This window comes from Miscanthus floridulus, chromosome 8, assembly GCF_019320115.1.
Source record: "Miscanthus floridulus cultivar M001 chromosome 8, ASM1932011v1, whole genome shotgun sequence".
Lineage (NCBI taxonomy): Eukaryota > Viridiplantae > Streptophyta > Magnoliopsida > Poales > Poaceae > Miscanthus > Miscanthus floridulus.
In genome coordinates, this window is record NC_089587.1 from 114,044,750 (window position 1) to 114,116,838 (window position 72,089).

The following is a 72,089-nucleotide window of genomic DNA, read 5'->3' on the forward strand; positions in this document are numbered from 1 at the left end:
TGCATTTCTGCCAGCTCTTCTTGGTCTTTGGCATGAGCTCGACGAAGAGTGTTGAGCTCCTTGTTAAGGTTCTCGACGTTGGCGGGGTTGCTTGAAGATCCTTCCTCTCCTGGGTTCTTGGAACTTCCTTCACCAAGCTCGTGATTTCTTGGTGCCAATTGGTGACGAGGGACTCCATGAGGTCCTGTGGACTTGCGTGCGGTTTTCTTGGTCTTTGCCATAGCCTGAAGAATTTAGGGTAGGACTATAAGAATAGCTTGAGGATAACGGAGGTTAGCAAGAATGGGATTGACATTACTTAACCAACCATTATTAAGGGGAATTATTATGTAATGTGCTCAAGCATGATGCATGAATCGATCTTACGAATCTAAGTACAAAAGATTAATATAATCATAAGTACTAGATTTTCATAATTCATAGGACAAACCTAATCATATTATCCGCCACAAACTTTTCAAATAAGTCAGGATTGAGTCTAGATCAAAGGTAAGAAGAAAGAAATTGAACTTTCAAAATATCGTGTTTACTTTCCTTGATCCAAATCATTTTGAAGATTTTCCAAAGTAACCTACAATGATCTTAGATGGGAACTGCTCTGATACCAGCTGTGGCAGAACCTCCTAAGGAATTGGGCCCACATGCACCTATCGTTGTCTTAACAGACCTCGGATAGCGTACACGAGTTCCCAACAACTCAATAGGTCTGTCGGGTGTCCTCGGGAAACCCGAATCATCCACGATTCTCTTTTCAAACAGGATCCCAATCACAGTCATTGCAGATTACAACAGTTTATTCAAATATATACCAGAGTAAAGATAGCGGAAGTCTTAAGATAGTATTATTACAAACCAGTTGTTTTCAAACTTACAATACCATAAGTGTCATACGACCATAGTAGCGGGATAATATTACATTAACTTTATTTATCAAACAAACTAGTGCCTTGTCCAAAGGCCATTCATCACTCCTCATCGTCATTGACTTCAAACACAGACATGCAGCAGGGACCAAAACAAGCCTGCGCATGTGACTCATCTGCAACAAGGATTAACAAACCCTGAGTACAAAGGTACTCAACAAGACTAACCCGACGTAACAAGGTGTGAGACTTTAGTGATGCAGGGATTTGGGGCAAGGTAAGGATGTAACAAGATTCAAAAGTTCTTTGCCAAAAGCTTACTATCCTTCATTCTATTTTCAAGTTTACCACTAAGTTCTTTTAGTTCATTATCTCAACTAAATATACATTTCCCGTATTCCATTCCTTCTCATTTCATTCTTTTTCTCATATTTTAGTAATTCACCAGTACTACATTGCTTCTGTAATGAATCGAGTCTCCATATCCGCGGAGCACCGGCAATTCGAATTGATTCAAGTCCCAGCTGGGGATTCCTTATCACACGACATATGTAGAACTTAATCTTGCATATATCAACCTCGCTATCGGATCCTCCTATACTAAGCCATCTCCACGCCACCCGAGAGCACAGCACACCTCAAATCCGGCCACATTCCAGCCACGAGGGTACACGCTACTCCCGCCATCTCTCCACTCCCAGTGCGTGGGCATTCGTCTTAGTATCGGATTAGCCGAAGTAGGCTTACCGGGGTATGTGACCAGTACTACAAAGTGTCTCGTTCAGAAGATCCACAATGAGTGGCCTTTAAGCGACATAGTCGGCAACATTACCCAACATTCAAGATAAGTTACCCGACTAGTCTCTAGTTCATTCTACCTTCTCTCTTTCTTTGGCCAGTATGCCATCTTTGATTGTATCAAAACTTTTGCTTTGAAAGCCTATCATAAGCATACTAAGCATTCTACGCCTTTGTAAATAAAAACAGCTTCAAGGATGGTAAACAAGTAACAAGGTAGGTAATGCATCAAGTAGGTAATATTTGAATTGATCAACTTAATGCAATAAATAACATAGGTGATAAACTTTTCAAAGTAACAAGGTAATGGCTTAATGCATAAACCGGGGCTTGCCTTCGTTGACGATTTCTGGTTCCGGATTAGTACCACAATTATCAAATCCCGTGACAACCGGGGATCCTTCCAGAACTTGCTCAACTAGAATCGTTTCGTTCTCGGGTTCTACACGAAATAATAACATATGCTTTAACATGATGATAATGTAAACATGATGCTTTCTCGGCACATGAAATGTAAAAACACCCGCAACCGAGTCGATTTCGCGGTACAGTTGCAAGCCAACAAAACCAACCTGTAACCCTATCATTAAGAACCACACATGTGACTGGACCTAATGGATCTTGGAACCCTACTAGTCACAAAACATGACCAAAACAAGATCCAACACTAATCAACACTTAGGGTTTCGACGAGTTAACTTATTAATGACTTTTGTTATCACATGAAATGTCATTAAGATTTACTAATTACAAATTAGATATTAGTTCAAATACTAATTAAAGTTCTAAGGATCATTATAAGTTAATGACCCAAGGTCAACACTCAAATCTAAAGTCAAACAAATCTTAATTGATCAACATTGATTAAATGAATAATTAATTAAATAAGTAAGTCTTCATTAGTCATAAAATAAACTTTGTCCAATTAAGCTCAAACTTTTATGTAAGCTTCCTCATGATAAATTAGTGTACCAAAATAGATTTCATAATTTTTGGAGTTATATAGTGACCTACAAAAATCATGGAAATTGCATTTTTCAATTAATGGACCAAATATTTGAACATTAAAAATTTATTCAAATTCCAAGTTTCAAATTTTTATATCATACTAGAACATGTACAGAAGCTACACAAAAATTTTTAGAATTTTTGAATGTGTAAATAAATTCCTACAAAATTGCCAAATCTCTGCACTATTCAAAATCAGAAAATAATCAAGGCTCACTGTTCTTCTTCCTCAGCATCACTGACAGCCTGACCCCACGCGTCAGCGACAGTGGGCAAGGCACGGCGGCGCGGCCAGCTCCGGCCAGCAAAACGCGCCGGTGGTGACTCCCCGGCGACACGAACTGCTCCTACATGATCTACACCAAGTCGCGCACCTAACCCAAGCCTCAAAATAGAAAAGGACACACCGGAAGGAACCCGACGCCGGCCATGGCGGCTCGGACCCGACGGTGATCGATGTTACTAGGGCTACGGTGCAGTAGAGTCAAAGGATGAGTGATCAACACGCTCAGGAGCTCACAGCGATCACGGTGATGTGCTTGGTGCAGTCGGAGACGGCCTGGAGTAGCCTGGCCACGGTGAAGGCAGTCGCGGCGGAGCTCTGACCGGTCACGGGGAAGACGGGTTGCGCCGGGCGATTCCGGCCAACACCAGCGACGAGAGCAAGTCGAGGTGGAGCACAAGACCAAAGCGCTCGCGTTGACGTAGCTAGGAACGACAGACGCGGCTTGACGAGACCTACGGCGAGCGGCGGAGCTACGCGGTGGCGAAGCAGAGCAGAGGGGAAAAACGATGACGACGGCGGCGACGGTGGCTATTTATAGCAAGCTTGAGGGCGTACGGTGTCGCCAACGCACGGCGGACCTGCCACGGTGACAACGGCGTGTCACTGCGCGCGAAAGCGGTGAAAAACCGATCGGCGGTGAACACCGCGTGGCGCCGGCGGCAAGCAGTGAGGTGGAGGTGAAATTTTTGAAAAATTTACAGAACTGCCACTGCATTCATAACTCAAATTACTCAGAAATTTTCTAAAGAAGTTGAAAATCTCCAAAAATGAAAGTTGCTCAACTTTTCAAGTACTACAACTTTGGTTTAAGAAACATTTTCAAATTCTGCCTCCATTTTGAATTTCATATTTGGGGTACATTTAAAGATTTGAATCATTCCAAAATTACTCCAAATTTTGTATGTAAACTTGAAAAACTTTGAATACCAAAGTTGACCCATATAAAATAATCTCCAACTTTGCTTTTTGCCTCAACCCCAAATTCCTCATGGATTTTGAATTAGTTAAAAGGGGCAAAAAGGACTTTTATAATTTGAATGTGAATTCAAATTTGATTTGTCTTCCTTTTACTTAGATTTTGATTTTTGACCAGTAACATGGCCCAATAGGGTTATTTGAGTCATAGGACATATGACCTCACATGATCACATGAAATTTAACCCCTGTGGTCATGATCTGTATTTAGGGTTTTTGAAACACATCACATGAAATAACAACATTATGAAATAAACCTTATTTAGTGAATGCATTCAAAACTTTCTACTATATGAATGCTTTGCAATGCACATGATGACATGTCAAATTTTAGTATTAGGTCAAAACACCAGAGGTGTTACAGAAATTTGGATAGTGATGCTAGTGGCAACATGGTGGATCAAAAGTTATATTGGTCTATGATTGGAAGACTACTCTATGTGACCGCATCAAAGCCAAATGTCATGTTTAGTGTGTGCATGTGTGCAAGATTTTAAGCCTCACCAAGAGAAAGTCATTTAAAGGCTACAAAGAGAATATTGAGGTACTTGAAGCATACACAAAATGTTGGTTTGTGGTATCCCAAAGGAGCAAAGTTTGAGCTAATTGGTTACTCTGACTCGGATTATGCGAGATGCAAGGTTGAAAGGAAGAGAATCTCAGGCACATGTCAATTGTTAGGAAGATCACTTGTTTCATGGTCATCAAAGAAGCAAAATAGTGTTGCATTATCAACTGCCGAAGCCAAATACATATCCGCCGGTAGTTGTTGTGCACAAATTCTTTGGATGAAGGACACCTTGAATGATATTGGAATCAAGTTCAAGAAAGTGCCATTGCTATGTGACAATAAGAGTGCAATCAAGCTAACCAACAATCCGGTTCAACATGCAAGAACAAAGCATATTGATGTCTGCCACCATTTCATTAGAGATCATCAACAAAAAGAGAACATTTGTATTGAGAGTGTGGACACCGAAGATCAACTTGCCGATATATTCACCAAGCCATTGGATGAGAAAAGGCTTTGCAAGCTAAGGATGAGTTGAACATATTGGATTTCTCAAATATGTGTTGATGCACCGCCCACTTATATGACATGCCTCGCCTTCGAGCAATCCAAGATAAAAGTTGATTGGCATGCATACATAATTTGCTAAGGACTTGTTTAGTGCGTCTAGTCATTCCTATCATGTCTTAGGCTCATTCATGAAAATCAAATGAATTTGATGCTTGTATGGTACCACTATAGCTTATATGCTTGACATGATCTAGTGGTAGCATATGACATGTTTGTGGGCTTGTGAACCTAGTGTTTGATCTAGAAAATGAGCTATAAGTGTTTAACTCAACATGGTACAAGATAACCTTTGAAATGAAGTGTGAAGAAGTTTGTCCTTGGATCAAACCGAGTTAAATATCTTTGGCAAGTGTTCTAGATTAAACCAAATTTGGGAAAATGATCCTCGCCCCATTGATTGACATTGATAATCTTAACCTATCTAAAAATGAACCTTTGTGGTCATTGATGACAAAGGGGGAGAGAAACAAAGATATAAGTGATAGGGGGGGAACTTTGACATGGGGGAGAGATATGACAAAGTAAGGGGATCAATAAAAATTTTGAGCACACAAGTAGGGGGAGCAAGCTCATAAACTTGATTGATGCAATTGTATGTGCATTTCATATGTTTGCTTGCATAGCACAAGTTTTTAAATTTAAAATTACATGCTTGTGTGGTGTATGCTAGTTGTAGGTTTGAATGATGAAATGAAAAACTAGCATGTATAGGTTGAGTAACTAGACTTGAGTTTATATTGTGAAAACTAGACCCTTGCTTCTAATGTTGATCTCAAGGGGTATTCTAGTTTTTGTGTATGTCTAGTTACTAATAGTGATAAGGATGGTATAATGGTGCGCTCCGATTGGCATCATGCTTTAAAGGTCCATCTTTTATACCTTAGTATCATTTAGTAGACATTACTCTCCCACATTGCCAATCCATGCATATGTGCAAGCTTCAATCAAAACTCTTAGCACATATGTAGGGGGAGCTAATGCTACCATTTGAGGTTCATGAAACTTGTCCATATCCTTTTACACATGGTAAATATGCTTGCGTAAGCAACATGAATTCAATTGAATTTCAATTCATATCTCTGTGAAATGGTTGTCATCAATTACCAAAAAGGGGGAGATTGAAAGCTCTAGTTTAGTTTTGGTGAATTGATGAAACCCTATGTGCTAACCTAGTTTATCTAAGTGATTATAAGATAGGTGGCACATTCCAAGTGGTGAGTAAGGATGGAGATGATCAAGATGGTGGTGTGACCATGGTGATCAAGTGCTCAGGCTTGAAAAGAAGAAAGAGAAAAACAAAAGGCTCAAGGCAAAGGTATAAGTGGTAGGAGCCATTTTGTTTTGGTGATCAAGACACTTAGTGGGTGTGATCACATTTAGGATCAATAGCCATACTATTAAGAGGGGTGAAACTTGTATCGAAATGCAGTTATCAAAGTGCCACTAGATGCTCTAACTCATTATATTGCATGTGCATTTAGATTCTAGTGAGTGCTAACACCCTTGAAAATGTTTGTGAAAATATGCTAACACACAAGCACAAGGTGATACACTTGGTGGTTGGCACATTTGACCAAGGGTGGAGAAGTTGGTGAAGTGAAGGAGGTGATTGTCAATGAAATTCAATGACCAAACGCTGGTCACGTAGAGCATCTAGTGGTTGCCAACCTATTGAGGTTTTGGCGTGTAATGCCAATTAGTGCGTGAACCTCCAAGTGGGTGAATCGCCACAATGAGGATTAGCTTGCCGGTAAGCAAGTGAACCTCATTAAAAAATCTTGTGTCACCTTGTTCGAGGATTTCATTGGTTATCTTATGATTCATTGGCTCCATCTTGTGATTGGCTCATACCTCGACACGTCGGTATAATCAACGCCATCATCTCTTGCATTACATTCCTAGTGTATAAGCTAAGCTCTTTAGTGTAATTAGTTTTGAGAGCTAGCTTGCGTCGAGTCTAGTGGTTAGTGAGGCTCTTTAATTAGTCTTTGCGAGCTCACCAATTTAGTATAGTGACATAGCCATTGTGTGGATAGAGACTATAGCAACTAGAATTGTGGTAGGTGGCTTGCAATTTTGGTATGATAGCGCAACACTCGCTTCGCCATTTATTTGACTAACCACATTACTCAAGTGTTGTTGTAGAAATTTTTGTAGGCTATTCACCCCACTCTAGCCATTAGGACCTTTCACCTACCATCCTAAAGTTAAAAAATAGTAAATAAAAAATAAAAATAGGAAAAAAATCACAGCATGCGTAGAAGCTAGTAGCCCAGCCAACCCAGCAGCAACATCTAGTGGCACCAGGCGCTGCCCATGGGAGGTCGACATGATTTTGGCCGGCTTAGTAGCATTGGGACATGGTCAGCTCTTGGCCCATACAACAAGTATATCTAGGAGAAAAAACGGAAAAAAGAGAACTCACAAGCAAGACAAGGATTCAAACCCTCGCCCATGTATAAAACCACTAAGGTACCCTCACTGGGCTACGATTCAAACCCTCTGCCCTACACACTAATCAGAACAAGAAAACACATAAAAAATGAAACCTATGTCACCGTAATCAGCAAGATGAGATCGACACAAATAGAGTAGCATTTCTTCATTTTTTAATTAGAATATATAAGGTAAATGCAACATGTGCAGATCACTATGGATGTAGGCAAGCACTATGAATGCAAAACGGTGCCAATAGATGAGGCGTTGCTCCTATCCTTCAATTAACAAAAATGTCACACCAACACACACACACACACATATATATATATATATATGTGTGTGTGTGTGTGTGTGTGTGTGTGTGTGTGTGTGTGTGTGTGTGTGTCGTAACAATATTTGAGTTCAATATTTCACAGCTTAGGAACCAAGCCTTAAATCAAACAAAAATTTGTGCAGCTCTTGAACCAAGCCTTCAACTAAAAAAATTTCACCAACACATATAGAATCACATTTATGTAAAAAACTCATCATCCTGTCCTTGGCCTAAAGAGTTGACAGGTGCAACATGTCCATCGTCGATGTAGGTGTCATCATTATCATCATCTTCATCAACTAAGTCTTCATCATTTGGTTCTAGCACAGGTATAGCTTTTTCATTGATGCTGGCATCTCCGGTCACTCCTTGGAGGTCGTTCCTTGTCCAATTTATCAACTCTTCATGTTGGCTAGAAATGGTCATGGTCTCTACGCCGACATCGAGTGAGTCAATATCAATATGTCCTTGTTGTTCGGTCTCTTCAGATTCTGACATGGAAAACAAAGTCCTAGGCTTCATTCTAACAACACTGCTCTAGTTGGATTTATTTGCGCATTTGACATAAAAAACCTGCTCAACCTGAGTCGCTAGAACATAAGGATCATTTACATATCGATGATGAGTTGTATCGATATCTATAATCCCATATTGATCCTTATTGTAACCTCTACTTTTGTTCTTAGTAGCGGCAGGAACATTGTACCAATCACACTCAAACAATATGACTTCTTTTTCACCGGGAAAATCTAGTGTGATTATCTTTTTAAGGACACTGTACCAATTCATATTGCTTGTACTATCATCACCCTTCACTAAAACTCTAGAATTTTGTGTACTGAAGTTGACCTCTATAGAAGCCATTCAAAAAAGGAAATCATGGATGAAGCATCTGCTAAAAACACGAGCCATGTAATGAGGACCCTAAGAAAGGGCATATAGCTCCTCACTAATTTTCCATTCTGCATAAACTACCTTCATCTGCACCCAATTCAAATAAATAAATAAGACAATTGCTATATATTTTTTACTTGTATATGACAACATTACTCACCTTACGTTCAAACCACCCAACAAAATGCTCTATGTGTCGCTTATCAACGCCGTGTGCGCTAGTTCTTCTCATTAGCTCCTTATGCTCACTATATATTATTGGTTGGATCCAATGGATTACATTAGTGTAACATTAATCAGGAGTACTATTCTGCTCTTACTTATCTACTATGAAAAAATACAAAAACACAAAAAATGTGGTAGTAAGAGCTTACTTAATCCATGGAATTGCTTTGTCACAGTTTGATAATATATAGTGACGCATCTGCAGCATGTTAGATCTAGAAATAGGCTCAAGTTTGCAGCCTTTCTTACTGTAGTCGATGCTCCCAAATATGCTATGCCCAGCCGGTGGTTCATTCACTGCACTCCTCTTATGACACGCTAGGCGATCCAGCTTTGTGTCAATGTCTTCTAGGAAGCGAGAGCAGAATGTCATGCACTCCTCTGAGATATATCCCTCCGCTATTGAACCTTCTGGTTGTGCCTTGTTCCTAACATATCCTTTAAGTGTACGTAGATACCTCTCGATCGGATACATCCACCGATAACACACTGGTCCTCCAATTTTAGTCTCCTCAGCAAAATGAACTGGCAAGTGCATCATAATATGAAAAAATGATGAAGGGAATATCATCTCAAGCTGACATAAAGTCTCTGCAATTGAAGAGCTTAGTTTTTCAATGTCACTTTGCACCAGCTCCTTTGAACATAGGTCATTGAAAAAACTACTAAGCTCAATCAATGGTCTAGCAACATCTTCAGGCAATATGTGACGTGCAACTAAGGGTAACAGTTTCTGCAAAATAATATGATAGTCATGTGATTTCAGTCCAGAAACCTTACATCCATTAACATCCACGCATCTTTTTATATTAGACGCATAACCATCAGGCATCCTCACTCCTTCTAAGAATGTACATAACATTATCTTCTCGTCCATGCCTAAGGAGTATAGTGATGGTGGCAAAGTATACTGACCATTCTCTAGAACTAGATGCTTATTCCCGCCTTATCCCAAGATGTTGCATGTCAAGCCGCGCCTTGTCACTATCCTTGCACTTACCATCTATGCCAAGCAACGTCCCAATTATGCTCTCACAGATATTTTTCTTGATGTGCATAACATCCAAATTATGCCTTACAAGCATTTTTTTCCGGTAAGGCAGCTCAAAAAATATACTCTTCTTCCTCTAGTTGTGCCACCTACTATCTTCTTCACGCTGCTTCCTCTTCTTTGTGGCTGTTCCAAATTTTGGTTGCTCAAAACTTTCATACTGTTGTATAACATTTGCACCAGTCAGTGGCACAGGTGTCTCCCTCGTCTCTATCTTATTATTGAAGCTGTTTTTGTTCCTACGCCACCTGTGGTTCTATGGTTCCGAGGTAGAAACCGACGATGACCCAAGTAGCAGTGCTTCGACCCGAATTTCAGCCATAAGTAGTCTGTATCTTTGTGGCAGTATGGGCATGCAAACTTTCCGTTAGTACTCTAGCCAGATAGCATGGCATAGGCAGGGAAATCATTTATAGTCCATAGTAGAAGCGCACGAAGAGTAAAATTCTTCTTCTCCTTTGCATCCCATGTTTTAACACCTTATACCCACAAATCCTTCAGCTCATCAATCAGGGGCTGCAAATAGACATCAATATTCATTCCAGGAGATTTTGGACCTGGTATCAGCATAGACATCATCCAATATGGTTGTTTCAAACACAACCAAGGAGGCAAGTTGTAAGGAATTAGGATGACAGGCCATGTAGTGTATGCAACATTCAACATCCCAAATGGATTGAAGCCATCAGCTGCAAGACCGAGCCTTACATTGCGAGGGTCCGATGCAAAATCCTTAAACTCGCTATTCACATGCTGCCATGCCAACGAGTCTGCAGGGTGCACGCATTTTCCCATCACGCACCAGTTCTTCCTTATGCCAATGCATCAGTGAAGATGTTGATGCTCTCATGTACAATCTTTGCAAACGAGGAATAAGTGGAAAATAATGAAGGATCTTACGTGGAAAACACTTGTGTCCGCCAGCAGTGACAACAGGATCATCCTTTTCAGTACCCCCGGACTCTTTCCACCTAGACTCACCACATGTTGGATAGTTATCCCTTTCAGCATAATCCCCACGAAACAACACACAGTCATTCACACATGCATGAATCTTTTGGTAATCAAGGCCAAGATCTCGAACAACCTTACGCACTTTGTCCAAGGATGTTGGGAGGCAATGACCATCAGGGAGCACAAGCAAGAATAGGTGAAGTATGCATTCCAATCAACTGTTACTAAGACCATCCATGCACTTAATCTGAAATAGCATGACAATGAAAGAAACCTTTGTAACCTCCTTGCAACCTGGATACAATTCCTTCTTTGCCTCTTCTAGTAACCGATAAAGTTTCTTTGCACTCTCATTTGGGTCTTCCTCATCATTTCCTATGACTTCTCCATGTATAACACCGCTTGATCAGTGAAGAAATCAGCTCGTGGGAACCATCCTGCATGATCTCTCGCGCCTTCATCAGCGTTGTCCTTCTCAACTAATAAAGGCTGACCATTACCTTCTCCTTGGATGAAACTCTCATCAAACCCTCTCAGTGCCACGTGAGTTCGAACCTCTTTTTGAGTTCGATAAGACATGCAACGGCATCGAGTACATGGACATGGAGCAGTTTCTTCTTCAGATGTGCCTCCAAATATACTCTGAATATAGTTCTTGAATCCTTGTTTGCCATTCAGAAGTAAATCTGGACATGCGCATCCACCTCCTATCTTCATCTGACATTCTTCACACTATCAAAGATCAAGAACAACACAATCTGTCCAAAGTACTACTCCCTGCAATGACCACGAAGCCATAGAATAAATAGATGTTCTTGCAATTAACAAACTGTACAATTTAAAAAATCAATAGGAAATTTTCTAGTCAGGCTACAATGATAATCATAAGACATCAGTAAAAAAAAGTTATTAATTTAGACATTGGCGATAATGCTTGTTATCATAGGCAACCGTTAGCTAGAGTGACAATGACACCATTAATCTAAATATAGGCGATATACTGATGCCTCTTAATTTACAGCGACCATTAGCTAGAGAGCACTTGTATCTGTAGAGAAGCTAGTGCTATGTTTCCAGTTATACACTAGTATGTTTGCAGTTATAGTTCCGATTGGGTATGAACTATCCTAGTTTAAGTAGAGAAGCTCATGTTTTTAAATTAATTTATATGACAGTTAGTAGTATAGTTTTAGCCTTTTATTTTTGTAAAGCCAGTTAAGAGCTATCTGAAGTCGCATATATCAGATTTTCTATAATTTCTCTTTTCTAGATCATTTTCTTATTTGAGGATATTATATGGTTGCTGAATCTATCTTTTAAAAAAAATAGAGCTAATCTTCAAATAGTCTGACAGTATTTTAGTATAGAATGTGATTACTTTATATAATATGGTCCACATTCGCATACGTATTAACCATGCTGCAAAAACATACCACACCCACAATTTGACAACCATCCAAAAAAACTAATATGTGGCATATAAAATCACGGTACTATGTTTTAAAAATTGCATTGTTCAGCCATTCAATCCTACCACCCTACACCAAAACATCCTGAACAAATGGGAGTGAGGGTAAACCTAGATCTTTTGCAGCTGCCTCTTCAATGTCGCAGCGTGGAGGGGGTACAGGAGAAGCGCCGGCTATTCAATGACAAGGGTGCCGCAGCAGGGAAGCCTCCGATTGATCCTCCTCTTCTCCTCTGGGCAGTGCGAGGTGATGGCGACGTCGATCCGAGGAACCCGCGAAGGCTGTTGCAGCACGACTGGTGGTAGCTGGTGGACTTCAGGACGGCCGGCAGGGCGAGCCACGGAGGCGCGGACGACGGCGGCAGGCGCTCTGCGCTCGGCGGGGCCGCGCAAGGAGCACCGGAAGGAGGAGGCCGGATTGGGGGCAGCACCGCGGCCGTCAGGCGTAGCGAAGGCGTGGTAGGCCGTCAGACGAAGGCGAAGGCGTGGGTGCAGCACCAGAGGGCGTCAGGCGGATTGGGGGCAACGCCGCACCGTCAGGTTCTCGCGAGTACCGTGATTAGACGTATAGATATTTTTAATCCTCATTTATTTTTAAATTTTATCATATTTATTTTTTTCCCTATTTCGTATTTACATTTACAATTTCTTTTCTATTTGTTACTTATATATTTTTCCTTTGTCTCAATAGCACAAATAATATGTGCTTTCTAAACTAGGTCCCACATAATCATGTAAGACGACATTATGTTCAATGCAATATAGCTTTAGACAATATTTTAGTACATTGAATGAAAAAAACTATTTATATCAATTATTATGTATTATCAAACTATAGTAGTACCGTGATACTATATATTCTTTGTAGGATCATTTGGAAATTTGGTTTACAATCATGATCGATAAAGTTTATGATGGAAGGTACATCGGTATAGTTTTCCCTTCAGATGATCATAGTGATGAAATTGTAGGATAATGTTATCTAATTAAATCAAATAAAAAAATCTAAGGCCCATATATTATCTAATTAAATCAAATAAAAAATATAAGGGCCGTATTAAATAATGTGTGCAATATTATTTAGTCTCATACGGTATATTCTTTGGATGTTGACTCGATTTATATGTGTGGGTTGTGTCCGCCTACGTTGAGAAGTTGAGAAGAGGCGTGGTATGGCGTGGTATAACCAAGCTCAAGCCTGACACTGGCCGTGGTGCGGCGCATGAGTTGGTTTTGCCACTCAAGCCAATTTTTGGGTGCTAATTATGGTCGGCCAGGAGTTTCTGAGTTACGGGAGTTTCAACTCGTGATGACAAGAGTTTCTACCCCTAATAAGGAAAGTAACGAGGAGAGTCACATGAGTTTAAACTCATGATGACAAGAGTTTCTGCCCCTAACAAGGAAAGTAATGAGAAGTGTTACGGGAGTTTCTGGCCCTAACGAGGAAAGTAATGAGAAAAGTTATGGGGGTTTCTCGGTAGCATCTCCTCCCATTGCGTCCTCTCCCCTCCCTGGCCCCTAACCTTCGGTGGCTGTGGCTCATGTGCCCATTTGGTTAATTTCCTAGCTGCAAGATAAAAAGCAAGACTCGCTTCAACATTCATCTCCTTTTGGTCTCACGCACAAACAAATCCACTACTTCTGCTACTACCAAGTCTTCCTGTCCCGGTTCCTGCAAGAACGAGAATAGGGAGAGCAGGCCTCCAAAACTGAGTCGTCTTTGTGTCCACCTGCTCGGGTGAAGGGCGGCCATCAGGTTTTTGGGGAGCGACTATGCGACTCCTCGATCGTTCGACAAACCTCATCTTCTTCCCGATGTTCGTGGCGGCGGCGGGAGATTGGCATTGCAACCTCTCTCCAATGCATCGAGCGGGACGACTACTGCAATAGGCGCTATGTCGACTAGCGCAACCGGCTCTGGTGCCACTGGGTATGTACCAATTTAAAGTCGATGTGCTTAGCTAGATTTTGTGCTATTTCCAAACAAAAACATACATGCACTTGTATCTTGCATTAGAAAAGTAGATATATTTTTATTTGTAGTATATTTTATTTTTTATTAAGCTTTGAGGCTTTGATCATTTTATAATAAAATAGCTGAAAGCTAAACGATTTTGCATTGGAAACCCTAATCTATTTCAAATTCATTCAGGACATTGTTCAATAGGACTCGTTAGTGGACCTGCAAGTTAATTTTTGTTTTTTTAGAGATGCAAGTTAATTTTAGTGTACTGGGCTTCATCGGAAGGCCTGGCTTGTCAAATATTTTTATTGGCGCCCCCACCCCACCCCACACCCACAGCACGGTATTCCCTCCTTCAATTTTCACACATGCCCGCCAAAACGCCGACGTCTGTAGGATTAGATCCAATAATCACAGCACACAACCCCCACCATGCCATTCGTGTGATCAGTTTCCTAAAACCAAGCGTGGGGCTGGGGGGGGGGGGGGTCGTATACTCATATCCCTTTCACGCTAGGCAAGGAGACCAGCGCTCGATCGATAGACACGACCATGACTGGCGGCTGCCTCCTCCGACACCTTACGCAAGCGCGGCAGTGATGCCAGCCTCCTTCGTCCTGCACCTCCATCTTTCGTGCTAGATGATCCACTGTCGTCTGCTTCACAAGAGAGGCGCCGTCCTCCTAATGAAGCCGTCGTCCAAGAACAAGATGATGACACGCACGACGATGATGGCTTTGGGAGAATACTATGTTTTCTCTACACCAGGTACATACATCGACATTTATATTTCCTTTTTGATGTTGCTAGAATCGTTGATTAGTAAGTACCTATCTTAGTATTCCTGGTTCGTACAGATTCCATGTGGTGAGTGGTGAGTGGTTAGTACATACCCGTTAATCAGTTTTTAACTTCTCAATGAGTATACCTATACCTGTACCTATACCTATACCTGCAAATCTGAAGCCAATATGTTCAGGAAGATGTTAGGCACCACCAAATCTGCACATTTGTTGTCCCCGCCAATTGCACACCTGAAAGTTCAGAAGTAATAGATTGAATAAAAATTCCAATCAACACCATTCATCCATGATCTGTAGGATAGTCATTTAATCATTGGGTCATCTAATTGCACACATCCATCTTGATTTTAAAAGAAAATTCACAGCCATAAATAGATCCACATATACATGGTTAAATTTGTAGTCAGGCAGTTTCAAAGAAAGCCAACGGCAGCACTGCAAAGGAAAATTAATTTGATAGCATATACACAGACAAGGTGGGGGAGGGAGATGATGGGGAGAAGCATACAAGACTTCCTCTATGTTTACCTTGCCGGTCACCACTCAATTTCCGCTAACCACCATGGTAGCACACTAGTGCATTTGAGCAGATTGTAGAAATGTCATCTACAACTTCAGAAGTACATTAGCTATTCTTCAGTTAGCAGTGTGCACCCTCCTGAACAGTGAAAGTAAAGATGGATGAGAGATGGTAGGGAATGGCCAATGCCAAACTGAAAGGTGCATAATATACAATTAGAAACATTTTATATGCCATCTACCAAGCGCTCATGTCCTCCAAATTTCTGACAAATTTATTTTTTTGAACGAACAATTTCTGCAAATTTATTAAGTACACATGTCATTTAATCTATCATATAGGTGCAAGGGGGTACATATACAGCAGCACACTAATAGAGAAATTATTAATCAAAGTCTCATCATAACGAGAAAAATATTGCCTCTTGTTTTGCAATCATGTTTTGCTAATTTTGTTGAATTCCAGTCAGAGTAATATCTTACACCACACGATGATGTTTTACTCCTAATATATATACTCGGTGATTACGCTATGCACACACTTTGATGTTTTTTCTGCTCTCTATATGCACACAGTGAACCAATGACAGGTGGCATGTGGACAATTCATTTCCAATGCAAGGGGAGACCCTAGGAAGACTGAATTCATCTCCGTTGATATGGATAGAGCTCAGATCTCATATTTTAACCTGGTACATTTCAAAGAACAGCTTGGGTATGGAGCCAGGGACTTCTTATACTACAAGAAGCATTGCGGCGGGGATGTAGCTAGACTTGAGCCCATCGAATATTTACGCCACGCAGAAACAATACTACAGGACAATGCCGCGGATAAGGAAATCAGGTTGGTATTGTCAAGGGAGCCGGAACTGGAGGAAAATGTCAGCATAACACCCATTAAGCGACATGTGGGGTAAGCGAAAACATGATTCAATCAGGTACAGATGAACACCTTGATGCCTACAAGGTGTGGCTAGCAAAATTGCGAGCCAAAGATCCAGACATAGGTAAGATCACTTCTTTGCATCACTCATTCAAATTGTTATAACACAATGTTGCTTTGACAAGTACATCTTGTTAATCATGACTCGCAGACTACATGGATGACTTCAGGGATGAAACAATTGAAACATACAAGGAATGGACTAAGGCATACAGGTCCGTCATCGACATATGCGTAATTAAATTGCTTTCATCATGTCATCAAATATATTACCAGCTCTTGTGCATTCAATAAAATAATTGACACATGCTGATTTATTTTTTCCAGTGTCATTATTCGAAGAACACTGCGGATGAAAATCATTTAGCTGGTGGGGAGGGAAATCAGGAAAGGAGCATGAGAAACAAAGATAGGCTAGCTCATGCAAGAAAGTCAAAACAAGTGAATGGTATGTGCTGGTCCTAAATTTTGCATTGTAATGTTCAAAACTCTTTTGTTGGTCATGTATATTATATTCGTTTCATATGTTAATAAGGTGGATCCAAAACTCGTGGACGTGGATGTCTCGAAGGCTTCAAAGCAACTATCAAGAGAATTAAGAGCGGCTCTCAAAAATTAAAGATCGAATTTGATTCCTTGACGGGAGGCCCCTATGGTGAGAACAGCCGCACATTCGTCGATGAGATTGTAGTGTTTACTCGGAAAAAGGCTCCACTTATAGGAGTGCAATAGTGGAAGGACGTTGTGAAAATAGCAATAGTAGATGAGATGTTGGTGAGTCAATTGTTTTCTTTAGCCAAATGTTATGAATTCAGTACCTCCGCTTTACTGTTCTATTTGTCTTTCCATTCAAACAGAAATTTAGGACTTAGATGACATTGAAGATGCTAGTGAAAAGATATGTGCAATTGCCAAAGAGAGGTACAAAGGATGGAGAGCTTCATTTAGTTCGACATACAAGGCATACTCTACTGACGCTCAACGAATGAAGCATAAGCCTGAAGATTTAGACAATGTGGAGTGGTATTACTTGATCCCAATATTTTGGAAGTGAGAGATTCCAGGTTCGTTGGTGTTCGGTTTCTTTTGTAATTCCACTATTAAATACAATGTAAATAATAGAGCTCTGCTTGTACACTTTTGCAAAATATTAGCACCAAGAACTCTAGAAACCGACAAAAACAGAAGACTAAGTATCTCATGGGATTGAAACCATTTTCCCAAATTAGTTTTGAACAGGTGATGACAACATTAACTAAGCTGATTACTTACTTAAATATATGGTCGTTACCTAATGCTACATTATATTGTTGCCATCTCAGAAAAATCAGACTAATGGTCAACTACCTACTGATTTGCAACTTTGGATGACGACTCACACCACCAAGGATGGGCAATGGGCAATGGTCAAATGACGACTCTAGGGATGTCTACGTGAGTGCTTGTATATGATTGCAGCTTTAAAATTACAACATGTTTCAAACTTATTTTGGAACCGTTGGAAATTACATGATCCTAATTTATTTCTCATGTTTCACTTAGGAAAATGCTTGCATCCAAGTTACAGCGGCAAAAAAGGGAAATGATAGGCCCTTCCTTACGATTGAGGAGGAAAACACAGTTTTTCAACTCAACTACTTTAAAACTCTTGGAACAAAATCATACAGATGTCATGGACATGGATACATGGCGAAATATCTAACACGAAACGCTCTACTAAAGCACAGAGAAGAAGATGCAGCCCGCAGTGAAGTTTTAGCCCGACAAGAAAGAATGCAACACCAACAAGAGGTTGAAGAATTAAAAGAAAAGCTTGCAAATGAAGTTTTAGCAAGGGAAAGAGACAAGGAAGAAAGTATAAAACAAATTGAAGAAATCGAGAAGAATTCTGGTCAACACTACAACAACAAATACAATTGGCATTGCAGCATGTACTAACTTTGGAACACGGTTCTCCTTTTTTGGCTCCTCTATTTTAGCTAATGTTCCTTGTCTTTTGGGTTGCACAGGCTATCACAGGAACCATCAACACCACACTAGCTTCCAAATGGCCCAAGTGTCGACAACAACTTCATCAGCACCACCACGCATAGAGGATGCAGCTATAGAGGTAATAAAAATGCAACAAGATTACTTACAAAAGATGCAACATGTTTACATATATAATGCAACTTGTTTACATCAAAGCAGTTCATTTTGGCAGAATAATGGACCAGCAAGCGTGTTGACCACAGAAAAGGTAGCTGATGAAGGTACTATCGTGACAACAAAGATTAGTGCAACCAGGCCTCTATTCTAAAAAAAACGAATGGTGCCAATGGGTCATTGAATCATGTAATTTCTTCCCAACAACTATTGAGGACTCATAATCAAATAAAAAAACTGTAGGTATGAATACTATGATCATTATATTTCATATCCCAAATGGTATACCATATTTTTTGTAGGGTGTACCTTAATTTACTTATCTTATATCTTTGCTTTGCCACTATGATCATTAAATTTGCACGTGCGTAGTTATTCCATGCACTTAATCACCAAGGTTCCTATATTAAATTAATAATAAATTCTATATGTGTTCATGAGTTGCAGAAAAGCGCGGACACCCAAAATATTTAGAGAAAGCTTTATTCCTATATGCTAGTGATGGACTGCTAGAAGAATGAAGTGCTGATGGGCGATGGAGCTTGAAGCGGTCAATAAGGGAACTCATATTTAGTTCTATTTTATTATGCCAAACATAGTCGCAAACTTGTATACAGAGATAATGTTTTTATTATACTATGGTCATGTTTATTTTAGCAGTACTCTGGTCGTTGTGTTATTACTTTGGTTGAGACATATATTTGAAGTTAATGAGGTTTGAGTTCTTATATGTGATGATGAAGTCTATACTCATGGCACAATTATTTTGTAACAAAAATTAAATTTCTAGCTATGAAACGAAATTAAATGTGCTGGCCAAAATGCCCTCATTGCAACAAACTATCACGTAACCACTGTTTGTTGTTGCAATATACATTATTGCCACAAACTTTATGTGTTGCTATAGGACGAGTCTACCACCAACAATGACTCGTTGCATTTTTTATCTATTGTCACCAACAATGATTCAATGCATTCTCCATCTATTACCACCTCATTGTATTTTCTATTTATTATCATCCAATAATGCTTTGTTGCATTTTCTATCTATTACCACCGACAATGATTTATTGTATTTTCCATCTATTGCTCCCAACAATGATTCATTGCATTTCCCATCTATTACCACCAGCAAATGAACGTGATAATTGTGACTCTAGCCACCAAATTTGTTATGCTGTAAGATTTCTATAATGCAATGGAGCACACTACATGGCAATATGGCCATATTCTCACGTAACTATGGAGTGGCAATAAAGTTATTTTGCGACAAGTTTATTCGTAGCAATAGTATCATATTGCAGCCACGTGTTTCGTCGCAATAGTAACTCATGCAACCATTCTGCTGGTAGCAATATCCGTGCTTGCAACCATATCGTGGTTGCGTTACTTTTTTTGTGCATTTCAAAGCCATCATATTGCAACACCACATCAAAATGATGCAAAAAGCTATTACACGATTCCAAATGCAACCACTTGTCAATGACCATATACAGATGTAATTGATCTGTATTGTAACCAAAATAGCCATATTGCAACATAATATAGGCGTCACGATAGGGCTGGATCCCAGTAGTCAGAGACCTTTGCACGCAAAGTTTTTTACGATTTCATGTGGTGGCACTACTCCCATCCGTGAGCAGTATTCCAAGTGGATCTTTAACTTACATTTCCCATTTAATGACCCTTGTATTTCCATCAATAGATTATTAAGAGATACAAGGGTTCTAAAATTGGTCTGCCTGCTAATTTGTCCAGTGCATGAACTGAGCTACGAGGATACTATGGGAGATCATAATAGGCTAGGAAACAGCAACAGCTGCCCAACATGAATATCTGTCTTCTTAGTAACGGTACTTGGTGTAGTCGTCCTTTGGAAGTCTCAACAAGAATTTAGTTGTGCCAACAAAAACACACTCTGTATGATGATGGCACCATGTTGGGAAAATATAAGGTTTGTGATGGCCTGAATGAGCACGCTGCTCCAGAATCCCATAGCTGCAACCTAATCTTGCATGATAAGATTTCAGAAGCCCACTCTTTATCTGATCAGAATATTGGAAAGATAAAGTTGACATTCAGAAACGTAGTTGCAAAAACAAGATTCAAACAAGCAAACCGTTGGGAAAACGTGAGAGAAACATCATGCCCATTCGTCGCATAACAGTATCAGTGGATTTGCAGCTGCTTCGTGCTTTTCTGCTGTCAGTGAGTGGCAAAATTCCACTATGCAGTCAAGATCAAGAAGTCAATGATTCCTTTGGGGTCTTACCAGAACAAGATTTAATGCACAGAGTGCGGAAAAGATGGCCAGCGCCCGGCTGCTGCAATGTAACAACTGCTTGTTATCTGTTCATGACATCTGTAGGACCTATTTGCCTAAAATCTGAATGAAACCAACCCAAAGAGTCAATTCACGGTTCTTTTAAGTATGGGTCGGGAGCCGGTTTTAGTTTAGTGAACCCTAGGCTAATTACTGCCAGCACTTCTGTCCCCGACGATCACCCTGAAGAACCTGATACTGACGATACTGAAACGGCGAACTTTGAAGATGTAGTCGTGAACTCTGATGATGGAAGGAAGGCGGGAGGAAGCAGGCCGTCTGAAGTGAAGAAGAGAACGAGAAGGTAACAGGAGAGTCATTGGGCCAGAATGGGCTTAGCATCACCGACGGCCCATGTTAACGGGCAGGCTACCCAGCCTTGTAAAGGCCGAGAGTGGAGAGGAAGCAAACTTGAGTTTGATCATTGTACTCGAACCCGGCCGGTGGCCGTGGCGACGGCGGCGTCTGGCTCGTTGCCGGCGACCGATGTTCTAAGCGCAAACTCCACTACCACTATCTATCCCTGATTTCGGTGACAACTTCCTCCATCTAAATAGTATTAAGACAGTTCGGTAGGCAAGCTCCTGCAGGCGGCCGTGGGAAAACGGCGACCGAGGAGGCGCGGGCGACAGCGACGCCGGCAACGAACTCCAGTTTTGAGGATTTTGTTCGTGAGTCGATTGGCCTGTTTGGTTTTCATAAGTCAGGTGATTGAAAACCAGTGATTTATAAGTCATGTCTGTTTGGTGGTAGATGACTTATAAGTTGTGGGCTTCACGTGGAAAAGAGTGGCTTATAAGTTTTAAGCAGAGGTAAGTCAACTTAAAATTTATAAGCAGGAGTGACTTATAAGTTGGTGATATTTAGCAAAATCAGTCACTTATTTTACTTTTTAACTTATAAATAAATGACTTATTTGAAACCAAATATGCCCTAAATCTCTTAAGGAAAGTACTAAAGTACCCTTATATATATAAGAGGGTATAACTAATTGACTTTTTTAATGATCAACGGCCGCCGACTTTTTGCTTGGGTTCCTCCCAAGCACAGTAACAAACCTCTTATTTATAAGAGTAAATTGCACCAAACCTGCAACAACTATCCAAATGGGTGTGTATTAGTCCATCATCTTGTAATCTTTGCAACTTGATGCAAGAACTTGCCTATTGGTGCATATATAATCCAAACATGTCATATACAGTGTATTTATTGGCCACGCTACCACAAACTGAGAATGGTATGGGCTTGTATTCATTTAACGACAAGTCATCTCATGCGTATGGTATGGGCTTGTATTCATTTAACGACAACTCATCTCATGCGTAGGAGGTTACAGGACACGGCTTCTCCACACCGGTGCCATGCTTGCTTGCCCTCTCTACTGTACAGTGCAATGGCCATGTCCGTCTTGGCTTGGTCTCATCAGTACGCCTGACGTTACCACGACAACCCATGATCGGGTCAGGTCCCACTTAGCCCTATTTGGCAGGGCTTCTCTACCGGCTTTAGAAACTATTTGGAGCCGTTTTCTACCAAACGGGGTAAAGTAAAATAACTTTACTTGTGAAGCCTCTAAAAACATGCTCTCACAGTGATTTGGGGTGGGATGGAGCCAAAAAAAAAAAAGTGGCTTCTCCCGGCTCCTCCTCCAGGCCCCTAAAAACATGCTCTCACAGGGAAGCCATTTTGCCAAACGATTTACCAAAACCGCTTCAGCTCTACCGGGGGAACTGTTCATGGAGCTGAAGCCAAAAAAAAATGGCTTCACTAGTGAAGTGAAGCCCCTGCCAAACGGGGCCTTAAACAACGTACACGTCGTGGATCCATCACAAACAGTGCCCCACGCCTCCTGCTCGCCCGTGCGCTGGAGCCGGGGGAGACGCTCGACCACACGGCCACGTGCCGGTGCCGGGAGCGCAACGCTTGCCCGCACGGAGCTCGCCCTCCCAGCCGCATAGGCGGCGGATCTCGCCGAGCGGCACCTGCCTCGCCTGCGCGTGCGGCCGTCTGCCTGGAGCACAGCGTCTCGCATGCGTGTACGGGTCGCCTAACCTAACGCCCTGACCCGAAGCAAGCCTTCGTGCCCACGGCTGGCGATCGCCTTGCCGACGCACCCGCAACCCGCATGTCTCTTCTTCCTAACGCCTTCTCTTTCCGCTCGTGACTCGTCACACCGGTGATGTCCCCGTCCGTCCATTTTCAGGGGCAAGGTGAACCCGAATATGTGCGGTATATTTCTAGATGTCCTGTAACCAAACACCAACCAGAGTGGCTTAATTTTTTATAATTTGACCCTTTTTTTAAAGAAAATTTACGTTTAGCTCCCTAGGAGACGTAAACTTATCTTTAGATCCTGGGGGTTGGCGCCAGGATTCATGGCGCCGAGGTAACACGTCTCGGCGCCACAGATCTTGGCTCCGAGGTGTCTGAGCAGGGCATTCTAGGTAGTGTTGATGTGGCCGGTACCTCAACGCCAAAATACATGGCGCCGAGCTCAGACCCACAGATCGGGCACGTACCCGCGCGACGGGATGGGCGGCCACGAGGCGGACTGCTGACTGCGACGTGCGGCTGCTGACACACCACGCGTGGCTGGGTTTGCTTTGGGCCTTGCAGTACATGCTGCGGGCAAGTATGGGGATGCTGCTAGCTCGGTGGCTGTTACAGGGTTGGCAGTGCTGGTCAGTGGAGCAGGAGCTGTAGTCATTGGATTCCCCATGATGGTATGTTGCAGTCTCATTTATGCAATTGGTATCTGCTTATGTGACATTTTGATTTGTTAAAGCTAATGCATGTTGCATGCTACGTTGAACCAAAAAATGTAGTTCTTTGAAATTCATCTTGTATTGTGAAGTCGATATAAGGCTTTGGACTTTTCCTAACAATAACTACTGCTTCTGGTCTTGTACGGTACATTTGAGTTTCTCTTCGTTGTCTCTACTCCACATATTTTAGACTAGTTCTACATCAGGTATTAGTAGTAGTGCTTAGATAAATTAGTCAAGGGGCTTAGATAAATTAGTAGGTATTACCAGCTCCTACTACGGAGTATTCTGTAGTAATAAGGTTTTAAATTTCCTTCTGTTTCCAATTCAGTCTGCTAGAACTACTAGGATTCAAGTGTAAAAGAAAATGAACCTGCGAGCGGCATCATAAATCAGAAATGTCTACTGCCTGAATTGAACGCCGCTCGCAAGTTCATTTGTTGAACGCCGCTCGCGGGTGCGTGTCCAAGTCGGCGTCAAGATCTGTGGCTCCGAGCTCGGCGCCATGTATTCTTGCGCCAAGGTATCGGCCACGTCAACGTCACCTAGAAAGTCCTGATGTGTATGGCCAGGCATCTCGGAGCCAAGATCTGTGGCGCCAAGACGTGTTACCTCGACGACATGAGTCATGGCGCCGATCCCAGGGTCCAAAGATGAGTTTATGTCTCTCGGGGAGGGGGGGGCAAACGTAAATTTTCTTCATAAAAAGAACCAAATTTTAAAAAATTGGACCAAAGTGGGATATCCCACCTATGATGGTCCCATCCCTGCAACCAAACACCACCTAAGTCTCAAACACGTGAAGATGCCAATGAAGATCCTTATCAGTGAACATGCACGTCAATGAGCATATCGCGTGTCAATGCACATGCCAATGAGGATCCTTATCACTGAACATGGCATGTCAATGAGCCGCGCCCAAGTTGGATGGGCAGGCAAACTGCATAAATAGAGCAAGTGGTAGAACGTGTGTCTTCTCTATGCACAAACTATTCAATTTCACAAATGGAGAATATAACCACAATGAACAAGGCGTCGGCGCCGCTCTCATATAACACGCGCATGCAAGCCAGGTTCATCCTCGCGTTTGTCTTCATCGTCTCATACGTTTCGCTACTTGTTGGTGGTCACCGCGGCGGCAAGAAATTGGTTCCCAATGCCGCCAACCGCCCGCCGCCCTCTGGGCCTCCTGCGCGGGGCTCCCTCTCATCGACAACCTCCACCAGCTCGGCAGCCTCCCGCACCTGCTCGCTGCAGTTCACTCACCGCGGGCACTGGCCCCTGTCATGCTCATCCGCCTCGTCCAGGTGCCTACCGTCGTCGTGTCCTCGACGTCCGCCGCGCGGGAGGTGATGCAGGCACAGGACCATGTGTTCGCCAGCTGCCCCTCGCTCACCATCCCCAGGAGGCTCCTGTATGGCTGCACCGACATCGCCTTCGCGCCGCACAGCCCGTACTGGCGCGGCGCGCGCAAGATAAGCTCCAAGTGAAGGCTCTAGTTGCGAAGGCGCTAGGAGGAGCAAGGACTGTCTACTGGAGCCACGGAACATTAATCACGTCCACCGGAAGAACTGGCATTAGTTGGCAGCCCTCCTAAAAGTTCCTAGCAGCCAAGGTTCCACTGTAGACATAACCCCCGTCGATCGCATACGGGAACCAACTAGTTGCACCTTGGTGTTTCTCAGCGACCGACTAGAATATTATGATGGAGGTGGCAACGGGTGTGGCATATCCTTCCCGGTGGCTTACACCACAATAATAAGATACCGCCGGACTACACTAGGATCGAGGTGCATACCGTAAAGCCCGAGTTCATGCAGTGGAGGATAGACTACGCAACTCCTGAGGGCTGGTGTTACTCGGAGACGTAATGGGGCAGTTCATCCTCTGGCACAAACAAAGCATTATATTGACTGCTTCTTCGCTGTCTCCCCCTCTCAAATTTGGAGCGAGTTATTGAGGACGGGGAGATATTTTCACCGTCTCGTGACCACCACATTCCTGAGATGCCACATTCTTCCCCACCTCCTAGCGAGCATGTGCCTGATAAGCCACAACCTTCTCCAGCTCATACCGAACAAGTGCATGATGAGATGCCACAGTCTTCTCAACAAGCGTAGCCGATCCATAAACAATGAGTGCCTCCTAAAGAAGGTGATGCACAAGAAAATGAGAACGTGCCTGAATGAGAACTTCGAAAGAAGCATCCAATCACCATAAGGCCAATTTATGTTCCGATGAAAGACGTCTCGTCGGTGCACAAGTGGTATGCCCATGACCAGTTCAAGCCTGAGAACCAAGTTAAAAAAGTACCAACACGGGCTTCTGAGGAGGCCGTCACTAGCAAAGTCCACCAAACAGCAAAGCAATATCCAAATGTTGATGCCATCAAATGGTCAAAGGATTGCCCAAAAACATATGAAAGAGGCAAGCCCTTCCTACCAAACTAGGACATCCAGCGCCTACCACTTGATGAGAAGATTTCATGATTGGTACTTATATGTTCTCCTAACGAGCATAGACCTCGTACAAGCATGCTTCCCCACTGGCACATTTGGAAGCCCAGCCGGAAAAATTATATTTGACTTCAATGACATGTAGACATGCTTTCACCTCGGAGCAATGGAAATGAATCTAATTCGCACGTGGTGCCTGTAAGTCCTTGCCCTCCCAATATGATATGAATGTAATATTTGGATTTTGTTGTAACTAACCCACACTGTGATTTGTAGAATGCAAATGCACATTGTAAAACAAATGCCAAGTGTAAAAGCCGGGTATATAGACCTTCAAGCTATAGCACAAACAAATTTTAATTATCCTAGACAGTGGAGACTAGATGTCAAAGAGCTAGCTGCTGAAAAGACTCTTCAGGAGAAAGAGGACATCCGTGCGAAGAAACTAAGGCAAGAGTCCCTTAAGGTTTCGGCATACATTGCCCTGACTTTTAAAAATCTCCAACAGCACTCTACTATATGGCTACCATACAACTTCGAGTAAGTTCAACTCTATACTTAAAGCTTTGTTCGATATATTTTATTCTATGCAAAAGAGCTTATCTAGTTCTATGATTAAATTCATGCAGCAACCACTGGATTTGTATAGGCGTCGATGTCGGGAGAAGCATGGCATGGGTTTTTGATTTAATAGATAGGGACCCGGTGACATACAAAAATTTCATATCGATTCTCAAGACGTATACATATCGACAATCCTCATTAGCTTATATGTTTGTATACATACTTGTAACGTCCACTTCTGGATACTAACAAGTTACATTTGCAAAAATAATTCGAACAGGGCATTCAGGTTATATGTCAATCAACATCATGGAAGGCATGATCCAGTAAGGAAGGAAAGGCTGACTATAAAAACACTATGTGCGGTAAAGTGTAACTTACTTTAGTACTCCATTATATGGCTGTCAAAAGCATTACTTAACATTTCCTTATGCAAAACACACAGTGCCCCAAGCAGAAGCCTAGGAGTGTACATTGTGGATACTATGTATGTTCTATGATGAATAACACCGGTGCCTACAGGAGACACTCCTTAAGGGTAAGTTTGAACCTCTTCACCCGTAGTATAAAAACTTCGCACATGATATAAAATACTAAACCGAAATTTGTTCTCTTGTAGTGGAAAGAAGAGAAAGAAATGAAAAGAGACACATACAAGGATGACCAACTCTTAGAGCTCGTCGACGACCTTTGCAACTTCATATTGGACCAGATTATACACGTCAAAGGCACCTATCATGATCGAGATTCTGACTTAGGTAGAAATCCTCAGTACCAACACCTTTGTGAGACTGAAAGGCTAACTCTAGGTCATTGATAATAATGTGTATGAAATTTAACATTGGTCTTACCTTGTGGGACGGTTTGGACTTGTGGAACGAATTAGACTTGTGAATTATGTCTATTTAATGATGGATTGTATATATTCTTGTGAATTAGACTTGTAATGGTAGTTTATACAATACTCTTGTGCTTCTAGTCAGATTTGAATTATATATATATATATATATATATATATATATATATATATATATATATATATATATATATATATATATATGTTCTGGTTGAATTTGAAATTTTTTTTGAAAAAATGTACTGTAGGGGCGGTTCTAGACTTAACCGCCCCAACAAATAAGTATTATAGAGGCGGCTGGTACTACGGCCGCCCCTATAAATCGATTTTGTAGGGATGGCTGGTGGTCTAGGAACCGTCCCTACAAATATATGATTTATAAACACGGTATAGTAGGGGGCGGCTGGTCCGAGCCGTCCTCTACAAAGCCTCACCAGCCGCCTCTAGAAACCATTCCTGTAGTAGTGAAAGTATCTCTAATGATAATATAAATCACAATAAAATAGATAATATTTATACAAATTTTTTGAATAGAACGAAACGGTCAAACATGATGCTCTAAAAGTTAAAAAAAAAACCACTTATTTTTTGACAGAGGCAGAGCCGAGCAGTATCTAAAGAGCCGTACACAAACTGTATAAATAGAAGTGGCGGAACGTGTTTTTTTGTATGCACAACTAATTAATTTGTCAAATGGAGCAGCATAACCGCAATCACCATCCTCGTGTTTGTTTTCTTGGTCTCATACGTTTCGCTATTTGCTGCTCACCGCGGCAAGAAATCGATTCCCAATACCAACCGCCAGCCGCCCTCTCCGTGGGGGCTCCCTCTCATCGGCAACCTCCACCAGCTCGGCAGCCTCCCGCACCGCTCGCTGCGTTCGCTCGCCGCAGCGCACGGACCCATCATGCTCATCCGCCTCGGCCAGGTGCCTGCCGTCGTCGTGTCCTCGGCGTCCGCCGCGCGGGAGGTGTTGCAGGCGCAGGACCACGTGTTCGCCAGCCGCCCCTCGCTCACCATCCCCAGGAGGCTCCTGTACGGCTGCACCGACATCGCCTTCGCGCCGCACGGCCCGTACTGGCGCGGCGCGCGCAAGATGAGCGTGCGCCACCTCCTGAGCCCGCCCAGGGTGCGGGCCTACCGCGCCGTGAGGGAGCAGGAGGTGGAGGCGCTGGTCCAACGAGTTCTAGAGCAGGCGTGCCGCGGTGGCGGCGGCGTCGTGCGCCTGAGCGAGCTCATGAGCGATTTCGCCAAGGACGTGGCCGGGCGGATCGTGCTCGGACTGCGCGCCGCCGGGGACAACGGGTGGCGCGCAAAGGTGGACGCGCTGCTGGAGGAGAGCAACGTGCTGCTCGCCGCCTTCCACGTCGGCGACTACATCCCGTGGCTCTCCTGGGTGACCTACGTCGACGGCACGGACTCTAGGGTTAGGAGGGCATTCGAGAGGATCGACCGGATCCTCGACGAGATCGTGGACGCGGCTGCGACCAGGGAGACGCCATTGTCGGAGGAAGAAGCGAGCGACGATGCTTTCATCCATGTGCTGCTGTCACTGCAGCAGGAGGAACCAACTCCAACTGCTGGGACAGGAGAGTGGCGACTCAGCAGGGACAATGTGAAGGCTCTCTTAGAGGTAAAAGACGTCACGTAGGCCGATCAACGGACGCATGATTGGATTCATGTGCTGCTCTGCTTAATGCAGGACTTGTTCGGAGCCGGGACAGAGGCCACGATCATCGTCCTGGAATGGGCCATGGCAGAGCTGCTCCGCAACAAGGGAGCCATGCAGAAGCTGCAGCGCGAGGTGAGACAAGCTCGGAGCATCAGCAGCGACATTGTCGGCGAACAAGATCTGGCCGGAATGGAGTACCTGAGAGCGGTGATCAAGGAGACGATGCGGCTGCACACGCCGGGGCCCCTGCTGCTTCCGCACCAGTCCATGCAGGCCACTCGGATCAGCCACGGGTACGACGTCCCGAGCGACACCATGGTGATCGTGAACGCCTGGGCCATCGGAAGGGACCCGAAGGCATGGGAGTCGCCGGAGGAATTCCGGCCGGAGAGGTTCGTCGGCAGCGGGGTGGACTTCCGCGGCCAGCACTTCCAGCTGATACCGTTCGGCGCGGGGCGGCGGATGTGCCCGGGCGTCAACCTCGCCATGTCCGTGGTGGAGCTCGCGCTCGCCAACCTCGTCGCTCGGTTCGACTGGGCGCTGCCGGAGGGCGAGGCAGAGCTGGACATGGAGGAGACGACGGGGTGCACGTCGCGGAAGAAGGCTCCGCTCTGCGCCGTCGCCACGCAGCGCTGTTTCTGCTAGCGAACAGGGTTCCCCTGATTTTCGTTCTGGTTGCCTAGTGTTCAAGTGATCAAGTCGATCTATCTATACCATTATGCGCCGTTTATCAGCTGACAGCTTGCTGATAACTTGTCAGTTATCTCCTGACATCGATGTATGGCTGCATATGTGATGAGGGTTCCTTTTGTTGGGTAATTTTTCAGGCAACGTATCAGGTGCAAATCAATCAACCTGTGTAAATTTAAAAACTATCAATCAGGACCACTAGATGCTGATCCAATAAATAGGGTGAGAGGTTGAATTTTTTTGCGCTTAAGCCCCCCACCCGCTATCTTTTTTTTTTGCGCTTAAGCCCCCTCACCCCTTCCATTGGATCAGCATCCAGTGGTCCTGATTGGTAGTTTTCAAGTTTGTACAGGTTGATTGGTTTGGATATGATATGTCCACCTTTTAAAAATATCATAACTTTAAGGTTGTCATTTGTGTATGCTGGAGGATTAGGATGCTTTGCACTGATCCATGTGGGTGTCCATGAGAGTCTAATTTTTTGATACCATTATGATGTCTAAGCTTACCAATCAGACAGAGACGAACTTGATTGTTAAAATATTTTCAACACTGCTTTCATATACTCCCTCTATCCCAAAATAGAATTCAGTCTCGCTTTCTAAGAAGTCAACTTTTTTTAACTTCAACCAATTATATATAAAAGAATATTAATATTTATAATACATAATTAGTATCATTACATAGACCATTGAATATATTTTTATAATAAACTTATTTAGAGATATAAATAGTGCATGTATTTTTTACAAATCTAGTTAAAGTTGAGAAAGTTTGATCTGCACGCATCCCATAACGACTTATATTTTAGGGCAGAGGAAGTATATGCTAATGGGAGTAGTCAACTGGAAGTTGTGATGAACACAACAATACTTTCATATTATATACTAATGGGAGCACGAAGAAACGCAGAGGAATGGACCTATATACTAATGGTGGGAATATTCGTTTAGAAAATTATAGAAGGTTCACCAGTCTCACCATGTATAACCTGCACATCTTTTATTTGGCACCACTGATGTTCTCAAGGAGCAGCCACTTTTTAATTTCAGATCTGCATGCTGGAAACACTAAAATTAAGGACCAACCTCATTGAGTCGTCTTGCTTGATCTTTGTCAATTGTCTTGCTTAAGCTTTGTGAACAAATTATACCATTGGCAAAGATTAACACATAAAGAGGTAGAAGTTGCAAGAATAAAGCTTGCACCCGGCCTAAATTTAATACCCTCCAAATTATGGAAATACCATATGATCCGGTTTACGTGGAGATGAAAGATATCTGACCGAGCGAGAGAGTGGCACCGCATGATTGTTTCCTTCCATGCATGATTATTGTTTCCTTTTATGCATGTGGCCTTAGGTGATCGATTTGTTTCCTTCAAAGTAGGCGGGGATCGCAGGGATGACAGTTTCTTTTTCTATCGTGCGGTGCATGATTATTGTTTTCTTCCATGCATGTGGCCTCAGGTGATCGATTTGTTTCCTTCAAAGTAGACAGGGATCGCAGGTGTGGGCAGACGGACGAACCAAAACAAATGTCGCACTAAAAAATGTCCACGCTTTGTTCTTTTTAGTTGTAAGGAGATTGTCAATACTAAAGGCCCATTTGGCAGAGCTTCAGATCTAAACAAAATAGCTTCATACGTGGCTCCTCCGATAAAATAGTTTTTTTCCCAGCGGCTTCACTGTTTAGAAAAAAAAATGTTTGGTAAATCAACTTCTCTAATAGACAAAGTGCATGAAATGTCCATGATACCCCTTTTTTGCTTCTTCTTTTATTTATTATTTCTCCTTTGAAAATTTTTAAATATTGCGCTCTCTCTCTTTCTCAAGGTCTCACCCACCTCATCTTTCTCATCCATGTCACCCACGCCACCCGCGCCTCGCCCCTCCATCGTGCTCCCATCTTCGTCCCACCATGGCGCCTCGCCCCGACCATCACTCACTAAAGTTTTTGCCCTAACCGCCAGCCACCCATCAGCTCTCCACCCTGTACGCCGCCCGCCAACATCTCTGCACAGACCGCTGTGGGGCCCTGCTCACTCACACGCACATAGGGACATTTCGGTATGGGTCCACAAACAAAAGTTGGAGCCGAGTGAAGCTTGTTTTTCTAGCTTCCTCTCCTCCATTTCGCTCCGGTCAACGTGATTTAAGGAGCTCCATGCCGGGAGCTATTTTCTAGGTGTATAGTTAAAGACTTGGTGAAGCTGTTGATGAAGCTAGTGGAGAATGTCAGGGAACCTGTGTATGTGGGAGTGGGCCATCACATGAGTTATGGGCCGATGTGTGTTTGGGCTTGTCTTGATAGAAACTAAAAAAAGGGAGAAAGGGCACACAAGAAGGTGGATGAATTATTCCGAGAAGAACGCATCTATCTCCTAACTATTGTGCTTCTTCCTCCAACAACCCTCTCTTTGTACCCGGACCCTATACTATTAGATCTTTTTGTAGACCCTGGTTGTACTTCTTCATTTCGAATTCCCCTTGCTGTGTTTCCTCACTCGTGCTAACGAAAGCTATACCGGTTGGTCGACGCTTCTTGCAGCACCCTCAGGTCCTGAGTCCGATCCCCTTCAGGAGCAAATTTCAAATCTGAGGATAAAAAAATCCCCTCGTCTGTCTCACGCCAAAGTACACATCTATGGTCATCCCGTCTCACGGGGATGCGGTGCCGTTGTATATGGGTGGTGCCGGGGTTCAGGGATTTTCTCGATCTGTGTGAGAACATCTTTTTCTTAATGAAATATCCGGTTAGACGTCGTCTCCCTGTGGATCGAGTTTTTTGTTTCCTCACCCGTATTCTAGTTCTTATTGCATCGAATTGTCAAATGCTTGCCAGAGTGGTTTTGGAGTAATTTTTGTTCCATCATCTAGTGAGTTGCTAACAAAAAAGCTCCACCAAATGACCCTAAATAGTATCATGGTCTCTCTCCCTATTATCACTTTTTTGTTTGGCTACCGGAGTTCCTATTGGTAATATTCTACCACAGTCCATGGACATTGGCTGATAATTTGCTTCATTCCATTATGCTCTTATCAGAACAACTAGAGAATGTAATTTGTCTCAAAAAATTATCAGAACAACTACCTAACGACGGGGCATGGTCCAAGAACTTCAAAGCAGTCAGTGAAATTCTTTCAGAGAGAAAAATGCAGTCAGTGAAGATATTTCTACCAACTTCTTTGTGCCTCGAGCTGTAAGTTTATGGATTATTATGTTGCTCATATCAGCATGAGGTGGTGAAGAATGGTGTAAGGTTTGGAATGGAAGCAGCTGGTGGTCAATCTACAGGATGGAGAGAATGGGTGGGTGACCTGGCAAGGCTCTGGTCCGAGATGATCTTTGTATGTTGCCATGTTCTTGACGTTCAGCGTCCCTACGGCAAATCAAATGGTAGTGCTAGTGTGTGGACAGACGTTCGCGCCTACACTTCGTCTCCCACGATGCATCTACATTCCGTGCCCACCTACGCAGGGGCCCACGCCGCTCGACTGCACATGGGGAGTCCCCGCTCGCGCCTCTCTGCTTCTCACGCGCATGCACACGGCCAGCAGCTGCAGCAGGTGGCTATGCCAGTATCCAGAAGAGGGGGAGGGGCGGCGGATGCCCAACCGGCGCCGGGAGGAGGGCGAGGAGACACCGAGGTGAAGGTGAGGTAGTAGGAAAGCGGGGACAGAGATGTAACACCCGATCTACTTTTGAAACATCGGATGCAACGCTTGCAACATATGTCTAAATGCAGATGAAACACTTGAAACATGCATCTGAAACACTAGCTACAACACCAGATCTACTTTTGAAACATCCAAATGAAACACTTACAATAGACGTACGAAACAACTGAAACACTCGAAACATGCGTATGAAACACTTGTAAAAAAACATGAAAACACTTCATATGTGCTGGGCCCCTACTTTAGGGTCCTCTGTGCATCATGTATCAGTCCCTGGATCAGTAGCTAATATGCACAATTCGAACAAGATTGATATAAAAAACCATACTTTTATTACTAATGGGAAAAACATATTACATGGTTCGGTTACATAGCTTGGGCCATTGGCCTTATATCGTATATCAGAGTTCTAAGACAACGGTTCTATGACAATGTGGCTCCATTCCTACAGGCAACTTGGAGTACGGACGTAACCCTAGACTTATCCCTTAAGCGCATTCCTATATCCCAATCGTCGTAGTCCTAGCATAGCCCCTTCGTATAGTCGTATGGCTCTGTCTTTGGGTATACTCCTGGTGTCCTGTCCTTGCATAGTTCTCGATATGCTCCATACTCATAGTTTCCTATGGTCCTATCCTTGCGTAGCTCAAGTAGTTCGATCCGGGTAGGTGCTCCTGTGGCTTTACTCCTAAAAAACATAGAATGGAGGGGGTTGAGTACATAAAGTATTCAGCAAGCCCTAAACTTTGGGTGAAGGTGAGGTGGTAGGGGAAGGCTATATGTGGAGGTGGGCTAAGGTGGTTGAGGTGAAAGTGGTAGGTTGGAGCAATTATAATTATAGGTTGGATTCTGGCAGAGTATTACCATTCTCACCAGTTTCTGGGTTACTTATAGTTTACCAAATTAGTAAAATATATCTTAGCAGATTATCACAGTTGTAGAAGTCTAATCATAGGTGATCTCATCCTAGCGTCTGCCCATTCCAAGGACGTTGTTGATGCGGGACCCACAGGATACCCCGCAAGAGAGAGAGAAGATCTAGTCTAACTAGGATTCTTTCCATGTAATCTTAGTAGTAGTACTATTCAGTAATCCTACTAGGAACTCTCATTGTAAACCGACTAGGACTCTGGCCTCCTGACTATATAAAGGAGGGCAGGGCTCCTAGGAAAGAGGATAACAGAACAACAATTGTACGACACTCCATAATCAATCCAACGTAGAGGCTAACGCCGGCTGGACGTAGGACTGTTACTCGATCAATGATCGAAGGTCCGAACCAGGATAAGTCGTTTGTCTCTTGCATTCACCATCGAGTTTTGCATATGCTGAGGCCCGAACATACTGCCTCGGGTACCCCCATGGCAGACTATCGGTGGTAAAACATCGACAACTGGCGCGCAAGGTAGGGGCTTTTCGGCGAATTTGCATCCGAGAGCTCGATGGACCTCAACAACATGATCTTCTCAACGGGGTCCACTTTCATCTTTGGCTCATGGATCTGCGAGGCGGACAACAATGGCAAGCTCCAAAGTCGTCTCCTCGAAGATTTGAAACACCATGAAGACGATTCTATTCCGACGACCATGACAAATCAAATCTCCGGAGGATTCGCGCAGCTCATAGCGTCTGATTCAACTCAGGTTCCGCAGCTTTGCGCATCCGACTCGAATTCGAGCTCCGCATTCGAGTTGGAGTCTTATCCGAGTCCTTTTGGGAAACTGAGTTCTTTTCCAATGGGACTTAAGAACGCGGCCTTGACCTATCAAGAATACAACTCGGAGTACGCGCAAAATCCCTTCAAGAAGTCGGATCTTCCTCCACTCGGACTCCTAAACATGGCAACATCTTATCAGGCATGGCTCAGAGAAGTCCTCGATCCAGTACTAAGAATGCCACTGAAGGGAGCTCAGGAAGGTCTCGTCCTGACTATAACATCTCAAGACTACATCGTTCACTGGCCGGACTCTGTTCCTGAGGATAACAGTACCCGATTGAACAACACGACGACGACGGCTATTCTACCCTACCAAGAAGGGGACTCGATCTACGACATCGAGGCATCTACTAAAGTCATCAGCAACTCCGATAGTATGAGAACCAACACCAATAACAGAACGGCTCACGCATGGGAAGTACTCATGGTTCGACGTCCTCGGTCGTCATTAAATCCCCCAGAAGCACCCGATGTCAGGTCATTAGATGAATCAGAATCCAACATATCACCCTTTGCCCAGGGCTACGATGGAGAAACCAAGAGTCAGAAACAAGCTAGAGAAAGGAAAAACAAGTTGAAGCAAGGGCGCCAACACCGTGCTAGGCAGCGCAGGGAAGCCTAGATCAGATACGAGTCAGATTTGGCTGAATACGATAGAAGAAAATTACAACGAGAAGTCGAAGGAAGACGCATGGCAAATACACCTTACGATAAGATTCGAGAAGCATTAGAAGAACTCAGAGCAACTTCACATCCTGGCGAGAAGTATGAACAGCTCCAAGACTTGCTCTGGTCGATGATCCCGAGAACGCATGAAGAGAGAGACCAATCAAGACTACCCGCCAGATCAACAACCCACAGGCAAGAAGATCAAAATCAAAGGAAGTCCGCTTTCGAAAGACTCGGGCCAGGTGGAAGCCATAACGGAGGAAGTAGGAAGGAACATAATCAAGGCCACCAATTTGAACAACCAAGAAAGACCAGGAGTAGGGTGCCTACCCAAACAGCCTCACAGAATTATTCCCATCAAAACAACAGTTGGCCAGAAGGAGGTGCCGAATCCAAATTCAAAGAAGCCGGAACACACGACAGATTCCCCTGTTTCGCGAACAGGCTTGCATCGGTACGATTACCTCACAAGTTCAAACCGTCTAACCACTCTAAGTATGATGGCAAAACTGAACCAAGGCAATGGCTCAGAATATATTCACAATCAATTGAACTAGCCGGAGGAGACGACGATATCAAGACCCTGTTCTTTCCCATGGCACTAGAAACTATGCTCCTCCAATGGTTCGATAAATTGAACCCAGGATCGATCAGAAATTGGGAGGACTTGCAAAGAGCTTTCTGTGAAAATTTCACGGGTATCATCACACACCCGATCACTCATGCAGAACTGAAAGGACTCAAGCAAAAGGGAGGCGAAAGTCTCATAAATTACTATCGACGATTCGGCGAACTACGGGCTCAAGTGCATGACATCACCGAACGAGAAGTAATTGAAGCTTTCTCTCATGGAATCATGGCTAGGTGGCAATTTCAAGACTTCTGCAAAGAAAATCCGAGAAACAATGAAGAATTCAGACGAACAGTAGAAAAGATGATTACTGCAGAAGAAAAAACACGAGAGAGGTTCCCGGATAGAAGCAACCAGGACAACCCGGACAAGCAAAATCATCGAAATAGCAGACATCAAGAAAGAAAACGTAGACCAGACAATACCATGGCAATGGTCGACAAATCAAAGAAGTTTTCCAAACCCAGAAGATATGATGACATTGAAAACATACGTTGTCCATTGCACCCTAATGGGAGGCACACCATCGGAAATTGCTATACTTTCAATGATCGATACACAAGAAAAGATAGTAAGGAGAACACCAAAGAGGACAATCAGAAAAAAGATGAAGACAACCACGAGGACAAAGGATTCCAAAAACCCAGGGGAACGGTAGTAGTGATCTTCTTAGGGGCTCCAGATTGCAGAAGCAAACATCAATAAAAACTAGCACTACGGACTATCATGACAGCAGAACCAGGCTACACCAAGATATCTCAATTGGTCACAATATCCAATCCAATTTTCAAGAGAAGACCAATGGACTAGCGTAGGGAACGCAGGCCATTACACACTAGTTCTAGACCCAACTATTGCTGGTATGACTGTCACCAAAGTACTAATCGACGGGGGAGCTGGACTCAACATCATCTTTTCAGAAACACTAAGGAAGATGGGACTACAACTTGCCAGGATGATCACACCAACAAGCAAACCTTTTTACAGAATAGTACTCGGCAAAGCAGCCATGCCGCCTGGACAAATTACTCTACCAGTCACTTTTGGAACACCCTCAAACTACCATACAGAATTCATCAAATTTGAGGTGGCGGACTTTGAGTCATCATACCACGCAATTCTCGGACGACCGGCACTAGCAAAATTCATGGCGATACCGCATTACCCGTATTTGCTGCTCAAGATGCCAGGACCTAATGGAGTACTTTCCCTTCGAAGTGACTTGAAACGCGCTTTTGACTGCGATGTTCAAGCAATCCAGATTGCAGCCAGAGCACAAGATGACCAAAGTAGAAGAGAAATAGCCACAGTTGCTGCAGAAATAAACCCAGAGGAGCTAGTGATACCGGCTAAAAAGCCCGGCATCCTAGCACCAACAAAAGAAGCCGACGTCAAACAAATCGACCTGGGCACTGGTGATGCCTCAAAAACAGCAATCATCAGCGCCCACCTCTCGGCAAAATAGGAATTCGCGCTCACCAACTTTCTTCGAGACAACAAAGATATATTCGCTTGGAAACTGGCCGACATGCCAGGTGTCCCAAGGGAGTTGGCTGAGCACGGAATCGATGTTAATGAAGACTCTAAACCTGTAAAACAACGGCTACGACAATTCTCACCCAACAAAAAGGCAGCGATTAAAAAGGAAATCACAAAACTGATGGCAGCCGAATTCATCAGAGAAATCCTTCATCCAGACTGGCTAGCAAACCCGGTCCTTGTGTAGAAGAAGAACACGGACGAGTGGCGCATGTGCGTCGACTACACAGATCTCAATAAACATTGCCCAAAAGATCCGTTCGGGCTACCACGCATTGACCAGATAGTTGACTCAACGGCAGGGTCTGCACTATTATCCTTTCTCGATTGCTATTCAGGGTATCACCAGATCGCATTAAAAGAACAAGACCAAAGCAAGACGTCTTTCATTACTCTGTTCGGTGCTTACTGTTGCAAGACCATGTCGTTTGGACTAAAGAACGATGGCACCACATACCAAAGAGCTATCCAAACTTGCCTTGGGGATCAAATCGGTGAAAATGTGGAGGCATACGTGGATGATGTAGTGGTGAAAACAAAGAACCCAGACACTCTGATTGAAGATTTAAAGCAAACCTTCGAGAACTTGAAAAGATGGAGATGGAAGTTGAACCCAAATAAATGTGTATTCGGAGTTCCCTTAGGACAACTACTCGGATTTTTGGTCAGTCAGCGCGGGATTGAAGCCAGCACCAAACAAATTCGAGCTATAACAGAAATGGGCCCACCTAGAAGTATCAAAGATGTGCAGAAACTAACAGGATGCATGGCGGCCCTCAACCGTTTCATATCAAGACTCGGCGAAAAGGGGTTACCTTTCTTTAAACTACTAAAGAAGACAGACAAGTTTGAGTGGACAAAAGAGGCCGACGAAGCTTTCAAAAAACTTAAAGAATACCTCACCTCGTCGCCTGTCCTGACACCTCCAAAGAAAGACGAAGATATGATGCTATATATTACGGCGACTTCTACCGTGATCAGCACGGCGATAGTTATAGAAAGAGAAGAACAAGGGCGCGTGTATAAAGTGCAACGTCCCGTATACTACATCAGCGAAGTACTGTTAGAATCCAAAATCCGGTACCCGCATGTACAAAAACTACTCTACGCTCTACTTATCACCTCACGCAAGCTTCGCCACTATTTCAAAAGCCATAAGATTACCGTGGTGATAGATTTTCCACTCGGAGACATCCTACACAATAAAGATGCCATAGGGCGCATATCTAAGTGGGCAGTCGAGCTTGGTGCTCTCAATATCGATTTTACCCCACGCAAAGCAATCAAATCTCAAGCCCTTGCTGATTTTGTTGCCGAGTGGACAGAGATCCAACAACCTATATCAAATACCATCTTTGACCATTGGAAGATGTATTTTGATGGGTCACTCAAACTAGGCGGAGCCGGTGCAGGCGTTCTCCTCATTTCTCCAGAAGGAAAACAACTCAAGTACGTCCTTCAGATATTATGGCAAGCTACAAATAACGAAGCAGAATATGAAGCCCTCATCCACGGGCTATGAGTGGCAATTACCCTCGGAATAAAGAGATTACTCGTATACGGCGATTCAGCAGTAGTCATCAACCAAGTCAACAAAGATTGGGATTGCACCAAAGAAAACATGGGTGCTTACTGTGCTGAAATACGGAAACTTGAAAAACATTTCCAAGGATTAGAAATTCTACACGTCCTGCGCGATTCCAACATTGCAGCAGATGTCCTCGCCAAGCTTGGATCAGACAGAGCGAAGGTTCCACCCGGCGTATTCATAGAAGAGCTATCAGTTCCCTCTATCAAACAACCCGGTGAGACAACCCCTGAAATTTAGGCTAAAGGCGTTTAGATCTTGGTAATCAACACTTCATGGAGCCAAGTTTTCATCGACTATATCAAAGAAAATAAATTGCCAGCAGATAAAGCAGAAGCCACCCAAGTTGTTCGCAGAAGCAAAAACTACGTTCTAGTATGAGATAGACTTTACAGAAGAGTAGCATCATCAGGAGTACTCCTAAAATGTGTCTCATTTGAAGAAGGCAAAGAGATCCTAGACGAAATACACTCAGGTTGCTGTGGAAATCATGCCGCTTGAAGAACACTGGTTGGCAAAGCATTTCGCACCGGATTCTACTAGCCAACCGCTTTGAAAGACACAGAAGAACTTGTCAGAAAATGCAAAGGTTGCCAAATGTTTGCAAGACAAGCCCATGTGCCAGCTCACAATCTTATCTGCATCCCACCCGCTTGGCCTTTTTCCTGCTGGGGGCTGGATCAAGTAGGACCTCTGAAGAAAGCAAAAGGCAGCTTCGAGTACATCTTTGTAGCAATCGACAAGTTCACCAAGTGGATTGAATACAAACCACTCGCGAAATACAGCGTAGCCAAAGCAGTCGAGTTCATCCAACACATTATGCACCGCTTCGGCATGCCCAATCGAATCATCACAGATCTAGGCTCCCCCTTCACAGCTACAGAATTCAAAAGCTGGGCACAAGACTGTGGTTTCAGTATAGACTACGCGTCTGTTGCACATCCAGAAGCCAACGGACAAGTAGAAAGGGCTAATGGACTCATACTAGCCGGATTAAAACCAAGGTTATACGAAGAACTAGTGGACTATGGGTCCAAATGGATTGAAGAATTATCTAAAGTAGTATGGGGGCTACGAACTCAAATAAGCAGAGTAATAGGCTACTCACCCTTCTTCCTAGTTTATGGGTCAGAGGCTGTACTGCCTGCCAAGTTGATCTGGACATCACCAAAGATAGAACAATACGATGAAGGAGAAGCAGAACACACAAGAAGATTAGAACTCGATAGCTCAGAAGAAGTCAGAGTAAACGCTACCCTCCAATTAGCCAGATACCTACAAGGTTTAAGACGACACTACAACAAGAGTACCCATCCTCGATCATTATAAGTCAGAGACTTAGTGCTAAGAAGGATACAAAAAACTGACGGACGACATAAGCTACTCAGTCCATGGGAAGGTCCGTTCATTGTCACAAAAGTCACCGGACCAGGCACATACAAGTTAATAACCGAAGATGGAAGAGAAGTCAACAATACATGGCACATCAGCCAGCTAAGAAGATTCTACGCGTAAAAACAACTCAAGAAAAAACAGATATGCAAGCCACAAGGGACCAACGTTCACAATTGACAAAGGACAATATTCCTCGACAACATATGTATTAGTTTATATTCATGATCAATAAAGATGATATTCATCCACAGCATGTCTTGTCATGACTTTCAACGAGTTGTTTTCACGAAACAAAAAGCAAAATGGCTGAAAACATGCCTGAGCATCCCGACCGAGAGCAAAATAGCTGAAAAGACGCTTGAGCCCGCCGATGAGGGTAGCTAAAAGCTAATACCCGAAACAAAAAGCAAAATGGCTGAAAACATGCCTGAGCATCCCGGCCGAGAGCAAAATAGCTGAAAAGACGCTTGAGCCCGCCGATGAGGGTAGCTAAAAGCTAACACCCGAAACAAAAAGCAAAATGGCTGAAAACATGCCTGAGCATCCCGGCCGAGAGCAAAATAGCTGAAAAGACGCTTGAGCCCGCCGATGAGGGTAGCTAAAAGCTAACACCCAAAACAAAAAGCAAAATGGCTGAAAACATGCCTGAGCATCCCGGCCGAGAGCAAAATAGCTGAAAAGACGCTTGAGCCCACCGATGAGGGTAGCTAAAAGCTAACACCCGAAACAAAAAGCAAAATGGCGGAAAATATGCCTGAGCATCTCGGCCGAGAGCAAAATAGCTAAAAAGACGCTTGAGCCCGCCGATGAGGGTAGCTAAAAGCTAACACCTAAAACTAGTCAACCGAAATTAAGCTTCAAAAGACCCTCCAGCTCTTCATTCCGAAAAGCAAGAGGCTCGGGGGCTACATCCAGATAGGAATACTTTTTCCTCAGAAAAGCACAAGCGCCACTCAAGAAAGCACTCGGATGCCGAAGTTTGTCAAGGCAACATTCTATGCTGAGTCATTTTACATAGCGCAGACGAAAGGTTGTCAACACAAAGATCTACATCTAACAAGTCATAGCGCGGACAAAGCACTCGACGGATCACAAAAGAGGAAGAAAAGAAAAGTACTCGACAAATCGAGGGATTTCGTCAGGATAACGCATAGAGTTGTTTACAGAGTAGAGACGAAAATAGGACAAAGTACTCAGCAAGTCAAGTAACTCCGACCACACCCGGGCAAAGAATACATCAACGAAAATAAAGAATCTTCATTTGAAGAGGAGTGTAATATTACAAGAGGCTGGTCAATTGGATCAGGCATTGTCATCAGGAAGGGAAATATCAATATTAAGACTGTCTACCACCCTACTTGCTAAACCTTCGACCTCAGGCTCCATCCTCTCAATGGCATCAAGGTATTCTTGGCTATCAGCTTCCTCTGCTATCTTGGACAGAGGCGCCTCTAGAGCAAGGACCCGGACCTAGGCCAGCACATTCTTGGTACATACTTGAGCGCACTTCTTCGCGAACTCTTGGAAACGAGTCAAAATCCGAGGAATGAACTGAGCCCAAGATTGCCCATCATCCGCTGGAGTCCGGAGAACATCAGCTACTGAACGAAAGGATTTCCACAAAACGTTCCAATTTTCAGTAGCTGTCGCTAGCTTCCCAGACAAGTCTTCAATAGTTTTTTGGGCCTGCACAAGATCTTTATCAGCTCCATGCCTGATCAACTTAGCAAGTGCAAGTTCTTCTTCAGCATGAGTAATTACCTCCTCAGCCTTGTTATGACTTGTACGAACAAGAGTCTTCATTTCATCAATGCCCTCCGAGAGCTTTTTTCCTTCAACTCGGAGAGCTGGACAAGACACCAAACAACAAGTCAGCAGGAGGGAAAGGTTTGAATACTGAAAGAAACAAAGAGAACCCGGAATACCTTTACATTCTTTCTTCACGGCTTCCAAGCTCTTCATGGCCTCCGAGTTCTTTGAAGCCTCCCGGATAGCAGCATCTTTCTATTTCTCCAACTCCTAGGCAATAGTGTCTCTCTATTTCTCTACCTCTACCATCTGGGCACGGAGAGCCTTTTCCTCTTTTTGATGCGACTTACGCTCAGTCTCCAACTTGGCCCAAAGGAGGTCAAGGTCAGTCTTCAGAGAACTTACCTCGGAGGACAACTTCTTCTCGGTTTCAGACGAAAAGAAGAAGCCGGTATGGTCACGAGAGAAAGTCTAAACAATTAAAGAAAGAGAAAAATAAGGCGTAAGGACGAAGGCAAAACAAATGGCCTAAGAAAGAATCTCAGAAAAACTTATGTGAAGCTTCTCTCCGAAAGAAGTCGCAGAGGACGCCAAACTCCCCCAGGCTGCGGTCAGCTCCGATAGCCGATGGGTGGCATTGAACTGTTGCACCACGTCATCGGTAAAAGAGGGACCGCCGGAAGCAAGAGAAGGGGAAGGAGAGGCCGGCTGGGGCAAAGAAGAAACGACCAAAGCAACCTCCAGGGAAGCCAAAGCCAATCCCTCAGAAGGACCCAACGCGACGGCCACAGTCACCTCCATGGCGGCCAAGTCCGCAACTTCGCCAGGTAGCTCCGAAGCCCCCGCAGCAACTTCACCAACAGTATGTTGCGAGTCCTGAGGCTCAGAACTTAATGGCACGGCGGAAGGCTGAGAAGAAGTCGATGAAGAAATGAGAGAAGACAAAAGACTGAAAATTGATAAAAGAAAGAACCGATGAAAACCAGAAGAAGGAAGACAGAAGCAAAAGGATGAAGCCAGAATCTACTCACCCAACCACTTTCTTCTTCGCAAAACCAAAAGAAGGCCTCGCAGGGGGGACCACGACGGTGAAAACGTCCTCGCCACCCAACGATGGGAGCGAGATAGCAGATACTGGAGCCACGGAAGAAGCCGAGGCTGGAGCTATGGAAGAACTCTACACTAGAGGAGTGGTAGAGCTCAGTACCAAGGCTACCAAAGAACTCGACACCGGAGCTTCAAAAGAAGTCGGCGCGGGAGCCTCAGAAGAACTCGTACCCGACGTCCGGTTACTTCAAAAAAGTTCAAGACTAAAAGTCAAGACAAAGAAGAGAAATTCAATGCAACAGGAATATGAAAACAACTCACCACCGCATGATGAGGGGTACTTCGTCATCCTCCTCTCCCTCAACCAAGGAAACCAGAGCACCTGCTGAAAAAAGAATAAAAGTACTTGGTTCAAGAGAGAAACAGGAAAACAAAGGAACAAAGAGTATTAAATATGCTCACCTAAGAGCATGCTAGCAACAACTGGAGTACCTGAGAGACTACTTGGTTTGTGAGACTTCTTGGAGACAGGCAGGCCGGATGAAGACTCATCCGTTCGCCCCCTCTTCGGTACACTACGAGGACCACGAGGGACTAGACGAGGAACATATTCTTCATATACATCAACAAATCCAGAAGAAACTCCAGGAAGCGCTATGGAGGTTGGGAACTTACTAGTTATGGAAGTTCCAGCAAGTTTATCCCCAGTCTCCGCCATGGCAGGGAGAACATCAAGAGGGATCGGGTCAACAAAGTTCCGCCCAATCTCCTACGAAAAAGGATAAAATAGCGAGACAAGGAAAAGCTAAGCAAAAATGGATGCAACAAGAGTACATAAAGTACCCAAACAAAGAGATAAATAACTCACAGCTGGGGGCGGGTTGTTGGCAGAGAACTCGAAGACAGCAGGAGGAACAACGCTCACTCCTTTCAGCATCTTCTGGAGACGCTCGAGTACCTCCTCATCGGTCAGCTCAAGAGCTGGGACCATGCGTGAAGGATCCTCGGCCCTAGAATACTCAAAGCCAAGGTGCACCCGCCCTTTCAAAGGCTAAACTCGGCGATGAAGAAAACTCAAAACAATACCAAAATCGGTTAAACCCTGCTGTTTCAGCATGCTAATCCTATCAAGGAATGGCTAGATCACTTGAATCTCAGCAGGTGACTCAAGTTTCTTGTCCCATCGGTCATTCACCATAGGACCAGATCCAGAATGGATGACAAGGGAAGGGATCAAATTGGCAGCATAAAACCAGTCGGCACGCCAATCTTTTACAGAATCAACAAGGTCATAGTCAAAGAACTTGCTCTTAAGACCCTGGCAAAACTGAATCCCACAACCGCCAAGAATGCTGGTTTCTTCGCGGCGGGGTTGGGGTTTTAGGCGAAAGAAGTAACGAAACAGAGAAAGAGAAGGGGGAATTCCAAGGAAAGCTTCGCAAAGATGAACAAAAACAGAAAGGTGAAGAACTGCATTAGGGGTTAGATGGTTCAGACTAACCCCGAAATAACCAAGAAACTGGTGAAGGAAGGCGGAAGCAGGAAGGCAAAGTCTGGCGCGGACAAAGGAAACGAAAAGGACAATCTCACCAGGACCTGGAGCAGGAACCCAATGCTCGCCCAGAACTCTCCATTCAGTGATGTCTTTGCTTTGGATCAAGCCATCGTTGATGAGCTCGCGCAGCTGATCTTTGCTTGTTGTTGGAGCCGGCCAAACCTTCTGAGCAGCCCTCATGGCCATGAACTCTTGGTTCTCGATCAAAGAAAGGGATGACTCCTCGTCCACGAAGGTCGCTTGAGACTTGCTCGCAGTTTTCTTCTTACCCATGAACTAGCGGAAGCAAAAAGGTACTAGGGAAGATGAAGCTAGGATGGTGGTGCTCGGGTGACGGCGACGATGATGGCGGCGGATTTCTGAAAGCTAGGGTTTCAAGGCAAGAGCTGGGCAGCAAAGGAAAGGAAGATAAAAGGTCTTTAAATAGATTTTTCAGTGATAAAAACGGTCCACAAGGCCCGTTAAAGCACGATGTGGGAACGCAACGGTCCATTTACCGACGCAGCTAAAACGACGGAGGGCACAAATCCACACAATGGTACAATCCAACGGGCAGATTTCAGACTTATCCATCTAGCACTACTGCGGAGCCATCAGATAACTGCAAGAACAGCCCATCCTCAAAGAAGAAAGGGAGGGTAACTTCTGAAGGAATAAAAGAACCCGGTTCTTGATAAAAAGAACTCAGAAATTCCATAAGCAATACAGCAGGAGAAAGCATGGAAACTAAGAAGGCAAGAATCTTTTTTATTACAAATGAAATCAAGAAGTACAAGATTACACATCTTACAAGACCCGATGAACTCGGTACTACAACAAGCAAGGTAGCAAAGAGGAACCCGGACACAGCTAGGCTCTAGAACGACTACGTGTTCCAATTTGCTGCCAGGTAGAACAAACCGCCCTCGGCTATACTGTTTTCTTCAAAGGACGAACACAGTGCATCCAAGACGGAAATCAGCAGCACAGCAGGAAAGCATGGACCAAAAGAGGCTGGCAGGCATCTGTCTACCCAAGCCCGATGTGATGCAGGATCAGGTGTTGATCTGCACCAGATAGCCATAGGGCAGACAAAGACCGCCAGCCAAGAATTGCCGGATGAAGGGACGAAGCCCACATCACAAGACTTCCTCCAACTACCGCCACCAACTTCCTAATGCAACGCCACTACGGGATTAGTCTACCTCTAACCCCTATCACAAGACTTCCTCCAGCTATGACGAGATACACAACAACTACAAGATATGCCCGGGGGCTGCTCAACTCCACACAACTATATCCGACAACAGAAGACTAGCGGAGAGTATGCCAAGGCCATGTAACCGAGTTCTTTCCAAATAAAAGAACCCGGACATAAGCTCAGAGGCTGGATGTCGCGAAACTACAAGGATGATGGATTAATCCAAGACTAAAGGGCCGCTTTGGAAAGATGCCACAAAACTACTCGGATGATGACATAATCCAAGTCTCGGGGACTACTTCAGAACACAAATTTTCAAACAACATAAAGATTCAAGACCCTCCAACTTTTTGTTCCAAATAGCAAGAGGCTCGGGGGCTACACTCAGTGAGTGCACTTTTTCTTCGAAAAAGCGCACGTCACCAAAAGACTTCCTCAACGCAGACCACTTCAAGACATTACGACAAAAAGAACCCGGAACGAGCCATATTCAAGTTCTTTTTGATAAAACTTCAACGAACAATCAGAGCAACTTCAAGATAAGATCCTCTAGCTCCTTGTTCCAAATAGCAAGAGGCTCGGGGGCTACAACCAGATAGATATACTTTTTTCTTCAAAAAAGCACTCACCACTCGAAGATCCCAAGAAGCACTACAAGGTTTCACTCCAGAAAGCACTCAGATGACGTTTGTTCCTACTCAACAAGACCTGAAGGAGCAAAACGAGACTTTTAGAGCTCAACCATGAAGTGCTCGGGGGCTTGTCGATGCGGGACCCACAGGATACCCCGCAAGAGAGAGAGAAGATCTAGTCTAACTAGGATTCTTCCCATGTAATCTTAGTAGTAGTACTATTCAGTAATCCTACTAGAAACTCTCACTGTAAACCGACTAGGACTCTGGCCTCCTAACTATATAAAGGAGGGCAGGGCTCCTAGGAAAGAGGATAACAGAACAACAATTGTACGACACTCCATAATCAATCCAACGTAGAGGCTAACGCCGGTTGGATGTAGGACTGTTACTCGATCAACGATCGAGGGTCTGAACCAGGATAAGTCGTTTGTCTCTTGCGTTCACCATCGAGTTCTGCATACGCTGAGGCCCGAACATACTGCCTCGGGTACCCCCGTGGTAGGCTATCGGTGGTAAAACATCGACAGACGTGGCTATTTGAATAGATTTAATAAACTCCGTAGAGGTGTATAAATTTTCCCATAAGATAGACACAGTCCGACACCATCGTCATGGCTTAGATAGGTCTATCGAGATCCCGTACCCGCATGGGTGCTACCCTAGATTTCTATATAACTCTACCACGACTTCTTAGGGGTTTGAAAACACATTAATCTTGGGAGGATACCAAATCGTCCCATCTCATAATCTCGGATGATACCAAATCATCCCATCATATAATCTTGGACGATACCAAATCATCCCAACATAATAGTGCCGATGATACCAAATCATCAATAATATGGGCTCAAACACAGCCAAACATACAATAACATGGGCTCGAACGTGGCCAAAAATCAAAGGGCTTAACATGGAGGATCATAGCAACCACGCCAACTAGACCACGGAAGATCACATAGCATCTATGTCTTCTCCTGATATTCCGCTGTCAACACCGGCCTCCTAGTAGAAATTATATTTCAATCTAATAGGGTGTGAGATCAAGTATGCCCATATCAGACATGTGGTTGTACGAAATATCTCACTAGGCGAGATGGCCTATGAACCGGTCCTTATGTGACCAAGGCGAGTATCTTCCACAGGAACCACCTCCAGGCGATCCTGCCAAGGTAATTTATCCAACATAAATTACCCTCACTCGTCCCCTGTCGGGTTTTAGTTTAGGTTTACTATTTTTAAGTTCACAGTTATTATCCTCATGTTCATAGAGCTCATTTCATATCAAGGTAACCATTACCTTATCATCATTAATCACATTATCATATCCGAGCTCATGACCCATTATAATTCCATTAATTTATAAAAGAGAATTAAATAATATAAGTTAAGTTTATTAATTGGTGGAGATAGAGGGTGGAGGGTTTATGGTGGAGGCTAGCAAGATGTGGTGGTGGTGGAAGGGAGTAATTAAGGGGTGGTAAGTAAAGTGGAGGGCAAGGGATAGGTGGGTGTTAGGACTTGCCTCCATTCGCTGACGATTATATCCTCATCTGATTTCTGTGTCTCTTGCTCCTATCTTTCAGACTCCATTGGGTTCTCTGCATCTTTTATCCTACGTGGTTTAGCGTCGACAGGCAAGAAAACACAAACAAAGAAAAATAACAAGCAAGGCATGTAAACACAAGCACAGACAACTAAGGGGAAGGAAACGATCCTAGATTGGTTGATCCTATTGGGTGATGGGTCGTTATCTAAGGTTATCATTATTATGTAAATTTGAAGTAAGGGTTGGATAGAGGAATTCCATCCAACAAGATGTGGCTCCTATGGTTAGGTTAAGGTGGGTGGTGGGTCTGATGAAAAATCTGACCATATTATTAGGGTTCACTATTATGTGAACCTGAAAGAGAAAGTCTACAGGTCCACACACATGCATATGTATGTGCCCTGGGTTAGTCAGGTTAGAGAAAAGGCGTAGGCGTATACCCGGGTATTATAGATGTTCTATTATTTTAGGTGATTGGGTATGGATATATTCGAGTATGTGTCATGGTGCATACACATACGCGAATATATAGGGTTAACTACTATTACTGCGACGGGTTACTACTATAATTGGTATTTAAAATTGATTATAGACAAAGGAAAACAATCAAACTAGAATTTAAATGGGCACCAAATAATAGGACAAATGGTATGAGTAAATAGAGCTTGAATTTAGAATATTTTTGGTGGATGAAGCAAGGGATTTGGAGTTAGGATGGAGAAGATATGATTTATTAAAGTTTTAAGAGGAAAAAGATTATGTGGAAAATAACTTGGGAATTATTTATGGAAATTAGAGTAATGGAAATGATATGGAAATGATTGGGTAGGATATGGGGTGTACCTAGTTTATTTAGGAATTTTGTGGGAATTTTTTGATGCAAGGAAAATGGAATTTTACTCTCCTGTGTACACTCCTCGGGAGCACCCAGCATTTTCTCCTCGGCTGAGTGGCTGACGCGTGGGCCATCGTGGGCAGGGTCAGCTGCTGCCTGGCACTGTGCTGCGCTCCGGGTCTACACTGTGCTGTGAACCGCTCTCCCTCTCTCACTGGTTCAGGTGGACCGTGTCCACCCAAAAGAAAGAGAGGGGAGGAGGAGACAGTGCGGCTGCCATGTGGGCTATCCCTGGCTCCACCCATCTTAACGGGTGTGGAACGCCGTTGTTGGTCCCGGCCCACCCGACAGAGAGATGGGGGAAGAACGGGGACGGAACGGCGGCGTCACCACGGTGGCGGAACAGGGGAAGGGCTCGGTGCTCGCCGGAGTGAGTTACGCCGGCGGCGTCCGAGGCTGAGGCTTGATCTAGCGATGCCGAAGGCGCTCCCGAAGCCAGTCCGCAACACCTGGAGTAATCGGCGGTGGCTGGGGGCGCTCGAAATGGCCGCGGCAGCTTGCCGGAGCAAGTGCGACGGCGCGGAGGCATGTCGGTCTCCAAGCGAGTGGTCTGGGAGCAATAAGACATGTGCGGCGCGACTACGGCGTGAGTTCGGACCTGCAGAGGTCTGGACATGGCCTTGTCGTGCCTTGTCGACGTCGGACCGCGGTCACGACGGCTCATCGGCGGGCTGGCCATGGTGGCAGGGTGATGCAGGGGGAAAAGAGCGGGTAGAAGTGGTGGAGCGGATGCAGGAGTGGTCAAGGAGCTTGTTGGCTAGCATAATTGGACTATGGTGGGCTGGTGATGGATAGAGCGGAGCTCGGCTCCTATGGCGACCATGGTGGCCGGATTTAGGGAAAACGAGCTAGTGCTCAGAAGAGGAGGGGAGAAGAGCAGACAAGGGGGAGATGGTATGTTCCTGAACCATGCTAAGCTCGTGGAGCTGATATTTGATGCCGAGGCACTCGGGGAGGGCCTATTTATAGGCCGCCAATGGCGGTTGGCGCCGGCGAGATATTTCTCGCCGCGCGCCTCGGTTGCGCAGGCGCTAAATCTCCTCTTTCCCGCGCACATGTTCGAATTCCTAAGGCGGTGGCACACAGTAGGTCGGTCTCCCAAGAAATATCCCCGGCGGCCATGTCCCACATGCTCGTACCGCAGCGATTCCATGGCCGGCGTGCGTACGTGTCGACGGGTTTCATGGAGAAGATAAGGGCGACGCGGAAGGCGACACGGGAGTAAGGCGGTTCGCTGGCGGAGCTCTCATCCTTATCCACTCTGCCGAGGCGAGGGAGTGGCAGCGACTCGAGGCGGCGTATGTCGACGCGGTATTCGCGTCGTCGTCTCCCGGAGGAAGACGATGCTGACAAAGCGGGGCCGCGGCGTCAGTGGGATAGAGAGGAGGGGAGCGGCGCACCGGAGCTGGGCCGAGTCAGCGGGCGCGGGTGTTGCTGGGCCGGCCCACTCGCGAGAGGAAAGGAGGAGGGCGCGGCGCGGCTCAGCTGGAGTTGGCCCATTGCGGGGGAGGCGTGGGCCGCAGCACGAGCCAGAGAGGAAGGAGAGGAGAGGAATGAGCCCATGTTCCATTTCCCATTTAAAATTCATTTTTAATTTTCAGAAAATAAACTAAGTACATTTGAATGGTTTTGAATTTGAATCTCAAGGAGGTTTGAAATGTGAGGACTTGGTAAATCAAGATAAATCAAGGAAATTTTTTGGGTGGAGAAGATCAAGGAGAAATTGCCAAGGAGAATTATTTAGTGCCAAATAAATTCTAGGGCAAACATACAAGCATTCGAGCAAGCATTTCATCGCTCCAAACATTCTACCCTAAAAGCATATGGTGGATTTGATGCAGGGTTTTGGAAAACATTTTCTTTTAAAATGGTTTTGCAGAGAATAAATAGTCAAGGTTTTAATTTGTTGTAAAGTTTTAAAAAGTTTAATTTTTTAGTGGTTTTATTATGATGCAAAAACACGGGTGTTATAATATGTGTGAAAACATATGCAACATCCAGATGAAACACTTGCAAACTTACGTCTGGAAAACGAGATGAAACATTTGGAACATAAAAATGAAACATAAGTGTATAGCCACTGCAACATGTGCAACATTCCGATCTACTTTTGCAACATCAAGATGAAACACTTACAATATCCAAATAAAACATCTGAAACACTTGAAACATACTCTTGCAACATGGGCTTTGCTTGGACGAATGGAGGCACGCTAGCACGGAGGTCGACGGTGACACATGGACCTCGTTGTGCGGCAGTGGCACGGGCAACTCGCCGGCGGGCGTGGCGTCACACGAATCTCGTCCCCCTCACCTGCTTGATGGAGCATCTGTCGTGGAGGCTCACCAGCTCGGTGGAGGCGGTCGCGGCGGGCGATCCGGCCATGGCAAGGAGGCAGCGCGGTGGAGGCGGGCGAGGCAGTCACTACTAGAAAACAGACCTTTCACCCACTTCGATTTTAGCCTTTAGTCTCGATATTTTTTGCGTTCGGGACTAAAGGACTTTTAGTCCCAGTTCGTAATATCAACTGAGACTAAAAGTCATCTTTAGTCCCGGTTGGTGTCACCAACCCGGAGTAAAAGTTCACCAACTTTTAGTCCCGGTTGGTAACACCAACCGGGACTAAAGGGTGACATTTTAGTCCCGGTTGGTGTCTTTTACCCGGGACTAAAGGTCTCCCACGAGTCTATTCAAAAGGAGAGCGCACATGACTCTGTCACAAGTGGTGTGCAGTTGAGTTGGTAATGTACCTACGCGCGAGGAGAGAGGTGTTGGGTTCGAATCTCACGTAGAGTAAGAGAGGCCTCGAGGATTTCCTTTATTTTTTTCTTTCGTGGGTGACCTTTAGTCCCGGTTCCCAGACCCGGGACTAAAGGTGTGGACCTTTAGTCCCGGGAATTTAGTCCCGGTTGGGAAAACCGGGACTAAAGGGCCTTCCCAACCGGGACTAAAACCCGTTTCTCTAGTAGTGAGTCTGGGCCCAGTGGGGAATGCGGCACAGAGGAGGCAGCGCGGAGGAGGCCGCAGGGGATGGGGCGTGGCGCTACATGGGACCGGCAGCGGCGAGGTGGAGTAGGGTGGGCGGATGGGTACGGCGACACAGGGAGCAAACGGCGCAGCGAGCATCGGGACGCGTGGTCAAGACGAGCGGATAGGGTCGCTGGACGAGCGGGAGTAGACGGAGGGAGGCGTTCGTCCGGACATCTTAACTGTATCATTATCGCAACTCAAATCCGAGCTGCACCCAGCGCCAACAGCTTCACACAAGTATATCAATGTCTGTTTCGATGCCAAGGACAGGGTATCGAGCACGTGTTGTCACCCTCGAAGTGAACAACAGCACCTGCAGAAACGTCATCGCGTGCAATACGTGTTTGACTGTTTGTGTCTATATCCGCACGGACTACATGTACCAAGGCGCGCACCTTGCAAATACAGTACAACAGAAATGATAAGCAACACTCGATATTCCCATGCGGCCATGCCATTCACCTTGGACTGACAAATAGGAGTTCATTGATCTACTATATATCATCAGATTCAGTTAACCAACCGCTAACAATGTAATGTCTGGAGATGATTGAGAATTACGTACATAAACATAAACAGAGAAAAAAAAAGGGATGATTGAGAAGAACTCAAAATATATCTCAACCCACAACACCCTAAAACGGGGGGCAATCAGCCTTCAAAAGACTCATGCTGCAATTGGAATCCAATGGGTGGGTTCCAGCATTACATCTGCGCCCATCATGCACCTCCCAAACAATCTGCCATCCTATTGTTGAGCTTCGTCATCAAACTTGTTCAATGCATTCCAGAACCACCGAACTGATCTAGCAAGCTCCTGGTTCAAGATACCAAGAACATCTAGCACACAACACAAATATCACTAGAAAAATACTGCCATGTAGAGATGCTAATTCTATATAGCCTACAGCTCCATCAGCAGGATCATCATTGATTAAACGCAGGAACTCAGCTAGGTTTTCCTGGATCAGCTGCATGATCTGTGGATTTTGTTTCCCCAGTTATCTTGAAGCAAAGGCCTACAGATCAAGGACATCTGTTTAACGAAACCAACATAATATTTACAAGTTGGACGGTTTTTGTAACAACCTATAAGTAACCTTTAATATTCATTCAATACTATTAACGTTTCATAAATATTATAGTAATTTTGGTACTTTTCTAATTTAGTTTAAACCTAATATATTTGTTTTTGCAAATTATTTTAATACTTTAATATTTTTTTGATGTAAATTATTTTATATAATTTATAATTTCATGAAAAATATTATATAAATTGATATATTTAATTATAAATATTTTTTGATAACTATATTATTTTCAGGAGCTATTCTTGCCTATGTTATACCTACCTATTTTATTCTCTACTTGATTTTATAATTACAAAAAAAAATTGACAAATAAAGCAAAATGCTACTTGTTGCCTACCATTCTTATTTAAATTTCTTCACTTAACCTACAATTGTTACCGTCATATTCATAATTTTGTTTTGGGTTCTCTATCAATGTTACAGTCAAGCCTCTATCATTGTTACCGTCATCATATTTATAATTTAAGTTTTGGGTCCTCTATGGATGTTACCGTCAAGCCTCTATCAGATGTTCCCAGCCTTTAATCCCTCCATACTCATTACTCAACCACTACCTTCCAGTACCAGCGACGCCGAGCTAGGTGTGCTCACCCTCAACAAATTCCCCTCCTTCGTGAGGGTGTCCGCGGTGGCGGCATGCCTTCGCTCAGGCGCATCGACGTCATCCCTCCGTGTAGGCTTCCCCCTGCAAGACACGTAGATGACGTGCATCCTCCACAATTGGTGACCTTCACCACCGATCTCCACTCTCACAGCCCTGTGAGACTATGGTCCATTAGCACTAAAAAATAGCAACTAAAACTAATACTAATGAATCCAAACAGACTTACTAATAAACCTGCTAATTATTAGCTGAAGGGCTGCTAACTATTAGTTCCATTAGCAGGTTTAGAATTGCTAATAGGTGCTAATAGTTCATATACACCTTCAACTCACTATCCAGCGAGTGGATCCAAATAGTCATGATAAAAATTAGCTAGCTAAACTATTAGCTATTAGCTAGCTAATTTTTAGTGCTAATGGATCCAAATAAAAATCAACTAATCTGATTTTATGTAGATACTAGTAGTATGCCTGTGCTAATGATATGGTAAAAGCAAGACAGTATTTTACTACGCACATAATTATTTGTATAACTGGTGCATTCACATCATTGCACATAATTATCATCTGCATTGTTATTTTCCTTGTTGCTATGCTTTATGCTTGCAAAACTGCCAAAAACCCTCACCCAATGCTCTTGTTAAGGCTAGGGACACATTGAGTAACTTTTTCAGATACGCACGAATCTACACTACATATTGTAGGTACATTTTTTATTGTCCTGCAAAATCCAGAGCCACGACCAGCACCATGACCCGCTACCAATCCTCCGCCAACATGGCCACAAAGGGAGGCTGTGGCCGCAACAACAACAACAACCCTCGCGGTCGTGGTGCTGGTCGTGGCTCTGGTCGCGGACAGGGAGGTCGTGGCGACGGGCGCTCTCACGGTGGGGCACCCTCGGGTATCGTCTGCCAGTTGTGTGGCAAAGATGGACACACGATCCTTCGGTGCTACAAAAGATTCGACGCTTCCTTCACCTGGCCTCCGCAGAAGACTACTTCCTTTGCAACAACCTCCTATGGCGTCGACACCAACTGGTACATGGACTTCGGCGCCACCGACCACATCACCAGCGAGCTAGACAAGCTGAGGGTGCGTGAAAAGTACCATGGCGGTGAACAGGTTCATGCGCCAAATGGTTTAGGTATGCAGATTAACCATGTTGGTCATAGAATTTTGCGATCCCCTACTAGTAATATCCAACTCAAAAACATTCTTTATGTTCCAAAAGCCAGCAAGAATCTTGTTTCTGTAAATTTCCTCACACGTGATAACAATGTGTTTCTTGAGTTTCACCGCAATCATTGTTCTATTAAGAAGTAGGAGACGAGGAGAACACTCCTCAAAGGCAGATGTAAAGGAGGTCTCTACCCCTCAAAGTCATCCCCAAATAAGTGCTCGGCATTGTCAAGCCGTTTGCATCCTTGTGGCATCATAGACTAGGGCATGCTTCCACTCCTATAGTCCATCAAGTTCTTAGTCGCCACAAGCTCCCTTTTGTTAAATGTTTGAGCAATAATAGTGTGTGTGATGAATGTCAAAAGGGTGAGAGTCATCAATTGCCCTATCCTCGGTCCACTAGTGTGTCCTCTAGTCCTATGGACCTTATTTTCTCAGATGTATGGGGTCACCTCAGTTGGACGTCATAATTATTATGTTAGTTTCATCGTTGATCATAGCAAGTTCACTTGGATCTATCTATTGCTTCATAACTCTGAAGTTTTTCAATGTTTTCATGATTTTCATAATCTTGTGGAAAATCAATTCAATCGCAAGATTTTAGCCATACAGGCCGATTGGGGAGGGGGTATCAGGCCCTGAAGTCCATCAAACGCATAGGTATCGCCCATCACGTTTCCTGTCCTCATGCACATCTACAGAACGGCTTTGCCGAGCGCAAACACCGTCACATTGTTGAGATGGGGCTCTCCCTTCTTGTTCATGCGTCTATGCCACTTAAGTTTTGGGATGAAGCTTTCGTTACTGCTGATTTTCTCATCAATCGCCTACCTTCTAAAGTCATTGATAATCATGCACCCTTTGCTCATCTTCTTGGCCAACAACCTGACTATATGTTCCTTCGCACGTTTGGCTGCGCCTGTTGACCAAATCGCCCATATAATTCCAGAAAACTCTAATTCCTCTCCAAACAATGTGTTTTTGTGGGTTACAGTAACTTGCACAAGGGGTTCAAATGTCTAGACCCTGCCGAGGGGCGCATTTACATATCTAAGGACTAGAGATGTAGTGTTCGACGAGCATGTGCTCCCTTTTGCCTTGCTTTGTCCCAATGCTGGCGCTCGGTTGCGAGCTGAGTTGGCCCTTCTACCCGATATTCTCCTAAATCCATCTTCTAGTTATGGGGATGCAACTTTGCGTGATCGGCATTCGGTTTCTCCTGTGACTACTAATGCTGTGCCAAGGTCTGTTGGAGATATGTTGAATACAGGTGAAAACACAGTATTGTTTGGTGGAAAATCGGCGTCAAACAGACCATATTTCATGTGTTCCCCCGCTGGAGGGAGCATGGGAATCAGGGCTAACGCAACCGCTGAATCCGCCGCCATATCGCCCTCGGGATCTGCAGGGCGGCGGTCCCAGCGGGCAGATCATCTGTGGCTACGTCTTCGTCACCCCCTTCTGCAGGTGTGCGTGTGGCCGCACAGCCTGATCCGAGCGAGGGGGTAGCTGACGAGTCTATCAATCGAAGCAGATCTGCCCCTCGGATCGGCTTGGGCTGCTGCTGGATCCGATGCGGACGATACTGTTGCGATCTCCCCTGCTGCTCCAGCAGGTCATCGCCCAACTACATGGCTCCAACGAGGTATCGGTAAACCTAAAACCTACTCTGATGGTACCATGACGTGGTGTATGCTTGCTACTTCTTCGGCAGAGGAGCCTACAACCATTGACGAGGCACTTGGAGATCAGAAATGGGTTACGACGATGGACAGTGAACATCAAGCGCTGATTCACAACAAAACTTGGCATCTTGTACCTCCCTCTAGAGGCAAAAATGTTATAGGTTGCAAGTGGGTGTATAAGGTGAAACAGAAGGTTGATGGCTCAATTGAGAGTTACAAGGCACGGTTGGTGGCCAAGGGGTATAAACAGCGGTATGGCATAGACTACAAGGACACATTCAGTCATGTGGTCAAGGCAGCGACAATTTGCCTCATCTTGTCGATTGCAGTCTCAAAAGGTTGGTCCCTTCGGCAGCTAGATGTCTAGAATGCTTTTCTCTATGGTGTGTTAGAAGAAGAGGTCTACATGCATCAACCTCCAGCAGAGAAATTGCATCCCGATTATGTGTGCAAGCTGGATAAGGCGATCTATGGTTTGAAACAAGCTCCACGTGCGTGGTATGCACGGTTGTGTGGGAAATTGGAGACTCTAGGCTTTATACCTTCTAAAGCCAATACTTCTCTGTTCTATTATAACGAAGGGAAACATACCTTGTTTGTTTTGGTTTATGTTAATGACATTATTGTAGCTAGCTCTTCTCAGGAGATGATGGATGCTTTGCTCATTGACTTGCAATGTGAATTTGCATTGAAGGACATGGGAGATCTTCACTATTTTCTGAGCATAGAAGTCAAGAGGACTTGGGACAGTCTAGTACTCACCCAAGAGAGATATGCTGCATATATCATCTCACGGTCCGGAATGGACAACTGCAAGTCTATAGACACGCCTTTGTCAGGCACCGAGAAGCTTAGTATTGTTGAAGGTGAAAGGCTTGGTCCCGAGGATTCTACAAGATACAGGATTTTGGTTGGTGCATTGTAGTACCTTACACTTACACGGTCCAACATTTCTTTAAACGTGAATAAAGTGTGTCAGTTTCTACATGCCCCTACTACAGTTCATTGGAGCGCTGTGAAACGGATCCCGAGGTACATTCGTGGGACAATTAATCTTGGGCTTAGAATTGGAAGGTCAAAGTCTATGATGGTTAGTGCATTCTTAGATGCGGATTGGGCGGGTTGTGTAGATGATCGAAGATCCACTGGTGGTTTTGCTGTGTTTCTTGGAGATAACTTTTGATTTCGTGGAGTGCCAAGAAACAAGCAATTGTCTCTTGATCAAGCACAGAGGCTAAGTATAAGGCACTAGCCAATGCAACTATTGAAATGATGTGGGTTCAGAAGTTGTTGACAGAACTTGGGATTCACCATCCTCCTATGGCTCGGCTATGGTGTGACAATGGATATATAGGGAGATCAGATTGCTGATGGTTTTACTAAGCCTCTTGCGGCTATCAAGATGCGGTAGATTAGAACCAATCTTAACCTCGTAAGTGGCTGAGATTGAGAGGGGGTGTTAGACGATGTTGAGTCTATCGGCTTAGGTTGTTAGAGTCTTGACTCGTAAGTCAAGTAGTTTGTTGGTTATTATCTCTGGTAACTCGTGATTGTTGTACAAGCCACGCTAGGGGCTGTTCCTAGCTATATTAACACAAAGCCGAGCCCTCCAAGGAGGCAACTCGTTCCACCCATTTTCACATAATGAACATGCCCGTAAGAAATAGATAACTAGAATGAAAAGATTTGAGGGTTAGCCTGCACCAAGGAAAGCAAACCTCTGAATTGTGTATTGTTTCGTAGAACATCAAGATTTCCACCACCTTCATTTAAAGAAGCATTTGAAAGGCCTGTGGATAGAATTGGACATGAGTTTGAAACAATGAGAGGATGAGGAAGGGAGGGAGAGAACTTGAGGAAACGGGTCCAGGGTATTAGCATTAGGTACAGATGATGGAATTGCAGGTTGTGCTGATTGTGGAGCCTGAACTGGATCAACTAGTTGGCCGCTTGCAGGAGGGGCTGCAAGAGCAGCAGGGAACTCTACCTGCTCAGAAACCCCCTATGTCACAGAGGCATTGACTTTAGTGGCTGACAGTTGAAATATAACAAGCTAAAATTGCGCCAGATCAAGATCTATAGCATAGCAAAGAACAGTTTTTAGAAATCAGAAAGCATGCAGTCAACTGCTATAGATACTGCTTTCCATAATTAGAAAGAATAGCAAACAATGAAACTACAGACACTGATTGAAGTTACTTGTAGGAACTTTGTATTCATTAGGTTTAGTCAGTATCCTTTTGTGCTTTGGGCAAAAGAAAGAAAAGTTGACATGATGGTGTGCTCACAAATGCTAAGAGGATAGTCACTATAATCACATACACATCATATTTTGAAAGATGATTAGGAAAATTATGAGGTATAAAATGGACCAGTACTAAGCACAAATTAACACCTTCTTTCAGTAAAACTCAAGCGCTAATTCTCCATCCATTTGACTGGTCCAGTGGTCCCAACAAACTTTAGGATGCATTAGGCAGGGATTTGGTTTCTCAAAGAAACGTTTCTATAGAGAAACTGGTTTTTCTGCTTTCTGATTCTTAGGTGAATCCCAGAAACATTAGTGGTGACTCTGAATCCAAAAATCATTGGCAGGAATTCTTGTTTCTCTCCAGAACAATTTCTGTTTAGTAGGGATTCTACTATTTCTCGAGAGAAACAGTTTGGATAATCCCACCAGGAACTACATTAACAAAGTAAAAAAAAACTGCCGGAAAAGGTGAAACAGTCCTTACAGAATATAAATATTCAACAGTCCGCTCCAGGTTGTTGTATGCAGCTTGTAGAGCCCGCACAACGGTGCCCTGATCCCATGCACCTCCACCCATTTCAAGAATTGATTGAACCGTTGCTTCTAGATTACCACTAGCAACAAGGTTTGGCACAGCTTGACCATAAGGATTCGCTTCAATGTTGTTGCTAAAATCAAACCAAGTACTATTGAATGCCATTTCATATTTTCATGTCTTGCCAATCAACAAATAAGAGTGGGAGGTCAGCTGGAAAAATTCATGTCTTACCAATCAACAAATAAAAGTGGGAATTCAACCCTTATCAAAAAAAAAAAAGTGGGAATTCAACAGGGAAACTGATCAGAATTCAAAAATTCAACAGGGAGAACTTACATTGAAGCAACAGTAGAGGCTGGATCAGATGTTGCAGTTGGGTCAGGTGCACTGTTTGAAGAAGCTGATACAGTAAACTAGTAGCATAACATGAAGGTGGGAATTCAACAGGGAAAACTGATCAGAATTCTCAATATGTAAAACTTACATTGCAGCAGCAGTAGGAGCCGGACCAGATGTTGCAGTTGGGTCAGGTGCACTATCAGGAGCACTGTTTGAAGAAACATCAAAATGATACTGTCAACTAGTAGCAAAACATCTATCAATAGCAACTACCAGCAAACAATTGAATCTGTTCCCGCCATTCATTCAAACCTTATTCACTGTTCTGCAATCTAAAGATTGATTAATTCTCTTTTATGACTCTTCCAGTAGTAGTATTTGTCTTTTGCCAATGGCATCAAGTCAAAAGTAGATCATTAAAAAAAATATCATGTATTGTATTCAACTGACAGCAATGACAAAAAAAAATAATTGGGCACTGATGGAAGAGTAGCAAAAGTTTCTATTGTTGTCGCGTTGCCTAACAAGTCATGACCTGTTCATCTTCTTTTTTAACGCAATGGCAAGAACCTGTTATGTTTCAGATCCCTTATTGTTGTTGTTATGATCGGTAATACGTACGAGCGCAGGAACCGTGTCTAGAGTCCGGAGTTGCTACGATAATGCTGGTTCGGGATCACCAAGCCAAGTCGGTTAGCAAGTCCTAGAATCTAGGACTATTATCTTTAGTTTGTTATTTATTTAAGTCAGTTTGTTATTTGCGGAAGTCAGAGTCTAGTCGGTTGAGGATTGCTTGTATAAGTACTACATAATTACGATTGAATAAAGCAGCCTGGGATTAAGATTAATCTCTTCCCTGGGCGCCCAGGCGTCACTTACCTCTGCCGTGCTACTGCCCTACAATCTGCTCGATCACGGCGCCTCCAACTCGACGCCGTGATTCAGGACCTCGCGCCCAAGCTTGATTGATACGGCGTGCTTTGCTGCGGAGGTAGTAGGGGGGCGAAGCTTGGGCGCGAGGTCCTGAATCACGGCATCGAGTTGGAGGCGCCGTGATCGAGCAGATTGTAGGGCAGTAGCACGGCAGAGGTAAGTGACGCCTGGGCGCCCAGGGAAGAGATTAATCTTAATCCAAGGCTGCTTTATTCAATCGTAATTATGTAGTACTTATACAAGCAATCCTCAACCGACTAGACTCTGACTTCCGCAAATAACAAACTGACTTAAATAAATAACAAACTAAAGATAATAGTCCTAGATTCTAGGACTTGCTAACCGACTTGGCTTGGTGATCCCGAACCAGCATTATCGTAGCAACTCCGGACTCTAGACACGGTTCCTGCGCTCGTACGTATTACCGATCATAACATCGCTCCCCTCCTTGGGAAACAGCTCGTCCTCGAGCTGGAACGAGGGGAAACGAGCACGGAACTCGTTCACCGGCTCCCATGTGGCGTCGTCTTCAGGTAAGGAGTCCCACTTGATCAACACGTGCCAGACGCCGCGACGAAGCTGAGAACGCAGAGCACGTTCTGGACGATGAAGCAGACAACCATTATGGAGAGGAGGCAGCGCCGGTGTAGACATAGGAGGGGTGCCCTTGAAGGGCTTGAGAACGCCGATATGAAAAACGTCATGGATCCGGGCTCCCTCTGGCAGACGCAGGCGATAGGCGACCTCGCCCACGCGTTCCACAATCTGAAACGGGCCTGCATAGCGGGGGCTGAGCTTCCCACGCACACCCGGCAGAAGGGACTGAGCTGGTCGGTTCAGAAGGCGGAGGAGAACCCAATCGTCGACCTTGAACTGCAGAGCCCGGTGTCGGGCATCATAGTGCTTCTTGGCGTATTCCTGTGCCTGGAGTAGCCGGTCGCGAACTTCTGCGAGGAACGTGTCACGGTCTGTCAAGAGCCTGTCCACGGTGTCAGTCCGTGCTGTTCTAGTTGTGTATGGAAGAAGGACCGGTGGTGCATCGTCACAGGCTGTCTCGTCCTCACAACCTCCGGCGTGGGCCTTCAAGTTCCTCACCCCGGCGGAGATGTCAGAACGCCGCAAGCTCGGGTTGTGCTACAATTGTGATGAGCCGTATGTCCAGGGCCATAAGTGTGCGCGTCTCTTTTTTTTGGAAGTTGCTGATTATATTGTTCACGAACCTGAGACGGCTGCTGAAGAGGACCAGGCACAACCTGCGGGCCAAGAAACTCCCACGATCTCCCTGTCAGCTATCGCCGGGATCCGGACTGAAGACACCATGCAGGTGTCTGTTCAGCTTGGGGACATCCAGTGTTTGGCCTTGCTGGATTCAGGATCGACTCACACGTTCATCAGTGGGGACATAGCTCGGCGCGTTGGCATCCACTTCGAACCATGCCCGGGTACCGGCGTCGTCGTGGCCAATGGTGACCGCGTTGCGTGTCGCGGTCTTGCCCACGACGTGGGCATTCGTATTGCCGACGAGGTATTCTCAGTTGATTGCTACACAATTCCTATGGATAAGTGGGACATGGTCCTCGGTGTCAACTTCTTGCGCACGCTGGGACCGATTCTATGGGACTTCGACGACCTTTGTATGGCATTCACCAGAAGAGGCAAGCGAGTGTTTTGGCGCGGCATCGGTTCTACTCGGTGGGACGTGCAGTCTACACACCGCCTCAATGCACTCCAGGAAGTCACGGCCAGTACAGACAGCCCTCTATTGGACAAGCTGCTCTTGTCCTTTGACGATCTTTTCGCCACACCTGAAGGCTTACCTCCCGCTCGTGCCTGTGATCACCGCATACATCTTCTTCCAAACACGACTCCGGTGGCTGTGCGACCATATCGATATCCCCAGCTCCAGAAGGACGAGCTGGAGTCACAATGTGCCGCGATGCTGCAGCAGGGCGTCATCCGTCCAAGTACAGCAGCGTTCTCCGCTCCGGTACTCCTCGTCAAGAAGCACGACGGCTCGTGGCGCTTTTGTGTTGATTACCGCGCTCTGAACAAGGTCACCGTCAAGGACAAGTTCCCTATTCCCGTGGTTGAGGAGCTGATTGACGAATTACAAGGGGCACGATTCTTTACAAAGTTGGATCTGCGGTCGGGCTATCATCAAGTCCGTATGCACGCAGCGGACATAGAGAAGACAGCATTCCGCACTCATGAAGGTCATTTCGAATTTTTGGTGATGCCGTTCGGACTCTCAAATGCGCCGGCGACATTCCAAAGCCTAATGAACACCGTGCTCCGGCCGTTCTTGCGTAAGTTCGTACTCGTATTTTTTGACGACATCTTGATTTATAGCCCGTCTTGGTCGACACATTTGCAACAGCTCAATGCTGTCCTCACTGCGCTACGCGAACATCAACTCCGGCTCAAGCGTTCCAAGTGCTCTTTTGCTACTACCTCAGTACAGTACCTGGGGCACGTCATTTTAGCGGCCGAGGTCACTATGGATCAGGATAAGGTGGCGGCCATCACCAGCTGGCCACAGCCTGCCACGGTGCGCGGGATGCGTGGGTTCCTCGGCCTCGCAGGCTACTACCGCCGCTTTATCAAGAATTACGGCACAGTGGCTGCTCCCCTGACCACGCTGCTCAAGAAAGAAGGGTTCCTCTGGACACCAGCAGCCACTGAAGCATTTGATGCCCTCAAGAAGGCGCTCTCGGCGGCGCCTGTGCTTCATCTGCCGGATTTCGACAAGACTTTCGTCGTCGACTGCGATGCATCCGGGACGGGTTTTGGTGCAGTTCTTCATCAAGGTGCCGGGGCCCTTGCATTTTTCAGCCGTCCTTTTGCAGCTAGGCATCTCAAATTAGCAGCTTACGAGCGGGAGCTTATTGGTCTCGTCCAAGCGGTCCGGCACTGGCGACCATATTTATGGGAACGACAGTTTGTTGTGCGCACAGATCATTATGCCCTCAAATTCCTACTTGATCAACGCCTCTCTACTGTGCCCCAACACCAATGGGTGAGCAAGTTGTTCGGATATGATTTTGGGGTGGAGTATCGACCAGGCAGTCTCAATGTGGTCACAGATGCATTATCACGACGTACTGATGTTGACCTGCAGCTTCAATCCATGTCCGAGCCAACTTTCCAGCTGTTCACGGACCTTCGTCATGAGCTTCAAGTCAACGACGAGCTTCGCGCCCTCCGGGACTCCGTGGTAGCTGCACGCAGCGAGCCCTGGCAAGTCACTGATGGACTGATCAAGCGGGGCGGCCGTGTCTTCATTCCAGCAGGGTCTGCACTCTTGCCCGAGGTCCTCCAGTTAGCCCACGGCGTGGGTCATGAAGGCTCAGAAAAAACCCGCCATCGTCTACGCCGGGAGTTTGTGGTCGACCACGACCGTCGCCTTGTCAAAGAATTTGTCCGTTCTTGTTTCACTTGCCAGCGCAACAAAACGGAGCATCTGCACCCCGCCGGCCTCCTTCAACCTTTGGAAGTCCCCTCCCAGGTCTGGTCTGACATCTCCATGGATTTTGTGGAGGGCCTTCCCCGCGTTCATGGGAAGAGTGTCATCTTGACAGTGGTCGACCGGTTCTCGAAGCAGGCGCACTTCCTCCCTTTAAGTCACCCCTACACAGCAGCAACGGTGGCAAGGGCGTTCTTTGACGGCATAGTCCGGCTGCATGGGTTTCCGGCCTCCATTGTAAGTGACCATGACCCGGTGTTCACAGGCCACGTCTGGCGCGACCTCTTCAAGCTCGCCGGGGTCAAGTTGCGAATGAGTATTGCCTTCCACCCTCAAACCGACGGGCAGTCCGAGGTCGTCAATCGGACCATTGCAATGTACTTGAGGTGTCTCACTGGTGATCGCCCGAGGACTTGGTTGGACTGGTTGCCGTGGGCTGAATATTGTTACAACACAAGTTACCACTCCGCACTCCGAACGACTCCATTCGAAGTGGTTTATGGCCGTGCCCCACCGGTCCTTCTTCCATACACAACTGGAACAGCACGGACTGACACCGTGGACAGGCTCTTGACAGACCGTGACACGTTCCTCGCAGAAGTTCGCGACCGGCTACTCCAGGCGCAGGAATACGCCAAGAAGCACTATGATGCCCGACACCGGGCTCTGCAGTTCAAGGTCAACGATTGGGTTCTCCTGCGCCTTCTGAACCGACCAGCTCAGTCCCTTCTGCCGGGTGTGCATGGGAAGCTCAGCCCCCGCTATGCAGGCCCGTTTCAGATTGTGGAACGCGTGGGCGAGGTCGCCTATCGCCTGCGTCTGCCAGAGGGAGCCCGGATCCATGACATTTTTCATATCGGCGTTCTCAAGCCCTTCAAGAGCACCCCTCCTATGTCTACACCGGCGCTGCCTCCTCTCCATAATGGTCGTCTGCTTCATCGTCCAGAACGTGCTCTGCGTTCTCAGCTTCGCCGCGGCGTCTGGCACGTGTTGATCAAGTGGGACTCCTTACCTGAAGACGACGCCACATGGGAGCCGGTGAACGAGTTCCGTGCTCGTTTCCCCTCGTTCCAGCTCGAGGACGAGCTGTTTCCCAAGGAGGGGAGAGATGTTATGATCGGTAATACGTACGAGCGCAGGAACCGTGTCTAGAGTCCGGAGTTGCTACGATAATGCTGGTTCGGGATCACCAAGCCAAGTCGGTTAGCAAGTCCTAGAATCTAGGACTATTATCTTTAGTTTGTTATTTATTTAAGTCAGTTTGTTATTTGCGGAAGTCAGAGTCTAGTTGGTTGAGGATTGCTTGTATAAGTACTACATAATTACGATTGAATAAAGCAGCCTGGGATTAAGATTAATCTCTTCCCTGGGCGCCCAGGCGTCACTTACCTCTGCCGTGCTACTGCCCTACAATCTGCTCGATCACGGCGCCTCCAACTCGACGCCGTGATTTAGGACCTCGCGCCCAAGCTTCGCCCCCCTACTACCTCCGCAGCAAAGCACGCCGTATCAGTGGTGGCACTGATCCTCAAATACTCGACGTTATTCATGAAGCCATAGCACTCGCAGCCTCACAAGGAGGTACACAGCAGTACTACTAACTACTGAACTGCGTAGCTAACTGAAGTTAAGCAGAAGAGAGGATACTAACTGTAAGCTAATTGAAGCAGAACATACATTTCTTTGGATTGAGCCTGGTCAGCCATGTAGAGCAGAGACCATGCCGGGTTCTCTCGAATGGAGTAAGCCATGCTACAATGCTAACAGTCAACTGGATTTGATTTGGATGTGCCAATGGGGATGATGAGATGGAAAAGGATCTTTTCTTCAGTGGCAGGTGTTGGATGCACCAGCCATTCAAAAGGCATATGGACTCAAGGAAAATCCTTCAATACCTAAAAACACCAAAAAAATCATGTCACTACTGAGCCATGGAAAGTAACTGAAGACAAAAATTGGTATTATTATTGCCAAAATTATTGTGCATGCCAAGCGCCATCTATGAAACGAATGTTGTTAAGGAAAGCTTCAGTGTAGACTTCCTCACCTCTAGAACAGCCCTACTCTCCTTCTGATTGTACTGGTAAAGATGTTCTCTTCCTTTCAGGAGAAGCAAAATAATGAAGCTTCTCCTTTTCACGTTCACCTGTCGTCAAAAAAAAAAACTCATGACTTACCAAAGGGCATTGGAGTTATGTGAGCAGTGGCTGTTTGTATGACATATTAGATGTCACATCAAAAGAATAGAAAAGAGGTTATAGGATGAATTCAAAATATTGATTCTTGCCTCAAAGAAATATCACAGAGGTAAAGCTGACACAACATCCATTGCCAAAGCAACAGAGGTCCTTAGTTTGATACAATCCATCTGGCTATTCACAACTGAACCCTTGGAAACTCCATCCCCATTTCTCACTCCAATCTGAGCAAACAAAAGGACATGCTTTCTCATTAGGGAACTAGATTATTTTTTTTAGATAAAAGTTAGCTAGGTAGATGATGACACCTGATGAGAAGATAAGAAAACTGCACATCTAATTACCTCCCTTCAAACATATAAACTCAACGTTTCATGAAAGAAATGTGTAATTATCTAAACCATCCGATAAATGGTTTGTATGTTAACTTTGGCAGCAGCAGCAACAACAACAACAACAAAGCATTTTAGTCCCAATCAAGTTGGGGTAGGCTAGAGTTGAAACCCAACATGAGCCCCTAATCTGTATGTTAACTTTGGCAAGAATAAATATTTCTTGAGCAAGCAATAAGGTATTCACTAATAATCACACACAAATGCAATCTGATTCCAAGAAACAAGACATGTTCCTAATCTTGTTTCTTCTTCTCCACTAATGGTGTAGTGGTCAAATATAAAAATTGATAATTAAACAGATAAGTAGGCACACGAGCACTTAGTATAATCAACTGAGTTGACAAGATCCGCATCCTTAGTGAGTACCATTAGCTTCAAGGTTCTGTTTATTTGCTCAAACTGTTACTGATTGATGATAATTGAGGAGTTCACAACTCCATAACCTTCTGCAGCATTTGTCATGGTTCTTTCAGTATCATTCATCATATTTAAGTAGAACTGAAAATAGTAAAAAAAAAAGGATATCAGAGACAGAAACAGATTTTGAATCGTGTCCACATCCACCAATGATCACAAATAAGTTCTCATCACGTATCTTTAAGACAAGTCAAGAAGGTTAAACTAACTAGTGTTAATAAGGCAGTACAAACTCAGTTTCACAAAAATAAAGGCAGCACCTAAGAATCGGAGAATCCTCCAACACACAAAAGCAACAGATACTGCAATTAGCTATCTCAAGCTACAACAAATTAAGAAGTTAAATGAATTTATGCATGGCGTGTTTGATCATGCATCCGGCACCATCGTCCCACTGCGACAAGTCAAAACCAGGCACCAAATCAGATAAAGAGTTCATGAAAACGAAACAGTCATCGTCCTCCACCAGCCTGGGCAAGTCTTGATCATTGCCTGCTCCTGCGGCCGCCCCATCAGCAGGATTGGCATTGACAACATCATCTGCCGCCACAGGAAGAGAAGTGACGTACTCGGCCCGCGGTGCCAGTGGGTACTCACCGATGAACAGGGCAGGATCTTCCTCCACGGAAGCGTCGTCCACTTCCTCCTCGTCCTCGTCGTCGCTGCCCCAATCTTGTGCATCCCTGCTGTGCTTCTTGGCGTTCTTGCCGTGGCCGCTGTGGCGGATGCAGTACACCCTCATCGGCGACTGGGCGAACTCGGGTGGGGAAGTGATGGAGTACTCGTGCATGACCCAGCCCGTGCTGCCATTGACACCGTGCTCTTGGAAGTTGAGCAAGTACTTCTCCCACTCGATCTCCTTGGAGCTGCCGCACACGCTCACGCGCAAGCGCTTCTTGCTTTCCTTCTCCTTGCCTTCTTCCTGGCGCTTCCTCTTGCCCTGCCCTTCCCAGGTCCCGTGTCCCTTGCAGGTCCGCTTCTGGCGGTTGCCCTTGGCGTTCATGGCATGCCCCACCGCGAAGAAGAAAGCCTCCTGCTTCCGCGCGCCCATGCTTCTCGAGGAGAGCCCACGGCGGCGCGCTCAGCGGATCGTCCACGATGATGTCGTTCCGCGGTTGGGGCTGGCCCTGGATGCAAGGGAGGAGGTGAAGCCTGACCGACCACCTCCTCGTCAGTGGGGACGAAACGGTAGCCAGGAGTAAGACCAAGCTGGGCAGCCATGGACGGCGCCTCTGTTGTTGCTCCGGCTGGCGGCGGGTCGCTAGGGATTATTAGCAGGCGTGGAGTGGCGTGGCGGCATAGAGGAGAAACGCGAAAGGATCAGAGTGCGCGCTGGAGAAGATGGGATCGGGGAATTTATGAAACGGCGGGAAGGGGAGGCGAGAACCCAAAACGCGTTGTGGATCCACGATCCAGCAGCCTTCTCACGCGTTGTGGAAATTAAAACAATCCGACTGACTGCCGATACGCGGTGTTCGGCTGATTCAATAGTACTCAGTTATAAAGAATAAGTTAAAATAAACTCAAACTGAGATTAGACAAGAAGAACAGGCTGAGACGAAAGCAGGGCCAAGCTCAGGCCATCCATTGGGCCACGTCAGCGGAAATTTCTCAGCCATTGGATATCTATCGAACGGCTCTTACCACAGCTTATACCAGGATACGTAAAGAGCTTTCCAGAACAAGCTAGCTTCCTCATCCCGTTTGACAGATCCTGTTCTGCTGCTTGCTAATGATGCACAGGTGCCCGCGCTCACGGACTCGGCCACCGTCACCGAGGCCGCCGCGGCGCTCCCGGAGGAGATCAGCCACGCGCTGGCCGAGCTGCGCGGCGCCGGCGGGCTCAGCCCGCGGTCGAAGCGCCTTCTGGCCGCGGCCTTGGAGCTGTCTCCCGCTGCCACCGCCGCTGCCCGGCGCCTGCGGATGCGCCGCGCCGGCTTCTGGGGCAAAGGTGCGCGTGGGGCGACGCTCGTCGCCGTGGCCGCCGCCGACGTCGCGCTCGCCGCCTACCTCTACGCGCGCCGCGCCAACGAGTGGTACGGCCACGCCCCGCTGCCCCCCACCTGACCCGTGATCGTGGTCTCTCGCTCCGTGCCTCCGTCACGCCGCCACCGTGTACTCTGTGCAATATTTCCAATACGACTTATATCCGCAACCTTCATCACATCAGTGCAATCATAAGACCCGGCTGGTAATGAACCAAAAACTTTCAAAATGCAAGGTTTCAGTTTTGATGTGGGCTGAAGTTTTTTTAGTCTTTTGAAATTTCTGCAAAGTGTCAAGGAATTATAACATATATAAAGGCTTATAACATGGTCAAATGTACATTAAGAAAGGGACAAAAATAATTATTCACCTTTGGCAAGCAGATATTTTGATATTCAACATTAAGAAGCCAACATTAAGCCACATCATGATATTATGCCTACATGAAGGTAAAATGCCGCTTAGGTTGAATCAAATCCCTTGTTTACATTTGAAAGAAAATGTAGGTACTACCTTCATAAAGAAGAATCCCATAATGATTTTTCAGCTCTAAAATATAATAACTGAAAAGAGAATATACTTTAATATATTGGCCTGATCAATTTACAATTTACTGGTTCTTCTTATACCTAGATAGTCCAACTCAGTTCTTCGGAGGTGCTCATAGGGGTAGGGTGTGCCTGCGTGCGTTTAGAGGGATGAGTGTGCGCTCGCGTGTATTTGAGCATCTGCGTCTGTAACTGGGTCTCGCAAAAAAATTACCCAATATAAAAACCTTCCATTAATTGCTAAAGAATGTGAAATCAAATTTCATAGTAAATACATTACATTCTTTGAAGATTATTTTTGTAAGCACACTGATTGCAGTTATACTATTGTACCTCTCAAGCACCGTAGAACATATCTTATATATATTAGATATTTCAGATAGAAGTAAAACATGTGATTTCCCTTCTGGTTAATAGCGAAGCATCAGGGTTGTGGGTACTACTATACAATAGCAGCAACAGTTTATACGCATGACGAAGCCTAATCCATATAGTCTTGACTCAGTGTTTAAGAACAAATTTCAGTTCAACGTCATTCAGTTCAACAAGTTTAGAACCAATGCTAACCCTAGATATTACTTGCTATTTTCAACAAAATCATATATTAGGAGGAGAGGAGTAGTATATTGTACCTTATCAATTATTGCTCTTAAAGGTCAAACTTGCTGAAATCAATGGCTTTGCAGTTGTGTGTGTGTCTGCCTATGTAAATTGATGTTAAACTCTGAATGTCTGTGTCTCCCATCTACAGTTATAATCATCGCATTCTGCTCTAGATTTACAAATGTGGAAATCTCACAATAAGCATCCTCAAATCCTTTAGTTTACTGCAGGCAGCTCATGTTCACTCTCAACATGCTAAGATTAATCAGGGCTCTAGGTCAACAAAATTCAGATTGTCATAAACAGGAGCCACCAAGACCTCTCCAAACACAACTTCTACGCTCGAGTTTTTTACATATACCTCACCAAATGCCGCGCCTGGTTTTCTTGTGACGATGGAAATTCAGATCAATTATACTAGTCATTAATACTTGGTCGAATTGCAAACTCCAAGTCCAAATTCCCCAAAATCTGAAAACCTATGCAGGCAAAATCCCCAATTTTTATTTCTATATAGAAGCTCTATAATCCGAAGGAAAGGTCGACGTACTAGTTCGTCATCCCGGCGGCCACCATCTGTGCGGCACCTCCCGAAGGCGAGGCACTCGTCGCTGCACGCGGCGGCGGAGAAGAATGGCTCACCGACAAGCCGCCCACCTTCTCGTGCGCCACCCACGAGATCCTCGACGGAGCCACGCGCGGTGTTGGCCACACGCGCGCTCCGGCGAAGAACTCGTTGCGTCGGCTAAGCTCCAGCGTCACTCTGTGTCTCTGTCCGCCGCCGCCGCCCTCACTCGCGCGGGCGCGGGGACACCACCGTCTTCTCTTCATCGCGCGCCCTGGCTGCTGCTTCGCGAGAACGGCGAGGGAGGAGAAGGAAAGGTTTCCCGGGCGGCGCTTTTGTTCGGACGAAATCAAAGGAATGCTGTCGATGGCGATTGGATGGA

General features: G+C 45.1%; 3 protein-coding genes across 29 annotated transcripts; 2 read left to right on the top strand and 1 right to left on the bottom strand.

Annotated features, from left to right (window-relative positions):
* The first annotated feature begins 24,821 nt into the window (after window positions 1-24,821).
* On the top strand, window positions 24,822-30,009 carry LOC136469742 (cytochrome P450 71A1-like). Its single transcript, XM_066467816.1, has 4 exons — window positions 24,822-24,984; window positions 26,967-26,977; window positions 28,498-29,325; window positions 29,395-30,009. Exons 1-4 carry the CDS (start codon window positions 24,822-24,824, stop codon window positions 30,007-30,009), a joined length of 1,617 nt encoding a protein of 538 aa, XP_066323913.1.
* A 23,385-nt stretch (window positions 30,010-53,394) lies between these two features.
* LOC136477187 (probable ubiquitin receptor RAD23) lies at window positions 53,395-72,033 on the bottom strand. 27 transcript variants are annotated; one of them, XM_066475265.1, is made up of 13 exons: window positions 71,693-72,033; window positions 71,504-71,621; window positions 71,172-71,415; window positions 70,362-70,430; window positions 67,955-68,086; window positions 67,283-67,417; window positions 67,043-67,141; window positions 66,673-66,890; window positions 60,745-60,807; window positions 60,597-60,647; window positions 60,207-60,336; window positions 54,556-54,766; window positions 53,395-53,929 (listed from the first exon to the last, which is right to left on the bottom strand). In XM_066475265.1, the coding sequence occupies exons 8-13, from the start codon at window positions 66,744-66,746 to the stop codon at window positions 53,859-53,861; spliced, it is 600 nt and encodes a 199-aa protein (XP_066331362.1). In that variant the 5' UTR covers window positions 66,747-66,890; window positions 67,043-67,141; window positions 67,283-67,417; window positions 67,955-68,086; window positions 70,362-70,430; window positions 71,172-71,415; window positions 71,504-71,621; window positions 71,693-72,033; the 3' UTR covers window positions 53,395-53,858. The 27 variants fall into 27 exon arrangements, 10 of the variants coding, with proteins under 10 accessions (XP_066331362.1, XP_066331360.1, XP_066331361.1 ...); XR_010763922.1 differs by lacking the exons at window positions 70,362-70,430; window positions 71,172-71,415; window positions 71,504-71,621; window positions 71,693-72,033 and adding exons at window positions 59,190-59,261; window positions 59,360-59,473; window positions 68,266-69,744 and having other exon boundaries at window positions 53,395-54,758; XM_066475263.1 differs by lacking the exons at window positions 71,172-71,415; window positions 71,504-71,621.
* LOC136469743 (uncharacterized) lies at window positions 69,225-70,332 on the top strand. Its single transcript, XM_066467817.1, has 2 exons — window positions 69,225-69,239; window positions 69,686-70,332. The coding sequence occupies exons 1-2, from the start codon at window positions 69,225-69,227 to the stop codon at window positions 70,070-70,072; spliced, it is 402 nt and encodes a 133-aa protein (XP_066323914.1). The 3' UTR covers window positions 70,073-70,332.
* Window positions 72,034-72,089: the final 56 nt, after the last annotated feature.

What these genes read in the sequence shown, in the direction of transcription:
- LOC136469742 (XM_066467816.1), top strand. Translation starts at nt 24,822, where the DNA reads ATGGAGAATATAACCACAATGAACAAGGCGTCGGCGCCGCTCTCATAT. An exon ending in ATGTGAAGGCTCTCTTAGAG is followed by an intron (nt 29,326 to 29,394) that starts GTAAAAGACGTC and finishes TGCTTAATGCAG; the next exon opens with GACTTGTTCGGAGCCGGGAC.
- LOC136477187 (XM_066475262.1), bottom strand. Translation starts at nt 66,746, where the DNA reads ATGGCTTACTCCATTCGAGAGAACCCGGCATGGTCTCTGCTCTACATG. An exon ending in CAGGCTCAATCCAAAGAAAT is followed by an intron (nt 60,808 to 66,672) that starts GTATGTTCTGCT and finishes TTCTTCAAACAG; the next exon opens with TGCTCCTGATAGTGCACCTG. An exon ending in GCTCCTACTGCTGCTGCAAT is followed by an intron (nt 60,648 to 60,744) that starts GTAAGTTTTACA and finishes TTCTTCAAACAG; the next exon opens with TGCACCTGACCCAACTGCAA.